Source organism: Dermacentor variabilis, chromosome 4 (genome assembly GCF_050947875.1).
Source record: "Dermacentor variabilis isolate Ectoservices chromosome 4, ASM5094787v1, whole genome shotgun sequence".
In the NCBI taxonomy this organism is placed as follows: domain Eukaryota; kingdom Metazoa; phylum Arthropoda; class Arachnida; order Ixodida; family Ixodidae; genus Dermacentor; species Dermacentor variabilis.
In genome coordinates, this window is record NC_134571.1 from 134,778,088 (window position 1) to 134,850,176 (window position 72,089).

The window sequence follows — 72,089 nt, forward strand, 5'->3', positions numbered from 1 at the left end:
AGATTTTGTGCGTTTATTTTGTTGTTACTCATGAAGCTGACCCTGGAAAAAAAACACATGAATAATGCGTGCTTGCCCTTGCCTGAACTTCGCACATTTCACGAGTACATATCGCATTTCCAGAGAGACACAAGATATATAGTGCCTGCTCTTTTAAGGTGCACTTAAACCACTTGTATGTCCATTGTGGTATAAAGTTCGTAAACAGGGATAAGGTGCCTCAGAAAGGCTGGCCAACGTTTCGATAGGAGGACATCTGTCAGCCCCTTTCTTGTATTTGGACTTGTGTGTCCCATTGTTCATCTATAAAAAAAAAGCACGCAGAATACGATAAATACCATGGCGAAAGGCCACGTACTTCTATATCCGCTTACATTAACGCAAGGCGTTCAAATACTATATCTTGCCATAATGTGCCTGGCTGTGCTATACTCATTTTGCGTTGTTTCACGCTTTCTCCGTGAGTTGCAATCCTCTTTCTTGTCTGACGTTACATCGAAACATGGCAGCCTGTGTTGAGCTTTGTAGTTAGGTTGTCATAGTTTATTCAATGCTGCATTAACAGTTTAGTTTGTGCTCGTAAACACACTAGTTATTTTTTCGAGCTTCGTGACGAGCTATTCCCGTGTTTCGCATGGCTTCACTTGAGTGCTGCTGAATGGACGTCACTCTTCCTGCTATTGTTCCTTGTTTCAAAAGCCGTTAACGATAATTTAAGTGGTGATATTGTAAGTGGTGGTAACTTTGTAAAAATAATTGTAGGTATGAGTGCTGACTTACACAGCCAGAACCCCCTTGGCGCTGGCGTCCTCCACGCCCAGGCCGCCACCCACTTTTGGACGGCTGGGTCAGAGCTGCGTATCAGTGCCTGCCACAGCAACCAGGATGTTCAAATTACCGTACGCAAATGGCAGTTTTGTGAATTCCTAGGTGATGCGGGTGAGCTTATTAGGTGTGTCGACTGGCCGACATCCCCTTTCTTGATGAACGCTCTTTCATGAAGGTAACAAGGCTTCTGAGATATATTAGTGGTGGCGGTCAAAACTTGCTGTTATAACTGCTGCGACAGTAATCAATCAGTGCTGATTCGTGGTTGAAACGCAGGCTCATGGCGAGAAGCATGCAGTTTACTCAGTGGCTTTGTAGTACATGAAATAAAGCAGCCCCAAATAAGCCTTACCAAATGGGCGGCTCCGTGGCCTCAATTTTTTGCACACACTCGCCCCTTATAGAAGCGCCGACACGCCGCAAGGCCACTTACTTCTTATGACATATTGTGGTGACTTGGCTTGCCAAAGCGAGCAATCCTAGCCTCTTCGAGAACCAAATTCGTCCGTCATCTGCTTACTGCCAAGCAGGAGCGCTCTATAACCTTAACTTATAGCACTGCTTCAAGACCTTATAAATAGTTTAGTAAATATGTGTTCTCTCTCGTGGGCGAAAATACCGAGACATATTTTAGTGTTGCTGTTCTTCAAGGTTGCACAAAAGCAAGATTGTATTGTCACGTAGTAGTGACGGTGAATGATGCAGCTGCAAATCTGTGAATGACGAAACTAACGTTTTATTGGGCGCACTTGTGCCCACAAAAGCAAGTTTCACTCAAAGCACAGCGATAGCGACGAACATGGTCGGCGATCGTCGAAATCTGATCAGTAGGGGAAGCGCGTAGGCTTTTATACATGAGTCATCGAAGGTTCCAGAGAAATCGCTGATGCCCGGGTGTCTTCCAGAAAGTACTACCCAATTCGCGTCGCGCATACATGCAAATCAAACTACACAATGTTCATTGGCAACAGACAGTGGATAGAACCATCGATAACATTCCAGAAAATTCGTATACATGCTGATGAGCCCTGCGCTGAGCGATAACATTTGTTAGACAGTGAGACGGGATCACCGATTAAAAATAAACAAGTGCACGTGTCAATATTTGAAAAAACGGTCCAGGCAGCACGTGAAACCATCGAAGCATTCCTCACTGAAGGCGACGAAGAGGCGTGTACAAGCCATTTTTCTCGATCATGGCGCTGCAATGAGCTAGACATCCTGTACGCTTTTTTAAATCGCAGCACATAACTGCGGCCACATATAAGGTTTTCACATAAGTAAGAAGGCGAGGGCAACAGAACGTATCTCAGCTTATAATGAATAGCCCGTCAATAAACAGTGATACTAAGGCGACCACATTGTGTCGCTTGAAGTGCTGGTAGCGGTGAGCTGCTCATTTACCTGCTGCGGTAGCGCGGGTTGCATTTTTTGCCTGCCATGTTTGTATACGCGTTCTTAAATTGCCGCTGCAGTGTGGAATATTCTGTCCTTTGTTAAATAAGCCCATGATCTCTTGAATACTAGTGCACTAACCTCCGCTTTCGTCCGGATAAACCTCCGCCAGCCGTCGCACTAAATGCAGGTATCGATAGGCGATCGGTGTCGTGCGCATCTTTAACTGAACCGTACTTTGAAAGTACAAATGCTATGAAACGTCTTCTTTTAACAAGTTAAGAGCTTTCGTTCTCTCGCCAGCATGGACTCGACAACGAAAGCGCGTGCACTATTCTGCATTAGTGGCAATGCCCTACATCGTCAAGAAACATTACCCAACGTATGCCTGAACCGCAACAGGCAGATTGTACTTAGTGTGAGAACTGTTCATAACTATCCTCATCTTTATCTGTACATACCATCCTCATTAGGTGCATCCACTCCCGCTCTCTGGAAGGCGATAGAATAAAACAGGTGCCTCAGGAGTGGTAGATATGCGGGAATAAGCATACTCTGAGGGGATAAAACGCGGTGGAGGCCAAAAGCATCTCCCCCAACCTCTCGCCGTTCATCACTGAAGCTCCACTAAGGTTGCCTTTTACCTCAGACGTCCTCCGTGATGTCCCAAGACGAACAACCAGCATCATCAGGCCCCCACACCTCTGCACAACCGCCTCCGTTCACATGGGTCAGCAACACAGTCCCCAGTTTTTGCTGGACTCCAGGAAGATGACGTAGAGGACTGCATCGCCAGCTATGGCCACGCCAGTGACTTCACCATGTGGGACAATTTGCGAAAGCTTCGCAATGTCATTTTCTACCTCTGAGACGTCGCTGAGCCATTGTTCCTCAATCATCAAGCTGAGCTTCCCGACTGGGAAACTTTTGCACACAATCTGCGTCAACTTCGTGGCGCTGCAACCAAAGGCGGGGAGGTCGCGAAAAGAAACGTCACCACCAGTTTGCAATCAGCCAGAGAATCCAGCGCCCCCAACAAAGACGACACACTTTGCGCTTTCTTCGCACATCGACTCTACTATGCCGCAAAGTGACCGCATTCGACACATCATAAAAGGGATCGAAGTTCCCCCACTTGCACCGTGATGGTATCTCATAATCCATCTACTGTACAAGATGCCATCACTACATGACAGCTAATTGAAGAGTTGTAATTCAATCGTCTACCATCTGATACATGTGACGTTCCACTTTCAGCTGGGACTGACACACAGACCTTGATATGCACCATTGTTCGTGAGGAAAAACACAGGAGGGGCCATAGGGATGGCTACCTCCCAATATATTTTTCCTTCACTTCGATGACTGCGATCATAAGCAAAAGTATGCGCTGTTGCTCAAGATGTGCCCGTAGAGAAGTGAAGTATTACAAGGCCTTGCCTTCGGAGCTTCATGGCTGTACGGGCACATGATTTATACAGCGTGTCAAATCGTGATAGGCAGGACTGCGACGTCTGCCTTTCTTTACGCTGGACAGTCGCAGCTGTACCAATACACCTTTGTTTCGCGGATCTACTCAGTCTCACGTCAGCGCTATCTTCGCCTCAGCAAATGTGGCCGCTTATCAAGGCACTATATAAGCGTTTGCACTAAGCTCCTCACGAAACTACGAGAACAGTGTTCTCGAAGTTTTTTTAATATTCTCGACAAACTTCGCCAACTGCTCCTCACATATTACCTACCCCCGTGGCCCCCGCGCGCTCACGGATTCTTGCAGAATACGGAAGCAAACAATTCTCAGGATGGCCACTTGTTCCTATAAAACAAGAAAAGATGAACACCGCTACAGATTTTATCGAATGATTCAAATAACAACCCTTTGCATAATCTTCGAATTTTCGGCCTAGTGCAAACTTATCGCTACACATGCGCTGCCGCCAGTGTGATCGAGGTCAGTATTCTGCAGATGCAGAGCCTAATTGCTCAATAGCTTCGATCAATGTCTCGAAAGCTACTCAATATTTGTGTCCAGCATTGGGAAGCATAATCCACTACAAGGTCTCATCGTTGTGATTGCTGGCGTATTAGCAATTCTCCCGATCAAGCATTGGCAATTGTGCAAGATATTAATTTAATTTATTTTATTTTGAATAGCACATACCATACGGTATCAAAATATTAACAAACTGTTTCGAACCATAGCGTAAGGCTGGTAGTGGGTCGAATATTAGATACATTCGAACCTAGAACGTAGTTCGAGCAGTCGCGCAATGATGTGAACCAATGCTCATCCTCACAGATTGTGTACTGTGGTACGTGCACGTAGAAGCGGGCAGGGTGCAGGCTTATGTAATTTCCACTCTCCATTAGATACGGGTCCACATTTGAAAAATAGTCTACGGCGATGGCATAGGCAGTGTTGTCAGACAAGCCTTAAGTATACAGTTTCATCGCTGGGTGAATAGTGGCGGAAACTTCAGAGCGAATTCGTTTGCAGTAATCTTGCACCCACAAAGGAGGTGCATTAGCACTGGAAACACAGACAGACTATAGGGCATAATTACTAAGCTGCGCTCTACGTACGCGATTTCTTAGCCAAAAAGTTCTCAAAGGGCCCCTCACCAGGCCCCGTAGAATATTTTGGTTATACTCTGGAAGTTGTTACGTGTCCTCTAGGGAGCGTTCTGCCGCAAAATTTTTTCAGGTCAGCTCATTAATAGACGAGATAGAAAATATTTCAGTGCCGCGAATCCATGATTTCAGCAGGCGGGATCCACTGCAAGCGAGACTCCCTCTCCACTCGCCCCTTCTAGCCTTCGCAAGCGAAATTCCTTCCCTGCGTTCCCCATGCCGGACCTCGAGGATCACTAGACACATATGTCACGGGCCCCGCCTTCGCTTTTATTTTTCTCCTCGCTTTCTTTTTCGGCGATGTGCCTTTTCGCAAGCGGCGGAACCACTGGCACGCGTCGGCAAGCTTCTGCACGCGCCGATAAGCAAACGCTTCACTTCGCGTTGGTCGGAGGAAGAGGGCACGCAACCACTGGACAGAAGCTCTGACGCGCGCCGAAGCTCCTCGGTTGCGGCGCACTGTTGCTGGACTATTTTGTCTTCATCCGTCAAAGTCCGGCCTAAAACAGTCTGCTGTAAACTAAGCTTGAAACAATAAGTTAGTGGTCTGTATGCTCTTTCAGATATGAAAAACACGTTTGAATATGTACGCCTGCCGCGACAGTTTTTTTTTATCTTTGAAGTAGCAATAGTGCACAAAATATCGATATCAGCGCTCGCGCGTCGTCTGCCTGATGATCGCTTTGACATCGCGTCGTCTGACATGATCGCTTTGCAAGCACCTGTACGACGATGCCATATCATATGAACAACTGCTGTACCATTTAATTTTTGGTAGCTCATTGCACAGCCAACTATGTAAGAATTAGGCGTGCAAAGTATCATTGAAAAAACCTGTGTTTGAAATATTGTCACGTAGTAATGGCGGTGAAAATCGCAACGATAGTGGCGAGCAATGTCGGCATTCGTCGAAAATCTTATTAGGGGGTCAAGCGCGTCGGTTTGCATAAACATCAGTCGTCGAAAGTTCCAGCGTATTCGCTGGTTCCCGTGCCTCTTGCAGAAACTACTACAGAATTCGTGTCGCGTATGCAATCTGATTATGCAAGGTTCGTCGACAACAGCCAACCGACACAACCATCGATAACATTCGCAAACGTCCGATACGTTCAGGCGCATCCTACGCCAAGCGATAATATTTAACATTTTTTTAGCCAGTGAAATACGGTCACCGGATAAAGATAAAGTATCCGCGTCAATATGGGGCCGTATAACGTAAAACTATGCCATTATGGTTTTATTCCAATTTCCTTACGTCAAATTGCGTAACCGCCGACACAAGCATCGGGCAGTCACCCGCAGGGTTGTCTGAACAAACCAATCAAACCCTCTCCTTGTTCACAGGAGGTCGCATTTGTTTGCTTGAAGAACGAATAACATTGCCTGCACTGAGCGGCTTGTCTTATCTAATTGGCTCACAAGAGGTGAGGACCATGCTCAAGTGGAAAGGGATCCGATGGGGCCGAGCCACTGAACTGAATATCGATAGCCGGATGAAGAGGGTGGTGCCGACGTCTGCGATTGGTCCGCTTTCGCTTACTTAGCTTGCGGTGACTCGTCGACAATCGCGGCGGCATGCAACGGAAGCCTAATAATGATGCTAAAACGGATCCTCAGCAAAGAAGAATTGGCAGAACGAGGTCATAAACGTGCCGAAAGTTGTCGAAAATGTTACACGGCCACGCAAAAAGCTTTATTACACGCAAATAAACCCATGCTCTGCGTTAGAAGCGAGTAGCCAGTGCCGGAGCGATCGGCGGCAGCCATCTTTTATTCCTTTCGGAACGGGGCAGCCTGCCGCTATTCAGAACAAAATTCAGTTTTGTTCGGCATATTAATGCATCTTTATCGCGTACACGTCACTTTGAAGCAGTGAGTTTTTGTGGTTTTGTGGTCGCGTGAGAGGCAGGTGAAGTGGGTGCAGCCCGAAAACTTTTGACCAATAACCGAGGGGTAATGCCAAAAAGGCATCGAATCACAATTAACTATTTTTGTTTTGTTCGGTCAAATAATGCATAATCAGTGTGTACACATCATATCAGATGGGGAGCTATCGCGGTTTTCGTGACGTTGCGTGACAGACAGGTGAAGTGGGGTGGTCCAAAAAAGTTTTGACCAATCGCGGTGGGCTGATTGCAGAATTGGAATAGAAAAGTTTGGAATAGTTTTACGTTATAGCGCCATGGTTTTGCTTGTTGGTGCATGAAAGAAACGTGAAAAAGTTGGCTCTGAGAAAATCAGCAAAAAAGAAATGAAACACCTGTAGCACTCACAAACAAAAAACTTCTAGAATAGCTAAAATTTACGTAATTAGTAGCTTGTCTCCTCTCGATTCTTGATTCTGTCAAACTTTTCCAATGTAGCACCTCAATTATTATTCTAGGTTGGCTTGATGCATCAACAGTGCATTGGGAGGCCTTCACATTGAGTGTAACCCGCCGCGGTTGCTCAGTGGCTATGGTGTTGGGCTGCTGAGCACGAGGTCGCGGGATCGAATCCCGGCCACGGCGGCCGCATTTTGATGGGGGCGAAATGCGAAAACACCCGTGTGCTTAGATTTAGGCGCACGTTAAAGAACCCCAGGTGGTCAAAATTTCCAGAGTCCTCCACTACGGCCTGCCTCATAATCAGAAAGTGGTTTTGGCACGTAAAACCCCAAATATTATTATTATTATTACATTGAGTGTATTGCTAGAAAACATTTTCACAGTGTAAATTCCATGTTCTGTTTTAACTGGTTTCAACATGTCAAGTTTGTCTTTCTGGACATTAATGAAATGACATAACGTCAGATAATACAAGCTTGAGAATTGGAGGGTTTTAAGAGAGGTCTTTCGTTGTCCTTTGCCAAGTCGTACTATTGAAGTGCTTATTCGAATGTATGGGGCAGCTCACTTGCATAATATAAGAAATATATATATATAAACAGGTTATTTGCACAATTTATACACGTCGTTACCACAAAAAAAGACAGTTTATTGTTTTCCGCCTGCTATGATGTTTTCACTGAGAAAGATATATTCAATTTGTTCTGTGAGGCAAGCACTATTTGCTGTGACATTATTTTATTGCACAACACTGGATACAGTAGCCAGCCATTATTAAAGCTCAGAAGAAATTAATAGCACAATCCATATGATCAGACACATAGCATATTATTGGACTTTCTTATGCATGCCTTTTTTAACTGAGCGAAAGCCACTGCACTGAAATAATATACCAGTGCATACTTAAAGAGCACGATAATATACTACGATGATAATCAATCATTCAAATGTTTATTATAGCGCCCAGGAACAGCTAGGGAGACTTCGTACTGGTGCACTTAACGAGCAATATGTGAGGCAAAATGAACAGAAAACATAATTGTGGTAGAATAAAAAATGCAAGATAGATAAACCAAAAGGGAAAAAAGAAAACGAGGTAGAGTAAAAGAAAGTTAATCATACATGATTATCTATAGATGCACAAAACACAGGAAATGAACTCTGAAGTGTGTCAATACAGTGCCAGTTCTAATTATGTGTTTTGGAGTCGAGTCATATATAGCACAGTCTTGCAACAAGGCCAGGCAAAGAATGTGGCATTCTTCCTGGTACACTGTTGCGGCACGAACAAATGCATATGATCAAGAAGTTTTGGGGAATGTATAATGTCATGGATTGCCTTATACAGAAACAAAAGGTGTGATTAATTAAGTCTTGAATCTACAGGTATGAGTTGAGGCGTACTTGAGAAGGGTCAACTATGGTCGCCAGAATGGCAAAAAGTGCTGCTTCAAGATAGATATCAAGTTATTCTGGGTGCGTTCAAAGAGGTCAGAATCACATTTGCACGTTGGACGCCCTCCTACAGAGGCATACTCTAGTAGTGGAAGGCACACAGCAGAATTTCAGAAACACAACAGGTGAGTGGAAATCATGCAACATATGGCATGCAATCCTAAGAGCGTGAAGGGCAGGTTGAGTAATTATCAATGTGAAGAGAAGCTTAGCATTTTGTCGAAGTACACACTAAGATCTTTCATTTCATCGACCCTAAGGAGTGGACCATCCCGTAGGGTGTATGAAAATTTCACATGGTATGTTTTTCGCATATAACTTAAAGGGACACTAAAGGTTAACATTACGTCAACGCGGACTGTTGAAATATCATCCCAGAAACCTCGAAACGGTTGTTTCATGCGACGAAGAGACTTATTTTAAGAGAAAATGCGTTTTGAAGCGTCCGCGTACCTCTAGCGTAGTTCAAATCACCCGCACTCCGATCGAGGAGTGGTGAAGTCATGGTCTCATAGTGACGTTGCGCCATCGGCGAGTAAAACGGCGCCCGCAGACGGTGCTACGGCTTTTCTGCGCAAAACGCAAACGCGCGGCGAGAAACAGAGCCAAGACAGAGCCGACAGCAGCGCGAAAGCGGAACTATGGTGGTTAGCGGAAGGGAAAGCGCGCGACGATCAAATGGTTCTTTATGTTATGACGCCAACTTTGACGCTCGTTGCAATGGACGACCCTGACAACGACACATTGTCTGCACACATTGTCAATGCTGGGCTCGACTTCAACGATTTAGGCACTGATGAACGTGACCTGCTGCTGAAGACTCGCGCTGCCGGCGTCGTTGCGTACTGCTATGACGGCAACTGTATGTCATGGCTGTACATATTCGCACCTTTGTAGCTTTTCCTTCGTGAGAACCAAATGCCGCACTCACCACCCCGTCTTCGACCTGCAGTTGTTCTTGCGCTTTGGAGAATGCAGGTAAGACCGACGGAACAGCGCTACGGGAAAGCATTGTTTGGAAAGGTGCTCCTCACGACTTCAGTAAGTCGGCGTTGAACTCGTAATCCTCTGAGAGAAAGTGCAGCGAGCGCACTATGCGATTTTTCGGCTCTTTGCCAACGCGCTGTGGCAGAGGTACGGCACTTAACCACTTCGGAGCGGTTCGCTCGTTCGCACACAGTGATAAGTAACGTTGGATTCGCCGCTGCAACTGCCCTTGGCCAAGTTCCTCGGACCGTTCACGCATCTCACGACATCACATGGACGTGGCATTCTCGCTGCTTGTTCCAAATGCACGTTTCGCGAGCCAGCAGAACCAGCGCAGCACGACGCGATAACGAAACAACTGAAACCAGAGCGCGCGCGGCGCGGAGTCGAGTGCGCGGAGTCGAGCGAAAAGGAAACCTTTCGACCGCCCATACTACTGAAGGGTAACGTTAAAATGTTATTTTTTTTAGAATCGAACGGAAGTAGACAAGTAGCATTTTCTTCCGTCTCATAACAAAATAAAATGATCTTCTTATTACGAGTAGTTGAGTACTAGTGACATAAATTATGCTGAGGAGTGCCTTCGTCATCGGGCTAGTACCGGAATGTCGGGGGGGGGGGGGGAGGGGGGGGGTCTCAAATGGTGACATGCATTTACCTCAATTTCTCGGTTACTAAAGCTCTGTCCGCGATTATATTGACGCCTTAGACGTTCCGGAGCATTGCCTTATCACTTTAACTTGACTTCATAGTAACCTTTGGTGTCCCTTTAATGCCATGTATTAGAAGCATTTAAGAGTACCTGTTGTTTCGGCAGCAGTTTGAGAGTGAAAAATTTTCTTATTGGAGCTCTATGCAGTGGTGAACACTGTTGACAGTCTCAAATAGATTTCAGTCGTCGGCACACAAAGCCATGCTGTTGATTTATTGAAACGCTCTTAGCACTAACAGAGAGCAAGGAATCCAATACCGATTCAAATACTTTTGACGCACTGCAGAGGATAGATATAAGCTGGCAGTTAGGAACCGCACATCTAGCATCCGATTTGTGCACGGGCAATGTCCATGCTGCCTTCCGAGTGCTAGAAAACGTACTAGACTTTAGGGAACTATTGAATATGCTTGTGAGAACAGGGAACAAGTATGCTTCCACACGTCTTAAGCTCTGCGGAAGAAATGTCATCAGCACCACAAGAAAGGGCAGGTTTACCCGCCGTGGTTGCTCGGTGGCTATGGTGTTAGGCTGCTGAGCACGAGGTCGCGGGATCGAATTCCGGCCATGGCGGCCGCATTTCGATGGAGGCGAAATGCGAAAACACCCGTGTACTTAGGTTTCGGTGAACGTTAAAGATCCCCAGGTGGTTGAAATTTCCGGAGCCCTCCACTACGGCATGCCTCATAATCAGAAAGTGGTTTTGGCACGTAAAACCCCATAATTAAAAGGGCAGGTTTGAGGCACTTCATACACTTGAAAATAAGGTTTTCATTGACTGATAGAGTACACACCGTGCCAGACTAAAGGAAGGTTACTTGAAGCATATTTCACACCATATAGCGAACATAAATGTTCTGCAAAGGCATCAGCAGTATTCGAGACTTCACCATTTTCATCAAGAAGACAAACATCTTCGGCACTCTTTCTAAAAGAGAGAGAGCGCACGAAGCTCCAGAAATATTTTGAATTATGTGTCACGCTGGCTTCAACAGAATCAATGTGATCGTCGTGATGATTCTAATAATAATAAAAATAATAATAATAATAATAATAATAATCTTAGTGGTAACATGACACTCTAGACTAAAGATAGGCTGATGCCGGTATGTTAGAGCTTCTGATAGCCAGCCATCTAGAACAGGAATTTGCAGGTTGCAGAAGACACCCTCTTCCTCTCCACGTGCACACACACACGCAAACACACATTGCTCAATCCCACATCACGGCATACATGCACACAGTCAACGGGTGCACAAGACACAGGAGTGCCAATTCAGTCTGGTCGCAAGGAAGGGGAGTCTGAATGGCCGGGGGGGGGGGGGGGGGGTAGAAAGCTCTGTATGCCATGGAGTTGTGGTGTAGGGCCATACAGGCGTGATGGGGATCGGCTGTGCTGAACGCTTGTTCAGGCGAACTGAAGAAGATGAGTGCTGTCCAGAGAGCCGTCAAGCACCCTGCAGAATAGACACACTGGTGCAATGTTTCGCTGGTATTGTAGGGTGTGCCACTTGAGGGGTTTGGGGCAATGCTCGTAGGCTGGCATGAATGAGCTTGTGACAACCGAAAAGGCAGGAGTAGAGGGTGCGTGTTGTTAAGCGCTGAACAAGCTTAAGTTTGTTACCGCCGCGAGTTTGGTACGGGGCCTATACTGATGAGCAGCACTCAAGTCATGATAGAATGATAGAACTGTAGAGTGCTCGGAAAACCTCAGATCATCAGGGAAGGAATACACGTGCCACAAACCGAAGAAAAGGCCGATGCTTAGTTAAAGTGCTGGTGACATATGCGGAAAAGTTGAGAGAAGAGCTGAATGGTACATACAATATGGGAAGGGCCCGAACAGTCTTTATAGAGGTGCCTCCGAGAAAGTAGGTTGGACACGCAGCAGTTTTGTTGTGTCTGATACGCATGGCAGCACTTTTTGCAGTGCTACTGCAAAGTTTGTTCTTGTAGGCGCAGTCGTTCACCTTTACGGAATGTATTTATTTCAAGCATGTATGCTGTGCATCGGCATATTTTTGCTCTGGAAGTATTAACTTTTTAATCGAACACATTCTGCGCAGATGCATTAGTAACTTGGTTTTGAGTAGATCTTTGTCCTGACTACAATTTATAGCGTCGCAGCAAGAAACATTTTAGTAGAAGCTGAAGGGATTTGAGCAGTTTAGGCATACCGACTGCACAAAGCACTGATGACACCTTTTCACCTTCCCCACAATGCAGTCACACCATCGACACTTTCCAAAAACAAGAAGTGAGATAAAAATCAAATACAGTTTCATTGACTCCGTACTTGCTGCTTCTGAAGCAGGCATCGAAGCAATCCTGGTATACGCTGCTACATGCGTAGTTCTTGCATGATGCAGGTCCTACTATGCATTGCACACGGTGCATGCGTTGAAAACAGATAATTTCTTTTTGCACTGCTCAAGTATAAGGACACGCTGACTCAAACATGATTGCGCTGTCAGGTTTGCCTCAGTGCGTCAGTGTTCTTGAGCGCTGCACGAGCGATGTATCTCCAACTAGCCCAAAAGGCGCATGCACTTGAAAGAAGCGAGTGAACGAGTACAGTGAACTTGTGCTGAACTGGATTCACATGCCGAATAGAAGAGCGCACTATCAGGCTGAAACGGGTGGCATGGCTGATGATGTACGTACTTCCCATAGTTCGGCTACTAGTGTCTTTCGCTTTTGAAAGTTGTGTTTGCCACAGGATACAGCGCAAAGCTCACCAGTTAAACTTGAGCCACCTGAGACCACAGGAAACACGCCGGGGTTGACCACCCGAAATTCCACACGGCTCATTCACCACATCACACATCACACGAAGTCAGGAGTGCCATATTTTAAACCGCTGCAGGACCAAACGGAACTGAAAATTCATTTCCTTCGACAAAGCTTCTCAGCTGGGCTCGTTCACTCGCCAGTTACGAACTCGATGGACGCGCTAGGCCTACGCGTAACGTAAACAACGTCGGTGGTAAGCGAGTGCTGATAATCCAGACTTCGGAGTTCGGAAACATGTTTCCATTCCTTTTGAGCACAACAAAATACACATACAACAAGCACAGACGTCGCGGCAATCGTGATTCGGTCGGCTGTTTTAGCAGACGATCGCCCTGAGTCCGGCGGGACCCATTGGGCAGGCTGGATAAATCGGCGTCGTTCGAAGTCGCTTCGGATCTACGTCGCACTGCCACAACCCACGGTCGTCGGTCGTGTCGTTGTCGGCCTACTATTACGGCAGGAACACGTGGCGCGCGTCGTGCGTCCAAAGAACTTGGACGATCGTTGGCGTCGACGCCTTCGCAGCGGCGGCCATCATAGGCATAGCTGCCGGAGGCTTCGCAGCCCCCGACTGATTGACGCCGGCGACGCGTCGCAGCCTCTCATTGGGGCACGCCGGCGAAGCTTCGCCTCGCGTCGGCCAACTTCTAGCATCGGCAGACGACATAATCGCTGCGCGTCGTCACGCTTCGCCGTGTTCCTAACCGACGCTTTTGACGCTTCGGCGCGTGCCGATGCTTTCCGACGCGTGCCAGTGGTTGGGGCATTATCGCTCCGCGCAGCGCACGATATTGCGCGCTGTGCACAAGGACACATTACTAGCGGTATAACTCAGTGCTACACGAATACTGAGGCTGAACAAGCAGATCGCAGAGCACGGTCGCGTGCTGGAACACGGTAGAAAATGACATTGTTTCGGTACCTGTGCACGTGACCGCACAACCATGGGAACAAGCAGACAAAGCGGAAGTACATCTCTCGTACTTCGGTGCGAATTAAAGCAAAAACACACAGACATTCCGTTTGTGCGTTTCATTGTTTCTCTAAACTTCAGTTCGTCAATTTAAGCAACAGATCACGCAAATAACAGATGGTGCCTTGAATAATTCTCGAAGTCACGTGTCAGCACGAGTGACGTCACACTGCGGACTCGAGTAGGGAGGCGCAGGGACACGATTACGTCATCCTCCGGCTTGGAGCACGGTGGCCACGAGGAGAAGGAAAAACGGCGTTCGTTCAGATCTTTCCGCGGCGCGTAGCGATGTAATACTTTGCAGACACGATCGTTGTCACGCAATGTATGCTCTGCGCTTGTGAGCCAGGCCTAGTGAGGGGCCTTTTAAGCTAACTGTGCAACTGATGTTGCCGCGCATTTAACTCACGGTGTCGTATGAGGGTGAGGAGGATGCAAAGCTCGAATTAAATGGTAAGACATGATAGCATGATCGTGCATCATGCATCTTTAGTAGAGGTTGCATTCTGACAGCAAATCACTACACGCTTCCTTTTTCCTTTTCCCTACGATATGCACTTACGCCGCTAATTACAAGAGGAGATACAGTCATACAAGACAACATAATTCGAGCGACGCAAATGCTTATCTTGCTGATACGACACGTTTCAGTGGCCACGCTCAGCGTTGTGCACGCTTCAGATTGTTCACTTCGCGATACCAGGCCACTGTGGCCGGCATTTCATGGCGTCATATTGACCTGGCTACCCGCGCAACAGGCGCGGAGTACCGTGAGACCGCCGGCGGCGGGAAGAAAATGTTTGTGCTATGAATTCACAAGCGCCTATGAAGGGTTTTTTTAAGTGAGAGGAGCAACAGATAGAAAGACGTCATTTCACCCAGAACTGTCCGGGGCGGTGTGTGTGTGTGTGTGTGTGTGTGTGTGTGTGTGTGTGTGTGTGTGTGTGTGTGTGTGTGTGTGTGTGTGTGTGTGTGTGTGTGTGTGTGTGTGTGTGTGTGTGTGTGTGTGTGTGTGTGTGTGTGTGCGTGCGTGCGTGCGTGCGTGCGTGCGTGCGTGTAAGCGGGCGACAAGTTTTCGCGCCGTTCACAGCATTTCATTTCACATGAATGGTGAATGGTGGTTTTTATGAATTTTTTATGATTGGCAGTACGTGATTGTATTCGTTATTTCTTTTCTTTTATGTCATCGCACTGACGTCCCGCTTCATGTCATAATGAGGATTCCAGTGCGTCGTAGGGATAGGTTCGCTCACACCATAAGCCACCGGATCAACAAAACCGTGGGCACAGAAACTACATCGCTAAGGCTTCGTGTTGAATTGAAACTATTGGCAATATAATAAAGGGCTGAGGCTGATGACACGGAATACGACGCCGAAGTGTGTAATAGTAAGAAGTTTTGATAATAGAAACGTTTAGGTGTTTTGTCGTTTGTTTCATCTCGCATGGAGAATTATAGCAGCAAATTCATCGAGAAATATAATCATCCGTAGCTCTAAGAGCGACAGAAAGCTCAAACTACAAAAAGAACGATAAAAGTACTCAAAACGCATCAGTGACAAACTTAACGGTTGTCAAGGATAGACACTACACTTCTATTTGCTAACGCCAAATAGTCTGTCTATTAATTTATTTCAATAGCCTGGCAAGAGAACAAGAATTTAGGATCGCCAGTCAGCCTCTAGGGTATGTGAAGGAGCACATTTATCTAGGTCAATGCCTCAGTGGGGACCCTCATCATGAGAAGGAAATTTACAGCAGAATAAAAATGGGTTGCAGCACATACGGCAGACATTGTCAGATGCTGACTGGAAGCTTACCATTAACATTAAGAAGAAAGTATACAATCAGTGCATTCCGGTGCTAACATATGGGGCAGAAACTTCGAGGCTGACAAAGAAGCTCGAGAACAAGTTAAGGACCGTGCAAGGAGCGATGGAACGAAGAATGTTAGGCGTAACGTTAAGAAACAGGAAGAGAGCGGTGTGAAGCAGAGAGCAAACGGGGATAGCTGATACCCTAATTACCATTAGGAGAAAGAAATGGAGCTGGGCACTGGGCAGGTCATGTAATGCAAAGGTTAGATAACCAGTGGACCATTAGGGTTAAAAAATGGGTGCCAAAAGATGGGAAGCGCAGTCGGAGAAGGCAGAAGACTATGTGGGGCGATGTAATTAAGAAATTCGCAGGCGCTAGTTGGAATCGGTTGGTACAGGACAGAGGTAATTGGAGATCGCAGGGAGAAGCCTTCTTCCTGCAGTGGACATAAAATAGGCTGATGATGACGATTATTATAATGAATAGTGTGTCATGACAGGCATGAAAAGTCAGGGAATTGCGCACCTAACGAAATAAAGCCTATCATACATTAAGCAGAAGTTAGCAACACAGCATTGTTGTTACCGTCTTTGACAGCAGCTCACGTCCAATACCACTATGTACTAAAACTGCTGAATGCAATTTGAGTTCACATATCAGAGCGCTATCCTCTGCTATCCCTTGTGGTCTCTGGTAATCGGCCGCAACAGCCCGTTCCAACGCTTAGCCGCTTCAGCTCGAGCGGCGCATATATACACAATTATGTTCGTAATTATGTTCCTCAAGTATACACAATTATGTTCGTAAGACTGCTACCCCTCCACCGTAGAAATGTCATTTTATGTCGAGAACTGGGACGCTGTTCGGTGTTGTGAAACGACTTAAGATTACAATTGGCACAAGCACTGAAGTATGCAGTTGTTGTATCATTACATACACGCCTTTTTTTTTTTTTTACTACAGCGGTCGTCTTTGCAGCAACGGGCATCGCAAGCTTCCTGATCCTACGAACAGTTTGAGCCTTGTGAATACTCTGTTCCCGTAAAATTTTTCTTACGCCAAAATTTGTTCGCAAGTTCTCTTAGCGAATTCCGCCGCTGGTTGTTACGGGGACACTTAATCAGTAAAGCATAAGACGCCAAGTCGTGTGTTCGGGCCACGCCCCAGGCGCCAGTCTAACGCCTACGCCTTGCGTGTCTGAGGATAGCGCTCCTTCCACTGAGTGAAACATCAGCCAGGCCTTCTAAAAAATAACAAACTTTAGTCGGCTCGACCGTCAAGCACTTCTATTCGGCTTGCTGGTATACAGAGACCATTTCACGGCCAGACCACCACAAGATTGCTGTATTTCGTGAATATCGTCAACCAAAGATGGTTAAAGACTTCCCAAGTTTCCTGGCCACTTCTACCGGTTTATCAATCATTTTGTGCATCCAGAGTGTCTGCTGACCTCCTAACTTTACCAGGATCGCTCATACTCATGGACATCTGCATTCAGACAAATGAAGTATTTGTTGATCTCTGGCTAAATTTCGAGGCACTTTGATCCACAGGCCTTGCGTGAGCTGCACAGAGGTGCCTGTGGCGTAGCTGTTGGCACTGCAATCCCTCCGCCCTGTGACGAGCGCCAGCACGTCATTTCTTGCCGTATTCGGACTCTTAATAATAGCAGACAAAAGCTACACAATCACCGAACTGCAGTGTCTAGCGGTTGTGATCGCCATCCAGAATTCAAAATAGAAGTGAGGCGTGCAGACAGGACACAAGAGTAGAGAAGTGAACAACACGAACGCCGACTATAAACTGAAGGGGGCACTGAGGCGAGCATGCGCAGATGAGTTTTGTGCCTTCTTTCTTTTTTCGCCTCAGTGCCCCCTTCAGTTGATAGTCGGCGTTCGTGTTGTCCACTTCTCTACTCTTGTGTCCTGTCTGCACGCCTCACTTCTATTTTGCATAATGAATCATTACCAACTAGCTCAGCTTTCTGTCGTTCTAAGCCATCCAGAAGTTGCGACCTTATCTGCATAGCCGCTAGTTCCAGATCGCCAACAACCACCATAAACTTTGCTGGCTTGTTGGTCTGCGCAACTCTCGCTGGTTGACGTACCTATAAGAATAGAGCTTCCCTGTAACCTCCAAGAGCAGGCGACGCCACAGACATACCGACTGCCTGTCTCGGCTCCCTTCTCTACATTCAAAATGTGACGACGACTATTCTAATGATTACCTCGTCTCCATTTTCTCCGACTTTTCTAATACCAACGCATTCACAAAGACGAGCAATACCGGGAGCCCGCATCGAGGCTCCAGCTTGAACTTGCACGCATGTCAGCCAAGGAAACGGTATGCAGTCTTTGTGACGTTTTGTCCTACACAAACTGCTGTGCTGACTGTTCTTCTGCTGTTTTTGGTCATTCCCGAAAGCCTGCATTTACAGCTGTTTGTACTATGCACGATGGCACTATATTGTGCCAAGTCGGCCTCGCACTAACTTTGTAGCGGCTGCGCCTGTGGGTTGTCTGGCTCAAACAATGGGAAACGATAAAGCAATATATGGCCAGCTCTCATGTTTATCATGTCAACCCTACAAGCAAATGAATTTACTTTTACGGAACTATTTACGAAAACGAATTAATCGCGAAAATTTACTTGCTCGACCCGTTCCCGAATGCTTCTGCTGGCTACTATTGAATTATTATTTGTGTTGACCATTTAATCCGCTGCAGAAAAATGGCAGTCCTTGCATCAGTCCCGCAACTTTCTCGCCACATAATCTGGTCCATTCATAATTTTCACGTGCTTGGCTGACGTGAATACGTGGTTGCCAAATTGATCTTCAATAATCGGCGTTCATGCAAGAGTCAAGTTATTTACGCGGCCCGCCTCAATCAATACCACAATGAGTTGCCTCTCCACGCTTGGAACGCTTCGTCTGCACCGGAAAAAAATGCCGCACTGATGCACCACCTTTTTCACCGCAAGTAAACCCACAATAATCTTCACCAAAAGCGCTCATTTCCCGTGGTTTACCATGCACCTAAAGCGCCAAAGCAATAACATGAAAAGGCCACTACTTTATGCTCAAAATTAAGCCTTTCGCTCCACGTGGAACAAGCGCACAAATGCTGAAAATGAGTACTGCCATATACAAAACTCATAAATTAATAATATTTTTACCATTTATAGTACGACTACTCGCTCACGAATAGTCGGCAGTGTTCTTTAGTTTTGTAACAAGGATATTTACTCTTATATTCTAATAAGGGGCCAACATGGCGAAGAAATCGAGTTGAACACGAGCTTGGAAACTTTTGTTCGGTGTGCAAAAGCTCAGAATCATCGGGTTTTACCAGAAGAGAAGGGACCGTCTGTATAGTAGTCACCTGCGAAGTGATGCTTTTCTCGGTTACAATATTTATTTAGACGTCACCTTAGCATGGGGGGGAGGGGGGGAGCTATGCTCCACTGGAGACATCGTCGTGCTGTGTTTTATATCGTTGCAATGACAGCACACTCAGAACTTTGAGCTGCTGTCTTATGATGTTCGAACGTTGAAAACAGTGCGACATCAGGTTTATGTATTTTGCTCTGCGACTGCGACAGTAAACGATTTCCCTTTAAATTCCCTAAGGAATAAAACTTCACCTCACCAGCGTCGTGCAGCGCAGCGAATGCAACAGAACGAGCTCGCGATTAATAAACTGAACAGTCGCATTATAGACGTCTCGGCTGCGCTATTGGGCCGGTAGCATCGGCAGTGCGCAAGGAGGATGGCAGTTATGTTTCTCAGCAGGGTACTGAGGAGATTTTCTACAGTTTCAAACCAACACGATCTGACAGACCGTTTTATGACACAAGTTTTGTATCCCTGCACTAAGAATTTTGGACAATATGAATGTCAGCTGCCTGGTCCTGCCTGCTCCTGCCTGCTCCTGCCTGCTCCTGCCTGGCCCTTTGCTTGACAGAAGCCAAGCAAAGGACAAGGCAGGGTTCCGTAAAGGCTACTCAACCACAGACCATATTCACACTATCAATCAGGTGATAGAGAAATGTGCGGAATATAACCAACCCCTATATATAGCTTTCATAGATTACGAGAAAGCGTTTGATTCTGTCGAAACCTCAGCAGTCATGGAGGCATTACGGAATCAGGGTGTAGACGAGCCGTATGTAAAAATACGGAAAGATATCTATAGCGGCTCCACAGCCACCGTAGTCCCCCATAAAGAAAACAACAAAATCCCAATAAAGAAAGGCGTTAGGTAGGGAGATACGATCTCTCCAATGCTATTCACAGCGTGTTTACAGTAGGTGTTCAGAGACCTGGATTGGGAAGAATTGGGGATTAAAGTTAATGGAGAATACCTTAGTAACTTGCGATTCGCTGATGATATTGCCTTGCTTAGTAACTCAGGGGACCAATTGCAATGCATGCTCACTGACCTGGAGAGGCAAAGGAGAAGAGCCGGTCTAAAAATTAATCTGCAGAAAACTAACTTAATGTTTAGCAGTGTCGGAAGAGAACAGCAATTTACAATAGGTAGCAAGGCACTGAAAGTGGTAAGGGAGTACATTTACTTAGGGCAGGTAGTGACGGCGAATCCGGATCATGAGACGGAAATAATCAGAAAGATAAGAATGGGCTGGGTTGCGTTTGGCAGGCATTCTCAGATCATGAACAGCAGGTTGCCATTATCCCTCAAGAGAAAAGTGTATAATAGCTGTGTCTTACCATTACCCACGTAAGGGGCAGAAACCTGGAGGCTTACGAAAAGGGGTCTACTTAAATTGAGGACGACGCAACGAGCTATGGAAAGAATAATGATGGGTGTAACGTTAAGGGATAAGAGCAGATTGGGTCAGGGAACAAACACGAGTTAATGATATCTTAGTTGAAATCAAGAAAAAGAAATGGGCATGGGCAGGACATGTAATGAGGAGGGAAGATAACCGATGGTCATTAAGGGTTACGGTGTGGATTCCAAGGGAAGGGAAGCGTAGCAGGGGGCGGCAGAAAGTTAGGTGGGCGGATGAGATTAAGAAGTTTGCAGGGACGACATGGCCACAATTAGTACGTGACCGGGGTTGTTGGAGAAGTATGGGAGAGGCCTTTTCCCTGCAGTGGGCGTAAACAGGCTGATGATGATGATGATGATGATGATGATGATGATGATGATGATGATGATGATGATGATCAGGAAATTGTCACAAAGATTATTTGACACGCCTGAAAAGTGTAGACAAGTTCTTTTGTAAATGCTGCCTGGCCTATATAATAAAACAAGTGAGAAATAATTTGATAAGATTCTCGTTCCTGTATTTGCATGCTGCTGATACATAGCGAACCCTGTTAGCCAACAGAATATTAACTGAATGATGCAATACAGTATAAGGTAGCTTACAGGAGCATCTAAATGGAACGCATTTAGCACTGTACCCTTTGAAAATATCACTCTATGCTCGTGCACTTATAATAACACTGTATTGAATTTATTATGTAACATTAAAACACCAAATACACATAAGTTCGGGTCACGTAAAGGAAGAAATAAGCTATTTGGCTCAGGTGAGGCTGAAAAACATTTCTTTTCTAGAAACTTTATTCTCCTTAATTCCCAACAATAATAAATCCATATGAACCAGTTGAAACCGATTGAAAGCGTTATATTCCTGCTCTGGAGCTGAACCTGAACTGAACCAAAAATATGAAGAAGCCTGAACCTGAACCCTAACTGAACCCGAAAGCTCTTTGGTTCGAAACCTTGCAAATAATAGCTCATGCTTCGTGTAGATATACGAAGCAGGAGTCTCAGGATTGACCCTTACAGAACTTTTATGCAGAAATGCAGCAATCTTCATATTCTTGAAGGCTCTTGGAATTCAGTCGTAAACTTATAGAATATAAAGAAATATTATTGAATAAATAGGCACCGCAGACCGCGCACACCAGCGCGTTCACCCGTGGTTGCAACATAATTGTCACTTGAAAGCTAGTTCAAGGATATTCGCCTCTTTCTATAAGCAAAACACAAAGAAATAAGAACAGCCAGATGTCATATGGCAGCTCTCGCGCATTAGAACAAGGCTGCGCCCTGCGCGATTCATGGACAAGAGAGAAAGGCGAAGAGCTGTGAACTTCAAAAACAAAGCTCTACTTTTATTCATTGAAGGGTTTTAGCACGAATGGAACAGCAATGCGTAGGCGCCGCTCTGTCAAGTGGCCTTGTAGAGGCTAGAAGAACCATTATTGCTCGTGTTGCCAACGACCAGCGTAATGTACAGAGTTGGCACCGAAAGTGCAAGCCAGAATTGTGCGCTACAGGTATCTTGAGTGAGCCTTTTCAGCCACTTTCTCTATTATCTCTTCAACAAATAATACAGCTTTGTATGCACGTTATACCTTTTCTGAAGCTACATACTGTTGTTTATGTATCTACGACGCAGAAAGCACGGCAGCTACTACCTGCACCTCTTTAGGGTACACCTGCGTGCTTCGGACTTCGTGCCCTCCAAATGCAAGGTATCTGAACCTTAGCGGCTGTGGAAATAATCAATTCTGCTGTGACATGGGTAAGAAATAGATTATTTCTGTTCGTTGACTAAATCTAGCACTGTGATATCGATAAAAATTGCTGCAGCGCTTCACAGAAACAACAGCACATACGCAGCCGTTTCCCTGAATAACCCGCCACCGAAGTTTATCTGGTTGGAATAACCTTTTTGTAAACTACCTAAGGAGGTAGCGCATATTCTCCATGTAAAGGACATCGGGAATCATGCCTACTTTAAAACGCCTACAGCGCTGAGATAATGACTCAACACGCGAGGTGCGCCCACTTGGAAAGCATGCAGACAGTTGCACGCACTGTCGGCAGCTATGTGGTAGCAAGGACTTTCCGGTATCGCACACGTAGGCATACCGTATTTATGCTTGGCCCACTAATATGGGAATGGTAGGTGTCCCAAAGGCGTCCTCTGAGGAGTAGCTCTCACCCAAGGAGTATATGTACTAGAGTATATCTATATATGTACTAAGGAGTGTATGTACTAAGTGTCACTCAAGGAGTATACGTACTACCATTGCAGTGCGGTCGTGTGTTATAATCGCTTGCGACTGCAATAACGTTTGCTGTCTCAAGCTAAGAGCGTTATATTAAGCTTCCTTCAGCCTCAATTTGTAGCACACGGTGAAGTTGAGTTCCCCGCATCACTTGCAGTAAGCCGTCGAAATAACGTTTGGTGTAGAAATTGTGGCTGCGAGATAAAACGTACCAGCCGCCGCACAAGTCGGCAAGAGTTCCTGCTTTTGCTCCAGCTCCCGTTTCCGAAGAAATCTGAAAAATAGGGCGAAGCGTTCTTTTGAATGTGTGCCTAATTTTACCTACCAGTATGCCTCAGTGCCAGACTGGTGAACAACAATACCAACTACGTGGACCTCGGCATATTAAGTTGATTGTGGTAGCGCAATGTGGAGAAAATATTCCAGTGTTTTACGTGCGAAAACCTACGATCTCATTAAGAGACACGCAATATTCGAAGATTCCGGAGTGATTTTCACCAATCGGTAGCTTTAATGTGGAGTGAAGTGAAAATAGACATTGCTGAGTGTTATTTATTGAAGGCCCCGAGTATACATCGGCCAAACGGGTCGGTGTGTAAACACGAGACTTTTGGAGCACAAAAGGTCACTGGGGGGAAACATTCATTCCCACATTAAGGGGCACTGCTCACAACATGGGTGCTGGCCGCTTTACAATGATACCATAGTTTTATCACACCATAAGGACCAACTAACCAGGGAAATAATCGAAGCCTTTCATATTCACAAGAGGGGAGAGGGTTGTATCAGTCAGCCATCTGTACATCTAAGCCATGGTGAGGTTGCCTTTTTGGAAGTACACTAAAAAGAAAAAAAAGTGTAATAAAAATGGTTGTTAGGGTTGCAACAAATTATGATAGGATTGCCACACCATGATAGATAGGTGCCATATCTTTGACGCCCGAGTATGCGCGGACAAATGATTTTTAAAAAATGCCTTTAATCTTGCCTTGATTTTCTTTGACGCCTGAGGGTGCCCAGGTATATAAATATGAAGTATGTGTTCTGAAATAAAATAGTTGCGAGTGCAGCGAGTGTCGTCTTTTCCTGTTTGTCTCCACTGTGTCCGTGTCAGTGCGCTGCTTCACCTCAAGGAGACCACCAGCGCATCACTACAGGACTGCAAGGTAATCGAGTCCGAAGAGGCAGGTGTGGCTCTGGCAGCACTGGAGGGCTATCGATCTGGCAGGTCCCTAACAGTAATAGCAGACTCTCAAGCAGCATGCCGTAATTATACAAACGGCAGAATTGGGCGCAGAGCACGCCACATACTCTGCTCATGCGACCAGGGAAACAAAGTTCAGCATACCATAATCTGGGTACCAGGGCACACTGGCATAACAGGGAACCAAGAGGCGGATAGGATAGCTCGAGGGCATACCAACCGGGCGTCCGACACACCCAGCCTTGAGGAACCCGAGTCAGTACCCATGGGCTACTGAGATATCCTAAATTATTATAAATGGGTCAGACTGAAGTACCCACCCCCAGATAAGGATCTAAGCAGAGAGGGTGCTGTTGCATGGCGACAACTGCAGACGGGTACTTTCCCGAATCTAAACCATCTCAATAAAATTTTCCCTACACAGTATGAGGCTAAGTGCCCATGGTGCGGAGAGAAACTAGATCTATAACACATATCATGGGCCTGTCAAAATATTGAGTCCCCAACTATCTATAAAATTAAGAACCCGAGTGTGGAACAGTGGGAGAGTATGCTTTCCAGCGTAAGCTCGAACGGCCAAAAGCGCCTAGTAGAGCGAGCTAGCGGGTTGGCCATACTCAGTGGAGCCTCAGACTAGGGCACCCACCCTGTGATTGCAGACAGAAGAATCCATCAGAAGATGGAAGAGGCCGTCTGAAGCCGCGAAGATCTCTTTTCTAGAGCTCAATAAATGTTTTCCGATCCGATCGAGCAATGCTGATCGGCTGACAGTGTCAAGTTGCGTCCACGCAGCGAGCGCACGTGTGGCGCGGCTGCGGAGTCACTCTGCTTTTACGTCACAAGCGAGAAGACTTCACTTCAAGATCTCGGACAACAAAATCCTATCAGATCCGTTCAGATGGAACAACAAAATCGGTGAGGCAGTGCAAGGAGACATGGGTTGGGCCCTGTTTTGAAGTCAGAGAAGCACAGAGCAAATTTAGTTTTTAACAAAGGCTCAGGAACATGGATGAAAATAAATGGGCGGCTAAAAGGCGCAACGATCTGCTGTCCACTTTACGCAGAATGTAGGAAGAGGTCAAGAAAGGTGGCAACCAAGTACAGGGCAATAGAAATTGTAAATAGACAAACGGGAATCATCAGCAACAAAGTGAGAGAAGTAGAGAGAGTAAATTGGATGCAAAGGATGGGAACAAATAAAAAAAACCCGGAGGACGCTTACGCTTCGCCTTTAAGAGCGGAACGAGGTAGCATTCAAAGAACCATGACTCCTTTTCACGCTTCTCGGCAGCTGCTGCTTTTGTAACCGTAATGTTTACCGGGAAACGCTGGCGACGAACGCTATGCACGAACGGGTGCTTTCTGTTAGAAACGCGGCCTCTTGCGTGGGCTGATCCCCGAGGTATATAGTGCACAGCCGCGCCAAGAAAATGACATCCTTTTCAGGTTTCTCTTATCGTTTCGCACTTTTAGTTTTAAGTCTGAGACGATTTAACATAAAAGGCACGCACTGTCGATGTTTTTTTTTTTTTGGTGACAGTTGTTTGCGGGCTCTCATTCTCAAAATTCCGAAGAATAACTTTGTCAAGAATGTAAAACAAGGTATGAGTAACTTTAGTGATAAAATGGCGTGGCGATATAACACGCATATAGCGCAAGGCGTGGCATATGCATATGCCTAAATATATACAAAGGTGTTTGCTCACGGACAACTCCGCCGACGCCAACACCCGATTTTCTGCGACACAGGGATCTTATCGCCATCGTGTTAACATGGATATTTACAAAGAATGGCAAGAAATAAATTAGAAGGGAAAATTTGTAGGGTAACACATAGGGCAGTGCCTTGCAATTTGAAGTTCATGCTGATTGTCTAAGGCCAAACATACCGGAGCAAATTTTCAGAAAATAATTAGGCATGTGTCTGCTGCAGAAAAAATCCTGAGACCACTCAACACATCCTACGGAATGCAAAGATATTCACCCAGCGACATCTGTAGGAAACGTACACATTCCAGAAGCGTCGGGATTTAATGTGTGAGGAAGACATCAACCTGTCAGCAGTCGAGATTATAGACGTTTAGAGTATTAGTGGGGCAAAAACAGAAGAAGAGATTTATAGCACCGGATCCGTTACAGATAAAGGTAGTGATGCAAGGTATGAATAGAAGTGGTAAAAGAGAAAGAATATTAAGATGAGAAAGAACTATTAAGGAGATGTATACAAAATGCTAGAATAAAAGGCATGTATAGAATACCTGATTAATTTGAAAGGACTCGGTGACTATTTGTATTAAGGAGATGTATACAGAACGCTAGACTAAAAGGCATGTACAGAATACCTGATTAACTTAAACGGGCTTGGTGACTATTTGTCACTGTCCCGTTTGAAAGGGGATGCCAATAAACCAATATAATAGGGGCTAAAAGCCGTAGAGAATACTGATCCTTGAGAGTCCGTTCGTGCCAGCCGCTGCCACGATTTACTAACGCTCGCTCAACATTTGCGCACTGGATACAGCTTTTTACAGATGATACAGCGCCTTCGTGTTTGAGCACGTCGTCTTCTCAATTGCAGAATTGTAGTCCTAATTTAAGCTTTCTCATTTACATGTAATGACAATCACCCGTAAAAACTTGGTAACATTCACTTACTAACAGAATTAACAAGCATATGGTGTCAGCGCGCACGACCAAACAACACACCACACTCGATGAGCGCGGACACTCGCGGTCAAAACGCTGGTGTAAGCAACGCGGCAGCCCGAAGTGACCTACGGGCGGTCTACCGCTTCAACGCGAGAGCGGCGAGCATACAGCGCACACGAAGGTATTGGCGGCGAGGAGTTACGGAGTCGCCATCTATCGGAAGCGCCTCGCTGGCGTAGTATGAGGGTTCACGCGGCGCGCTCCTCGTAGGTTTTGCTGTCAGCGCTCACTGAAAACATCACGCGCGAGCTCTCCCGGACATTTTTGTAAGTACTTTCGAAACTAGAGAAGTTTTTTACTGTCTAAAAATTATCTTGGGCAAACTGAAAGCACAGAATCGTTTACAGACGCTATCTCTTTACCGAATACGTACAGTGAATGCCACTGCGCGCGATCGCCGCGATGGAGTCTCCCGAACCGGCTTCTTGTGTGAAAGGTAGGTAAACACTGAGAGCAAACTATATGAAATATGTTCTTATAGTGTTTGTATATCTAAATGGAGCGTAATAGAACGAAGCCTCAATGCAGCGATCGCACAGATTCGCAGCGACCGACTGTACGTCTGCATGTCGCTTGTCCGCTCACTGTTTCGCTTTCGCCGCGTGCGCGTTTTCGCACCGTGCCATGAGCTTTAGGCCGCAGAATATAAGCATTTGACAGTATACAAGCAACCATTGTTGCCTGAGCGCTATCAGAGCTGTTTCAAAATAATTTCATAGTAGACTTCGACGCCTACAGGGACTGTGATGTGCCGTCGCGACGATTCAATCTTTTTTTTTTCTTCTAAATTCTTGGATGTTTCAATATTATTTCTCGAGTTGCTTCGCACTGTATGTTTATCGGTGTTCTGAGCGTGCGATTTCCCGCTGCTTCTTTTTTGTAATCCAGTGCATTAATTCATAAGACATACATGACCATATGCCATGCTTTTCTTTAATGCGCTTCTTACCGCTCCCTTTCCACTCCAGTGAACTTGCCTGTATCAATAGCATCGACAAGTTCTAGACCAAACCGTCATGACATTAGTCGGGCAGCGGACTCGGGCGAGCGTCTCAGTGCGCGTTTTCCGGACATCGCAGACCCGGCGCTGTAGCAGAAATCTTCCTCGCGTCTGTGCTTGCTGCATGCTCGAGTTATAGCCGATGACTGTTTGCCGGTTTTGCGTTTCGCGAGCCAAGCTTCACGCAGCGTCTTGTCCTGTGGCTACGTGTGAATAAGGCTGACAGCGGGTTCCGTTGCGTACGTCCGGCACTGCGGCACCCAGCAGTAGCCTACAATGTTGCGCGCCTTCAAAGGCAGCCACTACCTATTGTAGTGTTTTCAAGCGTTGTAAAGGAGACACTCGAAGCGGGAGAATCTCGCCACTAAATGAGGACCGCAGCGTACGCTACGGTCCTCATTTGTTTGTTTTCTCATTTGTTTTCTTTTGTTCGGTCCAACCATGCATAATCAGTATCTACGCGCCGTATCAGATGGGGAGCTATTACGGTTTTCGTGACGTCGCTTGACAGACAGGCAAAATGAAGGTGGTTCAAAAAAGCTTTTGACCGATAGCGTAAGGCTGATTGCCGAATTGGAATAGAAAAGTTTGAAGTAGCTTTACGTTATAGCGCCCCAGTGCCTGAGCGATCGCCAAACAGTCATCTTCTATTCCTTTCTGAACGGGGCAGTTTCCGGCTAGTCAGTTTTGTTCGACACATTAATGCGTCTTTAACGCATACATGTCACTTAATAATAATAATAATATTTGGGGTTTTACGTGCCAAAACCACTTTCTGATTATGAGGCACGCCGTAGTGGAGGACTCCGGAAATTTCGACCACCTGGGGATCTTTAACGTGCACCTAAATCTAAGTACACGGGTGTTTTCGCATTTCGCCCCCATCGAAATGCGGCCGCCGTGGCCGGGATTCGATCCCGCGACCTCGTGCTCAGCAGCCCAACACCATAGCCACTGAGCAACCACGGCGGGTACATGTCACTTCGACGTGGTGACTTCTCGTGCTTTTGTGACGTCGCGTGGCAGACTGGCGAAGTGGGCGCTGCCCGAAAACTTTTGACCATTAGCAGAGGGCTAGTGGCAAACAAGCGTAGAATCAGAAATATTGGGCCCTATAGCGTAAAACTATTCCAATATGTTTCTGTTCCAATCTCCTGACGTCAAATTTGCGTAACCACCAACGCAAGCACCGCGCGGTCGCCCGCAGGGTTGTCTGAAGAGACCAATCAAACGCTCTCCTCGTTCATAGTAGGTCACTTTTGTTTGCTTGAAAAACGAATAACATTGCCTACACTGAGCGGCTTGTCGTATCTAATTGGCTGAAAAGAGGTGAGGAGAACGCTCAAGTGCAGAGGGATTCGATGGGGCCGAGCCACTGCTCTGAAAGTCGATAACCGGATGAAGAGGGTGGTGCCGGCGTCTACGATTGGTCGGCTTTCCCTTACTTAGCTTGCGGTGGCTGGTCGAAAATCGCCGCGGCATGCAACGGAAGCTCAAGAATGACGCTAAAAAGGACCCTCAGCCAAGAAGAGTTGGCAGAATGAGGGAGTAAACGTGCCGAAAGTGCTCGAAAATGTTACACCGCCACGCAAGAAGCTTTATTATACGCAAATACACCCATGCTCTCCGGCAGGTGCGAGTAGCCAGCGTCTGAGCGAGCGGCGGCAGCCATCTTTTATTCCTTACGGAACGGGGCAGCCTGCGGCTATTCCGAAAAAAATTCAGTTTTGTTCGGCATATAAATGCCTCTTTATCGCGTACATGTCACTTTGACGCGGTGAGTTCTTGCGGTCTTGTGACGTTGCGTGACAGGCAGGTGAAGTGGGTGCAGCCCAAAAACTTTTTACCAATAGCCGAGGGCTAATGGCGAAAAAGGGTCGAATCAGAAATAACTGTTTTTCTTTTTTCGGTCAAATCATGCATAATCAGTGTGTACACATCATATCAGATGGGGAGGTATCGCGGTTTTTGTGACGTCGCGTGATAGACAGGTGAAGTGGGGGTGGTCGAAGAAAGTTTTTGACCAATCGTGGAGGGCTGATAGCAGAATTGGAATAGAAAAGTTTGGAATCGTTTTACTTTATAGCGCCCATTATTTATTGCTTCTGTTCGGCATAATCAAGCATAATTAGTGTGTACACGTCATATCCGATGGGGTGTTTCAGACAGACAGGCGAAGTGGGGGTGGCTGAAAATTTTTCTACCAATATGAACGGCTGATTGCAGCATTGAAATCGAAAAGTTTTGCATAGCCTTAAGCTACAGCGCCCATGTTTTCGTTCTGTATCTGCTTCCACGTAACAATATTATATAAAGCTTGACAAAAACACGAAAGGGACATCAACGAAGAGAGTAGTTCCCGCGTTATAGTTAAAGCAAGCCCAGGACTTCCACCAAATGTAAAGGAGGTTTATTGCACTCCGAACTGATGACGGGTAGAGCGGTTCACCAAGCGCATTTCCCCACCCGAACATCTGATGCAGGCAATGCATTTTCAACGGCGCTGCTTCTGAGATGGCTCTCGTCATCTTCATTACAATATTGTACGTATGAACATACAATAAAGCTGACAACCGGGCTAGTTGATAATCATTCATTATGAGTACAGCAGCAGCGCGCGATCGGACCATGCATTTTATAAAATACGTTTATTATGTGAGGTCACAGGCCATTGTGTAACGGTAAATTTTCAGCGGATGACGTCATGCAAAACGAATCCCGTAAGAGTGCACTTAAGTGAGCAGGTTTTTTTTTTTAACACGACAACATAAAAGCATCGTTAAGGACTGTGATTCTTGCAGGGCATATAATGTCGACATGAACACTTCTCACAGACCAGGAGAACAATATAGTTGACTATTTGCTAAAAAGACAAATTAGAATGTCGATGCTGTTGATCAATGACCTAGTTACATTAAAGAAGAATTCATATATCAGCAACGACACAGTGTCTCGTTGTTGGGGTTCTTCCGTTTCAATACGTGAAAACAGCACAGAAGAAACTTCGGTGTTATCCTGATTTAGTAATAAGGTTACTGCCTCCTTGCTGATTTGAATATATACCTTGGCACGGTCTTAAGTAGCGCTAAACACAATAACGAAGAAGGGAGACACACGCCAAGGGCTTCTTCTTTGTCCTCCTGTTTCGTCGAGTTAGCGCTACTTCATACCATGCCTATTGTAAACCAATTAGCACAATATTCCGTTCTATTAAGTTATGTCCCTAGGAACGAATCAGCAAACTGCAGCCCGAATCCGGGCTGAGGCTTCCTTTCTTCGCTCACTCTTGATCAAATCAAATCTCCACCTCCTTATGACACATTTTGTCTTGTTGAAACTCTAACTTTGTGAACTACCTTGAATCACCGAAATTTCTGCTCAACGCAGGCAAAGTGCCGGAATGTTCAACGAAGGAGGGAACGTGCGGGCCACGGCAATCTTGCCGCGGACTTGTGCATGACCACGCAAAATGTGGAACAGGTGAAGTGTGCTGTGTGGCCACAGTGCACTAGCGAACTTCTACGACTGCTGGCACGAACGCGAATCTGGTTGCTGCAATCTTTAAACTTTCCCCGTGCCCCAACTTATGCCAGCAATTGCACTGCCTAAATGAACCATGTCTGACGTAAATAAAATTGCATTTCTTGCACAAATTGTTTCTGATACTGTATATTTGTCAGGGCGTGATGCAACGTGCAAGCTTCCGCTTGTGATCGCCATCAACACAACTGTCATGCGCCTTTCTTCCGTTTCCCCAATGACAATTAGAATTAGTAGCAGCGTTCACATGTCGCAGCGCGAACAACATATTAGTAATATGCGCAAATAGCAAAATAAAATGCGCTGTTAGACCACCTGGTGCATTTTCGGACGAGAATTTCGGCGCAGGGATAAGGACGCGGACTGCCGAAACAATGATAAAACGGATGATATAAAGCAGACTGATGCCTGTCTTTGTTGAGACTGTTTATGTCCGAGTTGTTTCCATCAGCTGTAATCTTATTCTCGAGCCACAATTCTAGAGAAAAAAAAATGGTAACCAGCAGAGTATATGTGCGAGAAAGGACAAAAGGAACGACAAGGACACAGCAATCAAGCAACAACTGTGACGCTTTGTTGTCGTCGTCGTCGTCGTCGTCGTCGTCATGTGCTCCCCTTTGGGCGACAGCATCCCATTTTGTTATTTTAAGCGCGATTTCTTTATCATTTCTGTTGTTATCTCCCACCCTCCTGTGATGCTTATGGGGTAAATGTAAGTATGTAAATAAATAAATAAATCTTACAGGTATCCGATGACTCATTGCGCCCAGTTTCTCACAGCCTAGCACACAATCTAGAGCCTTGGAACGAGTCATAAGTACCTGAATGCTACCCCTTTAACTTGTAAAAATGAAGATTTGTGCTTCTATAAGGAAGATAAAGAACGGTAAACTTTGGAAAGGAAAGTGGATGCTTAAGCACCATAAGCTCTGTTTTTGGTGGGCAGTCACTGCGGTTCACTGCAGCTCAATGTGGATGCAGATCACGGCCCTCGTCTTCACTACATACAGCTCCCGTGGAAAAACAAGCTATCCTGACAACTCAAGTGAAAGGCTGGATGACGAGTTCATATTGTCACTTGGTGTAAATTGGCAATAGAAGTCGAGGTAGCGGGTTAACTGCATTACGTCTACTCAGTTCTCACGCGCTATTGCAAGAACTACGCGGACAAATAAGCTATAAGACTTATATCTTGCGTTAAAAAGTTTCCTTACTTACAATGAAACCCCAGACTTTAAGGCGTTCCCGGTATGTTATTTATGACGTGTACCTGATATTGTTAAAACATAATCCCTGTGCCACATTTCTTTCTTACACGACACCGACAAAACCTACACATAACTCTTGCATAACGACAAAATTAACCCGCATGAAGACATTGAGCCTTAGACCCACTACAAGTTTCTTTTTTGTACAAAAACTGCATTTGACTCAGTCCTTCACAGCGGAATTCTCGAAGCTTTGGGTGGTCTAGGTCTTGGAGGGCGACTGTACAAATGCATAGCGAATTGTCCACAAGAACAACCGCTATTTATGACCACTCCTGGAGGGTGCAGTTTATATTGCTCCATTGAGGAAGGAGTGCCAGACGGCGCAGTACGCACCCGTTATTCTTTAATACCACTATTATCCATCTGACGACAATCCTGCCATATTGACATCCATAGTACATTCTATCTGCACATACATATGCATTTGGAGTCCGTCGCGTTCGTGTCACACCACCCAAGAGCGACTACAGAAGACGCTAACCAAAATATCGGCTTATTTGAGGCCAACAGGCTTCCACCTCTCTGCAAAAAAAAAGTGTTGCAATGGTCTTTACTCGGAGGCACATGGATGAGTACCCACCAGTAGTCGGTGGCCGCGCCCTTCCCTATGTGAAATCTCAAAGGTTCCTGCATTGTGAACCAATTTATAACCTAAGGACTTTTTCTGTTGATAACTCGCGCTTCTATACCCTAATGGTGTAAGGATTTGGATTATAGACCAATTTGCACTCTTAATAGCCTTTAAGGGTGTATATCGGTTTGCAATGTGGGTGCGGGTTTACCGTATTAGGTCGACAGAAGCCAGACTTCGTCATCACTGATTTTAGGCTGTGCGGAAATATATTCAATTCAATTCAATTCAATTTCATTTTCCCATCTTACAATACAGATGGAGGAGTTGCAGAAACACGCCACACCAGGGCAGCTTGATGAGTCTACAAACCTAATGTTCATCAGGGTGGCAGTACTGGAACTCGCACAATTAAAAAAAAACAGATAAGTATACCAAGGAATCACTAAAGTATACACGAAACAGCAATATGTACACATAAGTAAACTTAAGCCACGTTATTGAAATACATAGTATGAAGCTCTTTGCGCGAACAAGAAAACAAATCGAAATTAATGAGACTATAACCATTAAGAAGAAAAGGAGGATTATAGTGAAGGCGTTCTTGTCCAAGTTTAATTCGAAGTGTCGGTACTATTCATTCCTCGCCCTCTCCATGTCTTGTTGGACAGCTTAACATTTTTTTCTTTAGTTCTGCTAATTTCGTGAGATTGGTTATATTATTCTTAATTTCCGATTTAAAGATGACACTGAGGCGATATTTATAGAGGTTAGGTACTTTAATCACTCTAGAATGAATAAATAAAGCTGCACTTGGATGTCGGTATGATGAATTGTACACATGTCGGAAATACCTTCTTTTGGATTAGGTGAATACGTTCAGGGTTAGTGAACGTTGTCTGAATAATTCAAATGCGAGTTGAAGATTGCGTTGTAAATCAGAATTTTAGTTTGTGGAGAAATGATGTCGTTAAACGACGTATAGCACCATTGATTTCAGCTATCTTCTTTGAGACGTAATTAACGTGATAATACCATGACATATTGCAGGAAAATATAACCCCTAGGCATTTGAACTGCTCTACTATTTCTACAGGACATGAATTTAAAATAATATCTTCAGGCGATGGGATAAGATTATTTTTCGGTCTGAAAAAGACAGCCTTAGTCTTACCCTTGTTGATCTTCATTGAATTGTCTGTGGGCCAATCCCCGAGGGCTTTCATTGCAACGTTGCATTGATCAATAAGTTCCGAAGCGTTATTACCGGCAAAAAACAGACTTGTATTATCCGCACAAATGACAAATTTTGCGTCATGGTTAACATCTATTATATTATTTATATAAATGTTGAAGAGTAAAGGTCCTAGCGCACTTCCGTGAAGGACACCGCACATGAGAGGTTTCGGTTCAGACTTTATACCAATAATTATTTCCACTTCTTGCCTAAATGATAGATAAGAGTTGAATAATGATAGTGCTTTCCCTCGAAAACCATAGTGCTGCAACTCACTTAGCAAGGTATCCACGAGGTCAAAGGCCCTTGAAAAATCCACAAACACACCAATGACAATAGCTTTGTTTTCTAGTTGTGTTATTATATATCATTTTTATTCGAACAAATGCAGACTCAGTTGATTTGCCTTTGCAGAAGCCAAACTTAAATGGTGTTAGCATGTTAATTTTATGAATTAAGTTAGACCGTCTTCGATGAAGCATTCTTTCAAAGGCTTTTGAGAGCACTGGCAGAATTGAGATTGGTCTGTAATTACCAAGAACATTTCGATCTCCTCTTGTAAAATGGAGAACGACTTTCGCTAATCGCATTTTTTTTTTCGGAAAAACCGCAGTTACTAAACAGATGTTAAAGATGTGAATAAGTGTGGGGGCGATAACTTCAGCTACATGCTTGACTGGCCGAATTTGGATTTCACCAATATCACAGCTACTGCTGTTGTTGAGGTTTCTTATTACTGACACTACTTCACCTTCACCGTAACAGGATGCAGGAAAACTGATTCATCATTTCGAATGTGTATGTATTTGCTAGCATCAGATTGAGCAGCGCTAGTAGTCAGGTTTGTTAAAAACGTATTGAATACATTAGCCTTTTCCAAACCACAACCTTCCTTTCCATCAATGTTTGATTTGGTTAATGCAGCGTGTGCCCTATTACGCTGTAATAGAGTATTTTATCTTGCCCATAGTGTACGATGTCGAGCATTCTTGACGTCTAGAAGTGATAGGTGATAGGAAGTTCTTGCAGATCGCAGTTTTTTCGTCAATTTATTACTGTATTTCTTAAATGCCGAAGGTCCTCAGCCTGACGAGTGCACAAAAAATTTCTGTATAACTTTTGTTTGGTTTGTACTTCTCCGCGGAGAGGGCTTGCGGGTTTTGCGAATTTTCATGCGGGTCACAAGAAGAAAGTAGTCATGATAAATTTGTTTAAAAGTATCAATAAACATCTTTTAGGCTAATAAAGGGGAAATCAGACATCCACCCGTTCGTAGCAATTGCTACAAAGGAAACCCATACGGGTTCCTCGAAAGAAAAGCCTCGCAGTTGAAGAAAAATTCGTCCTGGTCCGGCTCAAACTATTAGGTCATATTATAGACTAAATCTGCATCATCTACTTCAGCTATCTTGCTCCAATCTATTTTCACGAGCTCTTCCCCAAAGGATATCAGTGATGTCTCTGTAATTGCTTGGTATGCTACTGATTTAGACTTGCTCCCCATTGTACCACGCTCCTATATGCAAACGAACACGGAAAGGTGATCGCTAATGCAACAAGATAAAACGCCCGATACAACATTCGTCTGCATAGAGTTAGTGATAATTAAATCAAGCACAGAATGGCTTTCACTTGTGACTCTTGTAGGTATATTAAACAGGGGCGCGATCGGAGATATTTTGTTCGATACGCGTTCTGTTCATTTGCTGCAACGTCACAAATTGGCAGTATGCAAAATCTGAGACAAGGGGACGGAGAGAGCAGCCAATCAGCAAGCGGTGAGTTCCCCGGACGTTGCGTTGCCTCGTCTGTCGTCTGCTGGGGACCATATACTATAAACCGATATGGTTTTCGCTTTCTAATAAATCAAATGTCTGTATGAAAAAAATGTATTTTTTATTATCAAGCTTAAACACGTTCTCAAATAGTAATGTGTACGACTATTACAATTTATTAGAATCAGTTTTTCTGCAACGTCGCTAGGTGGTGTTGGGCACAGCGCGAGAAAAAAGAAGAGCGGTCTACTCGACGCACTTTTCAAAATGTCGTCGCACCGAAACGTGCCGCTCATCCCCCGGGTTTCGGCGCGTCAGATAGAGCTCCTCCTGTCTTTTATGGAGGAGTAACCCACCCTCGTGACGCCGTCGTACCTATTGGGGCCATCGCTCACAAAGGCCGACAAGGAGGCGCTATGGGTCCGGCTGAAGGCGCTGCTGGATGCCGAAGACCCTCCACGAAAGCCCGTGCAGCAGTGGCAGGTCTTCTGGCGGAAGCAGCGGTTCTACGCGGACCAGGCGCTAGCCCTTGTCAGACAGCAGCAAAGGTGAGCGTGCGCGGATTCGTTTCAGCCGGTCGTCTCATACGCTCGGTTTATTATTAACAGGGTAACCGGAGGCGGTCAGCTCGCTGGGTTCTACGGCCGCATCCTGCAGCTAACCGCAACCGCGCGGGTGGATGGTGGGCGAGCCGCTGTGTACGGGCGGTCGGAAGCGGTAAGCACTGGCTTAGAATACTGTTATCGGCTAAGTGTTGTGAAATAGCACTTTGTGACCGTCAGAAATTCGGCAAGCGAGGTTCAATGCGACGCGGCCTACGGTGACACAAAGCGTATTACGGTGTGTCGTTTGTCGTGACACGGCGTGTAGCTCACGTTAGGCGTCGAAAATATCCGCTTGCGTGTCGCGTCGAGACGGTAAAAAGTGGGTTCAAACGTCTAGGAAAAGGCCACCCGGCCCTGACGGTAGCTGACATGCTAGGGTGGTGTTGCTTAGAACTTTGTCGGAGGCGGTCGAATCTGCAGTGGTGAAAGGACGCCCGTGAACTTAGATTTTGAGGCATACTAGAGGAACCTACGTGCTCGAAACTGTTTGAGACCATCGATGAGGGGCATAGCCAGTGGTTGGCGCACCAAACACGCCACCCCCCCTTCTCGAAGGTCTTTATGTGCATAGCATGCCATGTTTTCAAACACCCCTCGAAAAAAAAAAATCTAGCTGCGCACTGTCCCCATTACGTGCAGACTCGCTACATTAAACCGTATCAGTTGTGATTAGTAGCTGTTGGTACAAACATCGTTATGCGTGCAGACAAGTTTTGTGACACATTCTCAACACATGCTTACAGTTCGTCCCCCCAGATGAGAGGCTGCAGGCGCGAGCTCTCGCTGGGGACTTCCGGCACCCTCAGCCCACGCAGCCATTGCCCGCCCAGCCTACAGTTTCGGTTGGCAAGACGCCCGGCACCAGTGGCTTGCAGGTGAATTTGCACACATCGCATTTCTTTTTTTTTCGTTTATTGCACTCGGTGTCCATAAAGCAGTGCCTTACGCGAACGGGCTTTTCAGAGCGTTGCACGTGGTGCCGGTGGTGTGGCTGAGCAGAATGCGGCCCAGGAGTGCCTGAGTGCTCCAGCTCGAAGTTGGAGTCACCTTGTCCTGTCAGCTGTACCAATATAAACAGTTTAATGGAATCACCCAGCGGCATGTGATGCTTCTTACCATGTTCGTCCTTTTAAACATCAGTTACATAGCCTTCTGCTGTGAAAAAATAGCATAACTTGTATGCTTTCAGCACCACAACGCCAAAGGCGCCGCCGAGTGCCACCGGCGGGTGCCCGTGAGGCCCTCCCACGCCTAGTGGAACTGCACACCCGGAGCAGTGAGCAGCAGCAGGAAACCAACACGGTTCGTGGATACTATTTCTGTGCACTGCGGATATATCTCAAAAAGAGATAGGATGCAAATGGATGTAGCCTAGAAATGTTTTTCAATAACTTTGAAGTGCAATAACAGCTATTCTGCCTTGAAATTAAACAAAAACTTTATGGCGAATGTGGGCAAAGGGAAAATAAGGAAATTTATGGACGAATATGTGCTATTTTACAATATTCGATGGAGTGTCTTTCTATTGGGTATTTTCTTCAAAATTAATTCGTACCAAACATTTACTATTTGCACACCCCTACAGAAAAACAAACCTAAGTATGTAAGGAACTAAATCCTCAGCATAGTTACCAAGCACAAATATACATTTTTGCAATTATAACGTCGCATCTGCACGCCTTCTTCGATCGTTGGTGGCGGTGTGTTTTGCATGCTGAAGCAGTAAATAGGACAGAGAATCGCTGATACTGCACAATCGCCCGCCAGAAAATCTGGTGCGTAGCCCTGAAAAGGGCTGTTTGGTTTCTTCTTACGAAGAGGTGCTTGGAGGTGTGAGATGAGTTTGAGGAGGTGACAGAAAATGAATTCTGGCACCACTATGGTCTGTCCAAACAAAGGGAATTGGATATGCGCAGAAGTCGGCACCATTGACGGATGTCGCTGGGTCAGTGGATTTTCAGCGGAGAGAAAAGTGTTGTGCACCCTGAGACTCTTCATAAACAGAAGCTTCCAGCAAAGTGTCGGTAGCGAATAATTCTGAGGTGACATTGGCGACGTATTTCTTCGTTTCCAACTGATTGCGGAGCTCCGGGATGCGGCCACCCGCCAGGCCGTAGCCCTGGAACCGAGGCCATGCTCCACAGCGAGGCTGCAGACAGGCAGGCTTCAGCCCTGGAGGCCATCTTGCAGCAACAGGGCCAGGCGTTGCAGGAGCTGCGCAGCGTGGGGGCACTTGCGCGGGCCATTGCAGCGGCACTGCAGCGGCCTGCACAATAATTTATAAAATTTTGCAATCTTTTTTTATCTGCAGCAAAGGCTGCTGCAGTTTTTTTTAACCTGCAGCAAAGGCTGTTGCAGTTTTTTTTGTTTATCTGCAGCAAAGGCTGTTGCAGTTTTTTTGTTTATCTGCAGCAAAGGCTGTTGCAGCTTTTTGTATCTGCATCAAAGGCTGTTGCAGTTTTTTTAAAGTCTGCAGTGCATATTTTTTTTTAATCAGCAGCGAAGGTTGTTGGGCATAGTTTTAAACCTGCAGCGAAGGTTGTTTTGCATAGTTTTAAATCTGCAGCAAAATGTGTTGTGTATAGTTTTTTAAACCTGCAGCAAAAGGTGTTGTGTATAGTTTTAAACCTGCAGCAAAAGGTGTCGTGTATAGCTTTAAATCTGCAGCAAAGGGTATTGTGTATATGTTTAAACAAGCACCAAAGGTTGCCTTTTTTGTATACTTCCAAAAACATCGCATTCCACATGAGGGCACTTAAGAACTTGGACTGTGCACTAGGTTTTGCTTCGCGACTTCTGAAATACTTGTGGGAGTTTGTTTTTGTTATTGCTGCGACTTTGTTGTGCTATGCGTATATGTCTGTGCATAGGAGAGGCAGGCGCCTCTTAACGTTTGTACGTATATTAGAAAATGACTCTCTTCTTTCTTTTTACCTTACAGTAAGGGCAACTTTATTTTACTCAACTATATTATATCGCGCAGTTCCGATACAATTTCAGTTCTAAGATAACGCTCATGTCGTGCATTTAATTTTTTAAGCATTATTCAGTATTCCCACTTGCCGGCGTTGCAGTCCCGATTCAAACAGGCTTTTTCGGACTACCCGCCAGTTTGTGCGGTGGTCACTTTGGCTCGATGACAAACTCTGACACCGTGTCCCATTCACAGTTAAGCCGCTGCTTGTGCATAAGTGTTAGGCAACATACTTCATAGGAAGGATAGCAAGTTATTGTGTGCTAAAGAGAAGGACAAGAAAGAAGCACATGGCATATGCGCTTGTGTTATGCTTCTTTCTTGTACACAGTTTTTTCCCATGCATAAAAAATATGCACAGTTCATCAGGATGGCATTGCAGCCATAGAGTCATTCATTAAAAGAACACGGTTTCATTGAGATGGGTAGCTAATGTACAATATGTTATCGTGCCAAAAAAAATATTACACAAGACTGGAGAGCATAGCAAACTGAGTCGCAGCGTGATGCTCCGAGGAGGAAACAGTGCATTGTATTGCTTGACGTTGACTTGATAATAAGTGACTAATAAATTCACCGTGGCTAATGAGCCCACATTAATAGTGTGTTTGTAAACTTTGGCATACCGACAGCATTCGTTTCACTTTCTTTTCCCACCTGTGAAAAAAAAATTAACGCACCAAGCAGTTGCAGCATTACATTGGCTGCTGCCGACGAGGTCGCAGCAGGCAGCGGCGTACCCTCCGGAGATGGTCAGCATGCACTCCCCATGGTCCTTGAAAAAGGTTCACCACGCGGTTGCGCTGCTGCTGGCCCCTCAGGTACAGCTCCTGCGGTGGTGGCACCTGCATGGGTGGTGCTGGCGGGTCGACCAGATCTGCGGTCTGCTGGACAGCTGGAGGCACGTCACTGTCGTCATCATTCTCTTCCGGGGCAGGCTCACGTGCCGCCGAGGCAATGTTGTGAAGAGCTGCACAAGCGGCAATGATGGTCGCCGCTCGATCGGGGTTGTAGAGCGGGGTTCGGTAACGCTGCAAGCAGCGGAACCTGCTCTTTAGGACCCCGATGCACCTCTCCACAAAATTGCGCATGGCGGTGTGCTCCTTGTTGTAGAGGCCCGCAGGGGTGCTGCCAGATGGATGCCCCAGCACTGGTGTCAACAGCCACGGCTCCAAGGGATAGCCGGAGTCTCCTGCGCAAGAGCAGGGTGACAGTTTTAGTGATATCTACTTCATTGTTCACTATATCTACTTCATTTGCAGCACTTACCAAGCAAACATTCACCAGGGTGCAGTTCTGCTTCAAGGTATGCACGAAGAGGGTTCCTACGCCACACCCATGAATCATGACAGGACCCCGGGAAGCAGGGGTTGGTGTCTTCGATCCAGAGGTCTGCATCGCATGTCTGCAGATTAAAAATTAGTGCAAACAGTTGTCGTACAAGTCCTTTAAAGCACTTTATTGTATGAACCTAACTGAATATCCGCACACTGTGACAGGCTGTTCGAATACTGCTATGAACAAATCTCGGACATGGAAGGTCTCGTAGTTAAAGTTTCAACACGCGGACTTGTTTTCGTCAGGGCACTGTCAAAGACTAGCCCGCCTGTTTACTGCTCGGAACGTCACAACTTGCTGGCACCCCCGCGTTTACCCACATTACTGTTTCACGTTTCAGCTAATGTTCCGCAACACCTCCAACACGAAAAATTGCAGGCACAAAACCGGAATAACAGAACTCCTTTAGTGCTATTAAATGGCACGTGTATTGCAAGATTGCGTGTTCAAATCAAGAAAAAGAAATGGGCATTGGCAGGACATGTAATGAGGAGGGAAGATAACCGATCGTCATTAAGGATTATGGATTGGACTCCAAGGGAAGGGAAGCGTAGCAGGGGGCGGCAGAAAGATAGGTGGGCGGATGAGATTAAGAAGTTTGCAAGGACGACATGGCCACAATTAGTACATGACCGGGGTTGTTGGAGAAGTATGAGAGAGGCCTTCGCCCTGCAGCGGGCGTAACCAGGCCGATGATGATTGCAAGATGTAGCGCCCATCATTAAACGTGTGCACATTGAACGAGGACGCATGATGATGATGACGATGATATGTGGTTTTTAATGGCGCAAGGGCCAGTTATGGCCAAAGAGCGCCATGTACATGTTAATGAGTTTGCGATGAAATCATGAGTTCGATGAAATTGGTGTGACGTGGCTGTAGAGGGGCCTTAAAAATGTTCGCGCTAAAGTGCGCAAAATCTGTACAATAAGATTATGGCGATGTCTTATGACGTGTACTATGAACATTTAAGGTGCATTTAAGAAGAATGATACGATGTGTAAAAATATACATGGTTATAAGATATGCTAGAGCACTGTTGCCTCCTTAGAGCCCTTGAAGAACAAGGGCCTGGAGGCATGTGCTATGCAAAACTGTTATCGCAGTGGCATCCTCTGGAGCGAGGATGCTCTACGAATTTAATGGACATATAACGTGTAGTACGACATTTAAATAGTTGAGGATTGCCTTGGTGTCAAAAAGCGGTTCCTTGCCGAGAAACATAGCCGGGTGTAGAGGGATGTTATAATGGTAAGCAAGCGGAAAATGTTTCTTTCTCTCCGTTTCGGCTTCCCGACACTCCAGGAGCACGTGGAGGACGGTAAGCCTCTCACCGCATCTGCCACAGGTTGGAGGTTCACTTTCAGTAAGCAGGTAACTATGGGTGCCTAATGTGTGTCCTATTCTGAGGCGACAGAATAGGACATCTGTTCGCCGAGATTTTGTTGGGGAGGGCCGAAAACCTAACTGGGGCTTTATAACGTGCAGTTTGTTATTTGTTTGCGCGTCCCACGTGCACTGCCAGTGATGTCGCAGTTTAATTTGTAAGAAAGGCCTCAGATCTGTGACAGGCACATCAGCGGTAGGGTTAACAGCTTGCGATGTGATTGACGTGGCCATCTCGTCCGCGAGAACGTTACTTTCGATTCCCCTATGGCCAGGGACCCAGCATATTATGATGTTCTGGTTAGATGAGTACGCTCTACACAATACCGAATACAGTTCATTGAATACGGGATTTTTATGTTTGTAGAGTGACATTAGGCCCTTCACGACGCTTAGAGAGTCTGTATAGATCGCTGCTTTTGGAAGTTTTGATCTTCTTATATGCTTCACAGCAGAGAGTAATGCGTAGGCCTCGGCCGTAAAGATGCTTGTTTCCGGATGCAGTACATCGGATTCCGAGAAGGATGGGCCGACGGCTGCGTAGGATACCCCGGCATTTTTCTTCGAAGCGTCTGTGTAGTACGCTGCGCAGGAGTGTTTGTACTGCAGTTCGAGGAAATGCATTCTAATTTCGGCCTCAGGAGCGTGCTTTGTAATATTTATAAAGGATATGTCACATTGTATCACCTGCCACTCCCAAGGAGGTAAGAGCTTGGTTAGGTGCATTAAGCGATGCTCGAGGAGTGGGACACGCATTTCATCGCTAATCTCCTTCACACGCAGCGAGAAAGGCTGTCTTATGGAGGGGCGATTGCTGAAAAGTGTAGCGCACGTCATATCGGTAACGGTATGAAAACATGGATGTTCAGGATTGGAGCGTACTTTAAGGAAATATGTAAAGCTAATGTATGATCTCTGTAGGTGGAGAGACCATTCATTCGATTCGGCATATAAGCTTTGAATCGGGCTTGTTCTGAAAGCGCCCGTGGCTAAGCGGATACCTAGATGGTGAACAGGGTCTAGCATCTTTAGCGCGCTCGGGGCGGCAGAGTTATATACTACAGCACCATAATCCAATCGAGACCGAATTAGGCTCTTGTATAGGTTCATTAAACACTTCCTGTCACTACCCGATGTAGTCTGGGATAGAAGTTTCATTAAGTTCATTGTTTTTAGACATTTTTCTTTCAGATATTTAATGTGTGGAATGAAAGTGAGTCTGTGATCAAGTATAATACCCAGAAATTTGTGCTCTTTGTTGACAGGTATTTGGTGTCCACACAGTTCTAAGGAAGGATCCGGAAACAGGCCTCTCTTTCTCGTAAAAAGAACGCAAGAGCTTTTGTGGGGGTTGATTTTAAATCCGTTTTTGTCTGCCCACTTGTAAATCTTGTTCAAGCCCTGTTGCACCTGTCTCTCGCATACTGAGAGGTTACAGGATTTGAAGCCGATTTGAATGTCAACGTAGACAGAATAAAGAATGGCAGGTGGTAGCGAAGCACGAAGCGAGTTCATCTTCACGATGAAGAGCGTACAACTCAGCACGCCTCCCTGTGGTACACCTGTTTCTTGTGTGAAAGGTCGCGACAATACGTTGCCGATTTTCACTCGGAAGATTCGATTCAACAAATAGCTGTCAATTATTTTCAGCATATTGCCACAGATGCCCATTTCCGACAAGTCTCGCAAGATGCCGTAGCGCCATGTTGTGTCATATGCCTTCTCCATGTCAAGGAATATTGACATGAAAAACTGCTTATGTACAAATGCGTCCCGAATATATCCTTCAATGCATACAAGGTGATCTGTTGTCGACCGGCCTTCTCTGAAGCCACACTGATAGGGATCAAGTATATTATTGAGTTCAAGGAAGTGTATGAGTCTGCGATTAATCATTTTTTCAAAAACCTAACAGAGGCAGCTTGTAAGAGCTATTGGGCGATAGCTTGCCGCCATGGATGGGTCTTTCCCCTGCTTCAAAACAGGGACCACAATTGCTTCTTTCCATGCAGTTGGAAAGTATCCCGCAGCCCAAATAGTGTTGAAAATTGTGAGTAGTGTAACTTCAGTGTCATTGTGTAGGTTTTTGATCATTTCATACATAATTCTGTCAGAACCCGGTGCGGAGCTCTTGCATGATCTCAAGGCAGCTCTGAACTCGGCAATACTAAATGGACAGTTGTATGGTTCATTCTTTCGACATTTTCCTATGAGTGGCTTACATTCTTCTATTTGTTTGTATTTTAGAAAGGATTGCGAATAATTTGTTAGACTTGACACGCTCTCAAAATACTCCCCAAGTGAGTCTGCCTGGTCTTTCAGTGTATCGCCTTGTGTGTTTACCAGATGGAGTGAATATGTTTGGCGCCCTCTAATCCTATTCACCCTGTTCCAGGCTTTGGTCTCATCTCTAAACGAGTTAATACTCGATAAATACTTCTGCCAGCTTTCTCTTCTGGCCTGCCTGCGGGTTCTCCTGCCTTGAGATTTTACATTCTTAAAGTTAATAAGATTCTCTGCAGTGGGGGAATCGCGTAGCAACCCCCACGCTTTGTTCTGTTTCTTACGAGCACTCCTACATTCGTCGTTCCACCACGGGACACGCCGTCTGCATGCCAAACAACTTCCTTCAGATATGCATTTATATGCGGCATCTATTATGAACGCTGTAAAATACTCCACAGCGGCATCAATTTCTAGAGAAGACATATCAGCCCATGAGATGCTAGATAGATTTCGGAATTTCTCCCAGTCGGCTGTATCTATCTTCCACCTAGAAGCTTGTGGAGGAAATTCATTTTCTTTGGATGTTCTTAGCAGTACGGGGAAGTGATCGCTCCCGTAAGGATTGCTCATAACTTCCCATTCGAGTTCGGGCAGTATAGACGCGGAAACTATACTAAGATCTATTGACGAAAAGGTTCTGTTTGCAAGAGAGTAATATGTGTGTTCTTTCTTATTTAGAAGGCACGCACCTGAAGAAAAAAGGAACTGTTCAACGAGACGACCTCGCGCGTCTGTACGAGAGTCGCCCCACAGGGAGCTGTGCGCATTGAAATCGCCAAGAACAACATAAGGTTCTGGCAATTCATCTATGAAGGACTGAAATTCAGGTTTGTTTAGTTTGTAATGTGGGGGTATGTAAAGTGAGCAAATAGTGATGAGTTTGTTTAGAAGGACAACTCGAACCGCCACTGCTTCGAGGGCCGTTCGTAGCTGCAAACGTTTACACGCTATGCTTTTTTGAATTACAATGGCAACGCCACCCGATGATGCGAGAGCATCATCGCGGTCTTTGCGAAAAGTAACGTGTTGTCTAAGAAAATTTGTGTGTTTTGGTTTTAAGTGTGTTTCCTGTAAACACAGCACTTTTGGATTGTGTTGGTAGATGAGTTCTTGTAGATCATCGAGATTCCTAAGAAGACCTCTGACATTCCATTGAATGATTTGTGTATCCATATTAAAGAAAAAATTGGTGCTGTGTTTACGGAAACGGTGGTGATGTCTTAGGTTACAGAGCTCTTTCGAGGCCCTGTAACGGGAGTTCTGCCCTTTTTGAAGCGTTCGAGGGAGCCTCGCCGCTCCTTAGGCGCTTGGTGCGCCTTGAGGATAGGTGTTGTGTCCATTGCCTCTTGTGAGGCGCCGGACACGTGCTCTTGCGAGCGAGAAGTTACAAGAGAGAGTCCTGCCTTGGAGGGCAAGACCCCTGCGCCCACCAGCCCAGAGGTCGATGGGGCACCCTGCGGGATTTGGCTGCGGCGGCTGTTGCCAGCGCTGGAAGGGGCCGGGGAGGTTGGGACAGCCTCGGCGGCGGCCACCTTCGGGGTCCATGGTCCCTCATTCTGGGTTGACGGAGCAGCGCTAGCTGCAACCGCCGCGGGGGCATATGGCGTAACTGCCGACTCACTGCCTGTGGGTCGGACAGCCGCCGGAGGCCGTTGTGACGCTGCCCCCTGACGCGCCACATCGGCAAAGGTTTTCTTGGGCAGGTACGATACCCGCCTGCGTGCCTCCTTGAAACTTATATTTTCCTTTACTTTAACTGTTACAATTTCCTTTTCTTTTTTCCAGGATCGGCACGCCCGCGAGTACGCGGCGTGCTCCCCATCACAGTTTACACAGTGGAGAGCATTCTCACAAGCTTCAGATGTGTGTTCGTGGGCACTGCATTTTGCACATGTCTGGCGGCCTCGGCAGCTCTGCGAGCTGTGGCCGAAGCGCTGGCATTTGAAACATCGGAGTGGGTTTGGCACGTACGGCCTGACACGGAGCTTGATGTACCCGGCCTCGATTGATTCGGGCAAGATACTTGATCCAAAAATAATTATTAGGTGCTTCGTCTGAATCTCTTTTCCATCCCGCCTCATCTTAATTCTTCTGACATTGATCACATTTTGTTCGCTGAAGCCCTCCAGTAGTTGCGCTTCAGTCAGCTCAAGCAAATCATCATCTGACACAACACCACGGGTGGTGTTCATTGTACGGTGTGGGGTTACTGTTATGGGGGTCTCTCCAAATGACACTAGTTGCGGTAGTTTCTCACACTGTTTTACATCACGGAGCTCCAAGAGGAGGTCGCCGCTTGCCATCCTCGACACCTTGTAACCTGGACCAAAAATATCAGTTAGGGACTTTGAAACAAGGAATGGTGAGATGTTTCGCACTGCTTTGTTTGCCTTTTCGGAATGAATAACATGGAAGTGGAGAAAGTTCTGGGTTTCGCGTCCAAAAAACTTGAAGACATCTTCGGTGCGCCCTCGTTTCTGAGGGCGATCAGTAAGGGAGGGGAAAGAAGTTTCCATGAAAAAATGTATGCATTCGGCAACAGCGCCGACCGCCCACCACGGAGCCCAACGAGGGGACGCGGCAGAGCTTGCGTACAAGTCTGCACGACGCCAGTCGTACGCCGTCACTATAACCGAATATGGTGTACCCAAGGTTGGATAGCCACACAGGGTTAACCCTTGCCGCCAGGAGAAAGGAAGTAAAAAGAAGGGAGGAGGAGACAGGAAAGGTCAAAAAGTGAGAGATAAAGACGAAGATTCGAGGAGGGAGAGACAGGAAAAGGCGACTGCCGATGTCCTCCAGGTGGGTCAGCCTGGAGGTGCCGTCTATGTGAAGCCGAGGCCGAAGAGGTGCGTTGCCTCCGCCGGGGAGCCTTAAAGGTCCATACACCCAGCATCGGCTCAACCCCCAGGATCCCCTTTTCCCCAGACACGGCTAAGCCGCGCACGGCTACACGCGGGAGGGTCCAACCCTCGTGTGCTCGGGTACGTGGTGTCGCAACACACCAAACGCCTGCTTACGCAGACGCCCCTGCGGGGGAACGAGGACGCAGGACGGCAGCACAGGACAGCGGGTACTATGGCATAATCCAGCAGGAGCGGCGTTTTGAATCCATCGAAATCGTGAATCAAGCTTCGGGGATACTCTGCGATCCAGCAACGTCAATTTCATGCGCTGTGGAGACCGCTGAGCCGCAGTTCTGTTCCATCGCGATGTACCCTCAAAAGGAATCAATTCCCGTTGCGGATAGATCGAGAATATCGCTCCTACTAGATTCTGTTGCAACAGTCCGAGTGAAATGGATAATTACTGCTACACAAACGAAAAAAAACATATCACTAAGGATACAATGCAAGAATAATACTCACGATCATGGTGTTCATGGCGTAGAAACCGTTCCTCGACATATAGCTCTGTGTATCCCCGGGGCTCAGACCTTGGAGCTGATGTATGGCGATAAGTGTGCCATCAACGCAGCCGAGCACACCGGGGATCAGTCCGAGCCGCGCAAACGCCGCCATTGCCCTGGCCTTCGCGGCTGTCGTCTGGGAGAAGTCCACCCACCGCTTTTGCCCGCCAACGACAGTTATGGTGTTTGCCCCTTCGTGGATAGTGTCGCTGACGGACGACTGCGACAGGCCGATGAATTCTTCACTGCAGACGCCCCGCTGAAAGCTTCCCGTTGCGAAAAACCTCAGCGCGCACAACACCTTCCGCTCAGTAGAAATTCCACTGGCTCGCTGGCACCCGATGATGCGCTCGAGTTCACCGCACAACCAACGAACCGTTTCTTTTGAGAAACGAAAACGACGCCGGAATTCGCCTTCTGTCATCTCTTCAAACGCATTTCGCACCTCCACCCGCTCTCCTTTCTCCTCAAGCAACGCCAGCGCAACAACCGAAGTTTCTAACGCAAGCGCCATTTTTCTCAAATTAAACTATGGATTGGATCCGATCGTGCCAGTCAGCTGCCGAAGCCGCCTTTTGGATCTAATCCAATCCACCAGACGCGCCATGCCAAGCCGGTCTCGTAACGAGCGATGATCGCTCCAAACTTCTCAACTCCCGTCGCGTTCGGCGCATAGCAGACGAAAAGCTCGGTGGGCAGATGATTGACAGGAGCGTGTCGTCATTTTGACGTCACCAAAAACGGGGCCGCGCCCCGCGGCTGGCGACGTCGGCGCGGAGTAGGCCAATCGCGCGCACCGGTAACCGAACGAACGCGCCGAACAACAATCTCCAATGGCACCCTTGATGGCCTCTAGTACTGTCGCAAGCCGCCTAAGGTGATCGTCGAAATTTCCGACGAAGACGACGACGTCATCCAAGTAAACAAGACAGGTCTGTCACTTCAACCCTGCTAACACCACGTACATGAAGCGCTGGAACGTTGCAGGCGCCGAGCACAGTGCGAATGGCATGACCTTGAACACTTAGAGGCCGTCTAGCGTGATGAAGGCGGTCTTTTGGCGATCTCTCTCGTCGACTTCTATTTGCCAGTAGTCAGACTTGAGATCCATCGACGAAAAATATTTAGCGTTGCAGAGCCGAGCCAATGCGTCGTCTATCCGTCGGAGGGGGTATACGTCCTTCTTAGCGATCTTGTTAAGTCGACGATAATCGACGCAGAAACGTAGGCTTCCGTCCTTTGTCTTCACTAAGACAGCAGGGGATGCCCACGGACTTTTAGACGGCTCGATGTCGTCGCGCTGCATTTCATCGACTTGTTGTCTTATAGCTTCACGTTCTCGCGTCGAAACTCGCTAAAGGCTCTGGTGGAGTGGTCGAGTGCACTCTTCGGTTATTATGCGATGCTCTGCGACTGATGTTTGTCGAATCCTTGATGACGTCGAAAAGCAGTCTTTGTGTCGTCGAAGCAGACTTCTGAGCTGTTCCTGCGTAATCACGGGAAGACTTGGATTTATGTCGAAGTCTCGTTCGGGAACCACGGTCGTCGGGGTAGATGCGGCAAAACCCGAGAGGACAAACGCACTGCTGGTTTCCAGAATTTCCTCGAGGTAAGCGATCGGCGTGCCCTTGTTGATGTGCTTGAACTCCTGGCTGAAGTTTGTCAGCAGCACTTTCGTTTTTTCTTCCGTGCAGTCGAGCGATCCCTCTTGCGACACAAATTTCACGGTCGAGTTGTAGACGTTGGTCACTCTCGATGACGCCTTCTACGTCTGCGGGTGTTTTCATGCCGACGGAAACGACAATGCTGGAGCTTGGCGGGATGCTGACTTGATCTTCGAGCACACGCCAGGCGTGGTGACTACGATAGCTCTCCGGCGGTATCGCTTGATCTTCCGACAGCGTTATCAACTTCGACTTCAGGTCGATGATTGCGTCGTGTTGGTTTAGGAAGTCCACGCCGAGAATGACGCCTCGTGAAAACTGTTGGAGGAAAGCGAAAGTGGCAAGGTAGGTTAGGTCTTGAAATGTAATTCTTGCAGTTTTGATTCCAGTCGGCATTATTAGGTGTCCTCTAGCGGTGCTAATTTGAGGGCCTTCTCCTGCAGTCTTAACCTTTTTCAAGTGGGCAGCGATAGTTCCACTTATAACGGAGTAGTCGGCTCCTGTATCCACCAAGGCGGTGACTGCGTTGCCGTCGAGAAGCACGTCGAGGTCGGTGGTTCTTTGTCTTGCGTTGCAGTTAGGTCTTCGAGTCGGATCACGGCTGCGTCGTGTTGAACAGAAGCTTGAACGTTGCGTCGTCAAGTCGTCTTTCGTCTGTGTATTCTTGACTTTATGGCTTTGTTGGGAGAGCAACGTCTTGTTGATATATCGTCGAGATCGTCTTTTCGTCGTCTTCGTCGGCGGCGGAAGGTCTTCGTCAGTTCGACGAACAGCAACCGCACCTCCATCGCTTGCTGCCTTTAATTTTCCGGATATGGGCTGGGATATGGGATATGGGATATGGATGTATGTACAGCGCTGCGGCGAAAGGCAGCGGCCTGGTGACGGCGAACTGGACGGTCGTCGAGGGCGCCACTGTGTGGCAGTGAGATAGTCGGCGATCTCACGTGGGCGTTCTCCTTGCTGTGGGCGCGGTGCGTTGATGACGAACCCTCGCAGTCCCATCTCGCGGTAAGGGTATCGTCGGTAGATGTGCCCGACTTCTCCGCAGTGATAGCAAAGCGGACGGTGGTCGGGGGCGCGCCAAACGTCAGTCTTCCTTGGAATTCTGCGTGGGGTGACGGCTTGGCGTGGTGGTGGTGGGGGTGGTCGTGGACGACGGAACTGTGTCGTCACTGGGCGCTGCCGTGGGCGCGGATGGGGAGCCTGACGGCGGGCTACAGCGGCATAAGTCATCGCTTGCGGCTGAGGCTGCGGCGATTTGGGGGCTACTCCGAGTTGTTGTTGGAGCTCCTCACGTACGACGTCGGCAATCGAAGCCATTTGAGGCTGTGATGAAGGGAACAGCTGTAGCTCCTCCCGCCCGACCGCTTGGATAGTCTCGTGCAGGTCGTCGGTGGCCAGTGACTCAACTCCGGCGTAGTTTGTCGAGTTCATGCGGTGGTTGAATTGCCCATTCTGCATTTCCAGTGTCTTCTCGATGCTGGTGGCCTCGCGAAGAAACTCATCGACGGTCTTCAGTGCGCTTCGTGGAAGTCCGGCGAAAAGTTCCACCTTTACACCACGCATCAATAGGCGGACTTTCTTCTTCTCTGACATTTCCGGATCGGCGTGGTGCAGTAGGAGGCTCATTTCTTCTCTAAAGGTGGCAACACTCTCCTTTGGCAGCCGCACTCGGGCTTCCTATAGAACATCGGCCCTTTCTTTCCGGACGGTGCTCGTGAAGGTCCGTAAGAAGTTACTTCGGAACCGCTCCCTCGTTGAAAGGTTCTACACCCGATTCTCGAACCAGGTCTTCGCGGCATCTTCCAAGGAGAAGTACGCGTGGCGCAGCTTGTCTTCAGAGGTCCAGTTGTTGAAGACCGAGATCCTTTCGAAAGTCTCCAGCCAGGTTTCTGGATCCTCCGACGAAGCTCCACGGAAGGTGGGTGGCTCTCTAAATTGTTGAAGCACGATGGGAGACGCTTGGGCTGCCATTGTGGCCGTTGACTTGGTGACGATTTTCCTGGTCGTCTCAGACAAGCGTCCGTGCTCCGGGGGCAGTCCTTGCAGCCTGCGGCTAGCTCGCTAGTTTTTGGCGACGGTGATGGTGTCCTCGGACTTCGGACTTGGATCGCGGCTTTGCGGGAACATCCGGTACATGAACGCACAAGCACCTCCACCAGATGTCACGTGGTAGTGACGGCGAAAAAAGCAAAACGGTGAATGGCGAAACTAGCGTTTTATTGGGTGAACTTGTGCCCACAAAAGCAAGTTACACTCAAAGGAGAGCAATAGTGGCGAATGCGATCGGCGATCGTCGAAATCTGATCAGCGGATCAAGCGCGTCGGCTTTTATACATCAGCCGTGGAATGTTCCAAAGTAATCGCTGGGACCCGCGTGTCTTGCTCAAAGTTCTACGGTATTCGCGTCGCGCATACATGCAATCAGATTACACAAGGTTAGGTCACAGACAGCGGATAGAATCATCGATAACATTCCAGAAACTTCCGATACATGCAGGAGCGTCCTGCGCTGTGCGGTAACATTGGTTAGGTGGTGAAACGTGGTCGCCAGATGAAGATAAACGAGTACACGTGCCAATATAAAGCAATAACAATGTATCAGACGGCTAGACGAAATGAATTTCGTAGTTTTATCGGCCACAAAAATTGCAATAGACATTCGCTAACTAAATAAAGAAACAAGCGTGCTACCACACGCACACTGGCGGACATGAACAGATTTTCTCGATGAATATGAATTAACTGAACACTCGCTGTCACAGTGTTGGCGTGATGAAGAGCGCCGGCGGCGGGACGCAAACACTTCGTGGTGCCTCCCAGTCCACCGCGTCTCGAAAACTTGAGATTACGCGACTTTAGACATTATAACCGCATGGGAATACAGCGCGCGAAGCCACCAGCCATCTATATTTGCCGTTACCTTTTCATCTGCTGCAAATTATTAGATACGACGCGTAGGCGGCGTATGCACAAAGCAGCGTGCACTGCCATGGGCTGGCATGCGCTCACCTGCCCCCTATTTAGCATGCGCTTGATCACGCAACCCCCTACACTGGGTGAGCTTCGTAACAGCGAACATCAAGTTACCAGCGTTCTCGGCTCACCCTCAGATCTTTCTAACACATCTTCGCAACCAAACAAATATTTATACACATGTACAAAACATGGTGTTTGCGGTCGTCACCGCCAAGCAAAATGTCCAGGCTCCAGAAAACGTGTCTACGTGGTGTCCAGGTGGGTCGACATCTCTCAGATTTCATTTTCTGTGTTCCAGTGGCTCAGTTTGCGATGAAGCGGCAGACAGCACGAAGGTCACTTCGCTCGCTGCTGCTGCTGCGCTTCCTCACGCTAGTGTTTCAACAGCGAGTGTCCGCGGTTATCAGATGTGATGTGTGCACGTTTGCCTGTGCGCGTTGACGATATGCTTGTTAATTTACTTAGTAGGCAAATGTTAGCAAGTTTACACGGTCGATAAAAGTACGATCCGTGATTCGTATGGCTGTCTAAACTTGCTATCGCAATTGATGCAGATGGGATGACAGCGCGTCCATGATGTGCAAGTAGGACACGTGCAGTGTTGTTCTAGAAGCCGGCCGTGCTGGTCATCTTGGTCGGGCGCTCCGCTACGACTTCTCGGTTCCTTACAGTGAGGACCCCGGGAGAACACGCCTTTCACCGAGCGACACGCTGCCATGGCTAACTGGCAAGATTCACAGTTCAAGGCCCACCGATTGTTATCATAGGAGGATAGGGAAATTCCTAAATCTCTACATATAACTCTTGTAAGCAGGTTGAAAACGATATTTAGGAATATTCATCTAACCCCTATAACCCGTTTACCTTGGTAGACCGGCGCACTACCTTATTCATGCCCCCCAATACACACTAAATAAAGAGCGAAAACACCCGTTAGAGCGCATTTAACATTTTCCGGTACTTTTTGTCACACCAGGAGCTCAATCAAACACTCAATCAATCAGTTTATTTCCACTTGAAACATTGGATGGCAAGAAAATAAAACCTCTGTAGATCTTGACATAGATTCCTAAACCGTGTACTGTTCAGCAGCTAAGTACATTTTACATTACATTTGACATTGCAGCAAAGTACACGTTCAGTAGCACAGGACATTATCAATAGCATTGCGTGTCTGCCTTGCGTACAAAACACTTTAAAAAAAGAAAACGGAAACATCGCGTGTCCATTCAAGTTTAACAAGTACTTATTTGTACACACGGAAGGGCAAGCAATATTGTTCACGTATAAAACGACATTATTTACAACACAGGAAAAAAGAAACAGCTTCAGATACAGAAGAGTTATACATAAAATACATGAATCTAAGACCTGCCATATAAAGCAACATCAATACCATTCTGCGCTACATCATTTAAAACAGAGGGCAGTGTAATTATTGCCATTTGCCCACCATAATTTGTGCGAGGTCTCTTCCTCTCAATCTTTATCACAAGCCGCAAGGGATATATAGAAGCATAGCAAATTAATTATGCTTTATCACTTGAGGCTGAAAAATTATATTTTAATTCATACTTGTATCGTAAAGCTAGCCTTAATATATAGAAATTGAAAGCCTTTGGAAGATCTGCAATTCAGAAGAGCTGCACAGTGCGGTGCAGCTCGGGCTAAGTTGCAGATTATGCGTAACGCTTTTTTTTTTTTTTTGAAGGACAAACTTTTGCCAGGGATCGATGTGTAGCGGTGCCTCATAGCAGTTAGTAGTAAGGCAACTGCGACATGAACAGCGATTTAAAAAGCAGCGATTTCATTTTAATAGGCAAGTTATGATTATTACGGTATAAAAACCAATTAAACAAGGGGCGGCTAAGCAAACGTGCGTGATATGCGCATCGCACAGCAACTTCTCTGTAAAGCAAAGACCGAGTGTTTGGAAGTTTGCACAATGTCTGTGTGGTTTGAATAACATCTGGAAGACTGAAAACACATTACACACTTACCCTTCGGATAGCAGAACATAGGGGCGCTATAACGTAAAACTATTCCAAACTTTTCTATTCCATTCTGCAATCAGCCCTATGCAATTAGTTAAAAACTTTTTTGGACCACCCCCAATTGGCCTGGCTGTCATGCGACGTCACGAAAGCCGCGATAACTCGCCATCTGATATGACGTAGGCACACTTATTATGCACGAGTTGACCGAACAAAAGCAATATAGTTATTTCTGATTCGACGCCTTTTCGCCATTAACCCTCGACTATTGGTCAAAGGCTTTCGGGCTGCACCCACTTCACCTGCCTGTCACGCGACGTCACAAAACCAAAAAAACTCACCGCGTCAAAGTGACGTGTACACGTTATAGATGCATTAATACGCCGAACAAAACTGAGTTTTCATCTGAATAGCCGCAGGCTGCCCCGTTTCAAAAGGAATAAAAGATGGCAGCTGCCGATCGCCCAGGCACTGGCTACTCGCACCTACTGGAAAGCATGGGTTTATTTGCGTATAATAAAGCTTTTTGCGTGGCCGCGTAACGTTTTCGAGAACTTTCGGCACGTTTACCACCCTCCTCGTCCGGTTATCGATTTTGCAGTGGCTCGACCCCATCAAATCCCTCTCCACTTGAGCGTGCTCCTCGCCTCTTGTCAGCCAATTAGATAAGACAAGCCGCTCAGCGTAGGCAATGTTATTCGTTTTTCAAGCAAACAAAAGTGACCTCCTATGAACAAGGAGAGCGTTTGATTGGTCTGTTCAGACAACCCTGCGGGTGACCGTCCGATGCTTGCGTCGGCGGTTACGCACATTTGACGTCAGGAGAGTGGAATAAAAACATTTTGGAATTGCTTTACTTTATAGGACCCTAGCTTTTGCTTTCGCAACATTTACTTCTAAAGCATTGAGATGCCACTAACGCTACAGCATGACAAGTATATCCCTAGTTTTTCTAATTATTTCATCAGGATCGTTACCGGGAAAAATACACTGGTGTCTTCGGCATATGTAACATTAAAGGCATCAGAGTGAATATTTACAAGATCACTTATATACAAACTAAACAAAAAAGGCCGCAGTGTGTCCCTGATGTAATTTGTAGCATTTGTGATGAATGTCCACTGACGTAAACGTACTGACAGCGCTGGGACAGATAAGAACCTATGAGTTGAAGAGCATGTTCTCTAATTGCATAACTTTGGACTTAGGCAACAAGCCTGTGATGACTTATGCTATCAAAAGCCTTCTTAAAATAAACGCACAGTGCTAATACTATGTTTTCTTCTTCAAAATTTTGAAATATGATTTCTTTTTGGGCAAGAACTGCAGTTTCCGGAGATCTGTTTCTTTCTGAAACCATGTTGAAATGGCCTAACATTATTAAGGCGAAAGCCTCAAGTCGCTCACACCCCCTATGGCCTCGTCCGGTCCAGTGGTACGAAAACTATCATCATCAAAAATTGCCCATACCCCCCTAGGCAAGCAAAATACCCAATGGCTCATCCCTGTCGTAATCCAGAGGCTACAAGCACTTATCACAGTGAAGCGTACAGCGCATACATTCATTGGAATCATCATACAACGCGCAGAAACGACGCGTCTACTCGAGCGGTACACAAAAAAACACGTCACCTTCTCAGTGGCTCATGCCCACGTAAGCAAGCAAAATATGCAATGGCTCAAACCCTCGTAAGGCTGTGGCTACAAGCGCTCAGCAAAGTGAAGCGAACAGTGCATACATTCATTGAAATCGCCCACACGGCACACATAACAGCATACGTTTCAATCCCCTACTGACGAATACAATGTAAAGTCGAATAGAAACGTCGTTGGCGCTGAGTCCGCTAGATTGGTTGGTTGGTTACAAACTTTATTTCTATTTACAAGAGAGCCGCGAGCTGAGCCCTAAGGGCCCAGCCCTTACAAAGTCTAGGGGGCGGTCCCTAGTCCGGGACCCCCGTGGCTTCTGCAGCGGCTTTGGCTCGGGCCACCAGGGCACGTTGTTCCTGGAGGGTTGAGCAGCCGAGCAGGGTGGCCTCCCAGTCCTCTCAGGTAGGGTGGGGGTTTGGGGGGAAAGCAGGGTTAGAGGGGCATGCCCACACCATGTGGTATGTGTCCGCAAACACCTCCCCACAGTGCGGGCACTCGCCCGAAAATGCCGGGTTGAAGTGTTTCAGCACCGCCGGGCACAGTACGGTATTTGTGTAGAGACGGAGAAGCCAGCGCTCCTCCGTCTTATTGAGGCCTTTGCAAGGGGGGAAGTATCGGCCGTGATTAAGCTGATACAGCTGTACGATTTCTTTAAAGGTGATTGCCGGTTTGAATTCAGGGACCTCGTCGACGGGTGATAGAGGCGGCGCCCGGAAATGAAGCGCGCGGGCTGTAGCGTCGGCTACTTCGTTCCCCTCTATTCCCTGATGAGCTGGGGCCCAAATAATGGAGCGCCGGGGTTGGAATCCCTGGTTCTCACATTTCGTAAGGATTTGGAAGGCCCGATATGGAATTTGGCCTTGTTCTATATTGCGGCAAGCACCCCTCGAATCAGTGATGATGACCCGAGACGCTGGATCTGCGGCAGCAAGTGCGATGGCCACCTCCTCCGCGTAAGTAATATTGGGGGCCCGGAAAGTGAGACCATTAACGGGTGTGTTTTGATGGACGACTGCCGCCGTAAACCAACCCCCGTGGTGAGGGCCGGCAGCGTCCGCAAAGAATACTCCCGGGCGATCTCCATAGGTTCTGGTGATCCTTGTAGCGCGCGCTTGGCGGCGGCCCTCGTGAGTATCTCGTGTCACGTTGTAAGGGAGAGGGTTCACCTTTAAGGTGAGACGCCATGCGTCTGGCAGTGAGACTCTGGGTTCCGTGTGGGTTATATATCGGATGTGCAAGCGGGACAAGAGGCGGCTTCCCGCTGGTGTTTTGCTCAACCGCAAGAATTGATTGTTAAGATGAGCCTCGCGTAGTTCCCCAAAACTATTCGTCATCCCCAATTCGAGGAGACGTTTGTTGGACGTAGTTATGGGAAGATCGAGGGCTCTCTTATAGATTTTGCGTAAAATCACCTCAAGGGCGTTTTCATCGCATTTGCGTAGGTGGAGATAGGGCGCCGAGTAGAGTATTCGGCTGGTTACGAATGCGTTCGCTAGCCGCAAAGCGTCTTTGCATCGCAAGCCCCCCTTTTTATTGGACACCCTTCGGATCATACGACCCACTTGGTCCCCCACCTTACGGAGCTTTTGAAGAGTGGTATCAATTTTGCGGTTCCTATGTATGCAAAGGCCCAAAACTCGGATCTCGTCGCGTTCCGGGATGGGGCCTGTACATAGGGATAGGTTGAGTTTAGTGGTGCACTTCGGGTTGGGTCGTAAGTGCACAAATTCCGATTTGGTCGGGGAGCATTCCAGGCCGCATCGGCGGGCATATGCGTCCACAATAGCCGCCGCATGCTGCAGGTTGGCCTCGATTGCTCCAACCGATCCGTGAGTAGCCCACAATGTGATGTCATCGGCGTACAGAGCATGCTGCACGCCTGGGACCTCACCCAGTAGGGCAGGGAGCTTCATCATGGCCAGATTGAAAAGGAGTGGTGAGAGTACCGCTCCCTGCGGGGTACCTCGCGTACCGAGCTGGTACGGGCCATGTTCCGTGTCTTGTATCCGGATAAAGGTTTGGCGGTCTGTGAGGAATTGTTTAATGTAGTTGAAGGTGTTAAATCCACAGTCTACCTGGGATAAGTGGGTTAGGATGATTTCGTGCGTGACGTTATCGAAGGCACCCTTTAGGTCTAGCGCAAGGACGACCTTACCGTCACTAGGGTGTTCGACTGGCTCGAGAATCTCCGTATGAAGTTGTAGTAAGACATCCTGCGCGGACCTGTGTGGGCGGAAGCCGTACATGGTGTCTGCAAAGATGTGTTGGGTCTCTAGATGGGTGGACACTCTATCCCGTACCATAGACTCCATCAGCTTTCCCACACAAGAGGTGAGGGAGATGGGCCGGAGATTGTCTGTGTTTATGGCTTTTCCTGGTTTAGGGATGAAGGTGACCAACGCCGTTTTCCAGTCAATGGGAAGAGGGGTGTCACCTTGCCAGATTGCATTAAAGTAAGTGAGGAGCTGCTCATAGGCTGGGTCGGGGAGGTTGGCTAGAAGCTTTACCGTTACCTTATCCCTGCCCGGAGCTGTTCCTCGTTTCATTTTGGCAAGTGCCGCTTTGAGGTCATGAAGCTGGAACGGTCGATCCAGCTCAGCGTTCTCAGAGCCTGCATATGAGTACGCGTGACCTCGGGCATCCTGGTGTGTGGAGAGATATTTCTCTCTGAGGGAGATAGCCAGTGCGGCTGTGTCTCCGTTAAAGTTGTGGATCGCTCGCTGGAGGTGTTTATGGGTTTCTGTCCGGGTTTTCGTAGGATCAATTAGGGCACGGAAAAGACGCCATGTAATCCGGTTCGACATTTGTCGAGCGGCCGTATTGCATCGGTCTACCCAGTTGGAGTCGGCGAGCTGGGCCGCGTACTCTGCCGCCTCCTGCGTGAGTTCGGCGATGCGAATTTTGAGTTTACGGTTGTGTTTTTGCCTGCGCCATCGGCGGACAAGGCTGTGCCGGGCCTCCCAGAGGTGAAGGAGGTGGTTGTCCACCGCCGGATTTGCCTCGGAGAGCTGAACGTGCTGTTCAGTGTCTGTGAGTTGCGTGATTAGCTGTTGTGACCAGGTGGTGTACCCCTGTTCCACTATAGGTTGTGGGTTCTTGTAGTTGGAACGAAATTTTGGCCAGTCTGGAAGGGTTGCCTTGTGGTGAGGACGAGTGAGGGGTGAAGTGCGAATTGTGGTCGTGAGAATGCAGTGGTCGCTACCGAGGGTTTCCTCGGTATTGTGCCAATCTGCGTATCTTATGTTTTTAGTAAATGTTAGTTCCGGGCAGGTATCCCGAGTCACGGAGTTCCCAATCCGAGTGGGTTTGGCAGGGTCCGTGTGAAGAGTGAGGCCCAACGTAGACGCAAGCTCCGCCAGCTTGCGTCCGCGTTTCTCTTCGCGGTGGTAGCCCCATAATCGACTGGGGGCGTTGAAGTCCCCAACAATTATGAGGGGTTCCCTATTTGCCACTCTTAGTGCCCTGCTGAAGAGATCAGCAAAAGTGACGTTTGGTAGTTTTGGTGAGCTATAGACATTTAGAATGTGAAGCGGGGGATTGTGTTTTTGAAGCGGAAGAAGGGTGACCATCGCATACGAAAAAGCTACATTACAGTCCAGGTCCACCGGAGAGGCCGTATAATTTTTATGGACACAGATACAGCTCTGTGCGTCCTGCTGATAGCTTATGTAGTTCGTGAAAGTGACGCCCTCTCCCGCCTCTTGGAAGGCTACTACAGCAGGAAGTTGAGGGAGGGTTGTAATGAAGAGTCTAAGGTCAGCTCGCTTGGTGCGCGCCTTGAAGCCTCGACAATTCCACTGCAGAATTTCAGCAGTATTCGAGTTGCGTTGTGACACTCGGAGGGATTTAGGGTGTCCCGCCATGTTGAGTACTGGAATTGAAAATGGTCAGGTGCGGGGCCTGTTCTGAGCCGGGGGCCCCGGTAGACAGTATAACCGACGGAATCGGTTCTGCCTGAGGAAGATCCTCCTCCTCGTGCGGAATTTTGGTTCTGCTCTCCTTAATATTTTGACCGACAAGGCGCTTGACTGTGCCTCTCCGTCGGGTAGCAGGAGTAGATTTTGACGTATGTGCCGCTATAAGGCATGGGATTTTGCCGAGCGCTGCGTCGAGAGCGGCTGTGAATTGCTTTTCGAATGCCTGAAGTCTAGCGTTCATTTGCGCCTCAAACGCGTTGAACCTCGCCTCTATCACCGAGTGTCCGTGGTCAGGGGACGCGGGAGGGGAGGTATCGCTATCCATCTCCTCTACTGACAGAGGGACGGGCGGTGGGGGAGATTTCTGACGCTCTTGTGCAAGAGCTAGCCGTTTTTGTAGGTTAGCTATTTGCTCTTTAAGAGCAATGATTTCGATTTGCTCCGGCGTGCGGGGGGAATGGGGAGAGGAAAAGGGAGGACGTGAGGGGGCCACCCCACCCTCGCTGCTCACCTTTGTTCCCTGTTTGACCGCGTTGACCCAGGCTCTTTGCATCTCCGGTCTCGCTCCGGTGGCTTGTTTCCCTGCCTGCTGCTGTGGCAGGAGGGGCGCGTCCTTCTTTCCCTGGTCAATAGGACCGGCCGGGGGCGCCCTTTGTTTTGGGTGGTCAGAGTCGTCTCTCTGGTGCACGGGTTGCTTTGGTCGCCGTTTCCCACGCTTACGACGGCCGCGCTTGGGTTTGGGACGGTGACCCTTTTCCGAGCGCTGGTGTTGCAGTGGGCGATATTTAGCAGTGCAGGATCGAGTCCCCGTGGCATGGGCTCCTCCACACAAGGTACACCGAGGGACGCATTCGTGCGGTTCGCGTTCTCCGTCTATGAGATGGGCCGCAGTTCCACACAGCCCACACTTGTCCGGCCTGGGGCCGGGACAGACGTCAGTACGGTGGCCGACCATGCCACACTGGGAGCAGGCAGGGATCGTGCGCCGATACGGGCGGACTTGTATAAGCGTAGCCTCGTAGTGAATGTAGCGTGGTTTGTTCTTGCCAGCAAAAGTTACTCTTGCCTTATTTGATGCTCCGAATTTCCGGACCTCCAGGATTTCTCCGGAGCGCCACTGGAGACTAGAACACAAGATTTCATCGGTATCCGTGTTGCGCACCGTGACCACACCATAACAGATGTTGCCGCCGTCTTGCCGGAGATGTCCGAGTAGGGGGATTTTTTCAGTGGGAGAGTCGAGCTCGAAATCTCCGATGATGCGGTCAGCGATCTCGGGCTTTGCAGTGTAAACCAGTATAATGTTCTGCTCCTTAATTGGGAGAACCGTGATGACTTGTGCGCATTCCGCGCCCAGGTAAGCGATGAACGCTCTGCCGTATCCGGTTTCATGTAATTTCTCGTGCAGAGACACCCGTATTCGCGGCTTCACAACAACCACGAAATCCTCCGGGGCTGGCTTGGGCATTGGAGCCGGTCTCCAGGTCACCGGCGGCCGAGATTTACCGTCCGAAACGCGCGAGGCGGGCGTTGGTGGCTTGCAGGGGCGAACGCCGGCAGCGGGAGCGTCCGAGGAGGCCGCATCCATGGCCGCCGCGTTCATCGAGCCCTGCGTTCGTCGAGCGATCGCGGCAACGAGCGCGGGGCTCTTCAAGGTTGAAAGCGGCTGCTCTGTATTGCCGCTGGGTTGTATGGTGGCCCAGTTCATCGAGTCTGGGTCATATCCTCGGTATGTGGCTTGCTGAGACATCTTGTGGTGGCGCGAAACGGTTGCCCCGTCGCGCCGGGCGGTGGCTCTGCCGTTAGGCTTAGCCGACCCGCCGGCGTGGCCGACCGATGAAACACTCAGGAAAAGCTTTAAATGGGCCCACCTCGTAGGAAATCGTATCCAGGGATGCCGGATGACGTTCGGTGTCCGATGGTCGTAGCGTGGATGGGCTCAGATGAGATTATCCGCGGCTCCTGCCGAAAATCGGCGGAGCCGATCTGCCTCTGTGTAGACTCCTAAACACAGGCGCGCGCGTCGAGTCCGCTATGCGAGCGCGCGAAGCCGCAGCTAAACGTCAAAAACGAGCTGACGGAGCCGAACTGCGAAACCAGCAACGCGACCATGCGAGACAGAGTATTACGAAGTGTGCAGCAGGCTTTCGCTTTCACGTGTTACAGGGGCCCTATAACGTAAAACTATTACAATGTGTTTTTATTCCAATATCCTGACGTCAAATTTGCGTAACCACCGACGCAAACATCGGGCGGTCACCCGCAGGGTTGTCTGAACAGCCCAATCAAACACTCTCCTAGTTTATTGGAGGACTACTAGTTCTTTGCTTTCAAAATTAATAACATAGCCTACAAAGAACGGTTTTTCGTTTGTTGGCTGTCAGGAGGCGACAAGCACGCTCAAGTGGAGAGGGTTTCGATGGAGCCGAGCCAGTGCACTGAAAATCGATAGCCGGATGAAGAGGGTGGTGTCGGCGTCTGCGGTTAGTCCGCTTTCCCTTAGTTAGCTTGCGATGGCTGGTAGAAAAACGCGGTGGCGTGCAACGGAAGGTTAAGAATGCCGCTAAAACGGATCCTCAACAAAGAAGAGTTGGCAGAGCAAGGTCGATCGTAAACGTGCTGAAAGTTCTTGAAAACATTACACGGCCACGCAAATTTTTAATTCTACACAAATAAACCCACGCTCTTCGGCGGGTGCGAGGAGCCAGTGCCTGAGCGATCGCTGGCCGCCATCTTTTATTCCTTTCGTAACGGGCTACCAGAGGTTATTCAGAAAAAAAAACAGTTTTGTTCGGCACGTTAATGCATCTTTAACGCCTACACGTCACTTTGACGCGGTGAGTTCTGGCGGTTTTGTGACGTCGCGTGACAGGCAAGTGACGTGGGTACAGTCCGAAAACTTTTGACCAGTAGCAGAAGGCTAATGGCGAAAAAGGCGTTGAATGAGAAATAACTATTTTTCTTTCGTTCGGTCAACTCATGCATAATCAGTGTGTACACATCATATCAGATGGGGAGCTATCGCGGTTTTTGTGACGTCCCATGACAGCCAGGCCAAGTGGGGGTGGTCCAAAGAAGTTTTTAACCAATCGCACAGGGCTGACTGCAGAATTTGAATAGAAAAGGTTGGAATAGCTTTATGCTATAGCGCCCCAGGAGTGCAACATGTTGCATAATACTATTCTGTCATTCTAGGAAACGGGAAAGACGAATTAAAGCTACCTACTCGTGGGCTTTACAGAAAACAGGAAGCTATTGGCCTATATTTAGGAACCTTGGCCCATATTCACAAAACGTTCTTACGCTAAAAGCATTCGTGCCAGCCAAGAGTGATGCAGGAGATATTATTAGCGAAGACGATCAGCCAATGATAAGCCGCAGTTACGAACTAAAATCTTTGTAAATTGAGCCTCTTATTCCTTTGGGATGACCTTTGCGACTTGCATGAAAACATGCAAAATAAAAGGTGCTATCAAGTCAATAACAGGTTTGACAGGCAAAATCTGCAAGTAATCTGCGCCACAAGACGCGCTGTTTTTAAGGCCGTGAAATGTAGATACAAATTCCATGATATCAACAGGACAAAGGAAAGTGTTATCAGGGCTGCTGGAATAAATAAATTGGAATGTCTCTGAACTGCCAGTAGGCTGAAAATCAAAGCGGAAGGAGGTGTTGAAGGCGAGGAGCCAGCGATGAGCCGCTCATTTCGATTTACTGCAGCTAGCCTCGCAAGCATTCCCAAATGGTTCAACCATCTTTGTTGTCTGCTTTAGTACGCAGGGTACAAGGGAACAAACAAGCTAACGCGTTAGCTTGAGGGTCTATTAAACGAACGATGGCGTCCTCATCTGAACCCAACGAACTCGCACTATCCCTCATAAAATTCCATCATTTTAAATGCCAAAGATATCCTTGCTCATCAATGCGAAGTCCGCCAGAAATACCCTCCGCTTCGCCTATAACTCAGCGGGGAAGAGGCCGCCCATTGGCGCAAAACCCAGGCCGGGGTATTTCCCTTTTAAAAATGTCAAACGTCATGTATCCCACTCACTATAGGGCCAAGTGCCCTTGTAACGGTGGCATGCCCACCCTAATACATGTAATCTGGGAATGCACTCAGCACCTTCATAGGCCAAATAGCAGTAATACAATGAAGCAGTGGTAGGCATACCTCTCCCGTTCCTACTTGGCAGGACAAAAGTTCTTAATTAACCAGGTCAGGCAGGCGGCAGGGGTCAGTGGGGCCCTGGACAGAGGGGCTCCGACCACACCTCCTTAAACTATTTTCCTGTCAAATAAATTTTCTATATATACAGGGTGTCCCAGAAGTATTTCCCTGATTACCGACTTGCAGAAGGCAGAAAATATGATAGACACATACTTTCTATCTCGAAGTACAGGTAAAATTTTCAAGTTTTTCTACGCACACACAATTAAATTTCAACGTGTGCTCCTTTCGTTGCCCGAAGGATATCCAGGCCATATTCCAATTTCATCCATCTGTTGGTCAACATTTCGTCAGGGATGGATGTTATGACATCATTAATTCTGCACCGTAATGCTGAGATGTCGTTCACTGGTGTTTTGGTGTTTGGTAAACCTGGTCTTTGACATAAACCTAATAGAAGAAATCCAGTGACCTTATGTCCGGTGCATGTTTTTAATCAGGGAAAGACTTCTGGGACACCCTGTTATCTATATCGAAGTTAATGTTATCGGGTGTTCCATTTATAGTATCAGAGCTAAAAATAGTGGCTAGTTGCCTCTAGAGAGCGCCACCGCGACCTCAGCTACGTTGCAAGATGCCTGTATAATATTGCATCTTGGTCATTCTCATGCCCTTGCACAATTTGTTTCGGTACGCCTTGTACTGCGACAAATCAGGCAAGTCGTTAGTTTCGACAAAAGTGTTGTAAAATCAGTCGTTAATATTATTGCGATGTAGTAAGGAAGGATTGAATCGGGGCTTTCTCATTCTTTTAGGACTTGAGACTTTCTTAGAAAATGTTGAGTGTATAAATGTCCGAACCTAAGTATAAATGCCTCGCACGCAGCATTCGCGTGCTCTGCGCAGTACACGTCGTTCCATAGCGCATTTTGCACTGCAACCTGAAAACATTCAAGATTACTTTCAGTTAGTACTTGATAATCACGATCACATCGCAATGAGGCATCTGTTGCGCGCGCGTTTCAATGCGCATAAATACATTACCATATGATCGCTCAAGTTACATCAGACCCCCCGATTTCTTTAGCGACAACTCAACACTCGTTACAAAACGTCAAGGAGTGTTGCTGACTGCAGCGTAATACGAGTCGGAGATTTATTAACATTTGCGCCCCCATTAGTAGATACAATATTATCAAGATCGGATCGCAGTGTGCTGTCAGTCAACATATCAATACTAAAACCTTTACCAGAGAAAACGGTCTACTTATTTTCATTGACAAACTGACCTGCATTGTCTAGGCATTTCAAGAATTCTGATGCAGCGCCATTTGGGGGGCGATAAAGAAGGAAAAAGCAGTGCGGTGGCTGAGAAGCGAGAGCCCCTCGCCATCATCAGATGCAAAAGATAACTCTGGGATAATTTGGTATTGAAGAGCAGAAAGGAGAACAAACGAGACGCCGTCACCTCTACGGCCAATTGGACGGTTAATAAAACACGTCTGAAACATTGGGAGCACTAATAAGTTATCATCTACATGTCGCGCTTAAGATATCATCAGGACATCGAAGTGAAAGTCACAGCCGTTTATCAACACGTCAAGCTCATCAAACTTGTTGCACATTCAACGATCGTTGATGTGAAAACACTTTACCTAGCGGCAAGATAAGAACTCAGAACCGAGGTGCCCTTTTATCTTTTCAGGAATCATATAGTTTCCAGCCTCTAGCGCAAACATCATCGACGCAGAAATTGGCAAACTACAAGGGAAAAGAAGAGCATTGCATGCGTTTCCATGGTCAGTTTCTCTGAGTGAACTGTCTGCAGCCATGCGATCTACATCTGTCATCGACACAATGTGCCAATACAGGCTTTGAATCTTCTCGGCGCTCAAGCACTGGACTACCAGCGCCTCAACAAGATCACTCGCAAGGAGTCTACCCTCTCCCGCGCATAGAAGACGCGATTGATAGTCTACAGGGTGCACAATTCTTTTCGTCTCTAGATTTGCGCGAGGGGTATTAGGAAGTACCGATGACAGACCCAGATCGCGCGAAGGCAGCTTTTGTCACACCCGATGGCTTATATTAACTTAGTGTCATGCCTTTTGGACTTTGTAATGCACCCGCAACTTTTGAGCGCATGATGGACACCGTTCTGCGCGGCTTGAAGTGGCACACGTGCTTGTGCAGTCTTGACGACGTTGTTGTTTTAGCTCCTGACCACGCACATTCAGCAGTTCCGGTTGTCTTTTGACGCGTTTAACAAACACTGGCCTACAACTAAACCTAAAGAAGTGCCGAAGTGCCAATTTGCAGCTCAGCAGCTGACAATTCAAGGTTACGTCGTATTCAACGTAGGTAACTCTCCCAGACCCAGCCTAACCTCTGGCCGTCGCCGAATTTCCTCAGCCAACATCCGTCAAAGAATTGCGCAGTTTCTTAGGTATGTGCTCTTACATCAGACGTATCATTCGCAATGGGTATTTTCGCTGTTCCGAGGCCATGTCCAGGATGTCAAGGAGTGATATATAAATGAAGGTAGAAACACTGGCATTCGATGTAACTGGGAAGCGCGAGAGGGCATCGGCGTCAGAGTGCCTGCATCCATAGCGACAGACGACACGGATATCCTATTCCTGGATTCGGAGGGCCCACCAAGGGAGGCGGCCAAACGGGTCTTTGAGGTTAGACAACCATGAGACCGCGTGATGATCCGTCGCCACATGGAACGGTCGACCATAGACATAGGGGTGAAATTTCTGATGAGCCCATATGATGGCCAGGCACTCTTTTTCCGTTACTGAGTGATTGGCCTCATGTTTTCTCAGGCACGGCTGGCATAAACGGCCACGTATTCGGCATTAGTATTCTTACGTCGTGCGAGCACGGCACCAAGGTGAATGAATGAATGTGTGTGGTTTAGTGGCGCAAGGGCCACATATGGCCAAAGAGCGCCAAGACAGTGTTAATGATTTCGCGGTGATGATAATGAGTTCTGTGAAGATGTGACTTGGCTGTAAAGGGGCCTAAAAATAGTGGCTGTAAAGTGCGTAAAATCTATGTGCTATAAAATTATGCCGATGACTAATGACGAATACTATGAACTGTAATGAAGAAGAAGAGCACAGGAACAAGGCCAGCCAGATCGTCTCTTCCATGCCTGCTGTGCAACCAGTGGGCCAGCCGGATCGACAGTGCTTGGCACGAGTGTGAGCCGTTCGAGCTACCAGCTGTTCCTGCTCTGCGTCACCTGCTTCCTCGGTTACGAAGAGACGTTACCATCGGAACTGTTCAGTGCACCCATTACAATTGGTGGAGGTGCGGGGTACTCAAGAACATCTACACCCTGGAACTCCGGTCTCGGACTCTGCCTCCCGTCATGCCTGACTCTCGCCAGCCGACGCCGCCGCCAGCCCCCGTTGCCTGCTCTGGCGCTGTCCCGCAACGCCATCCAGCGGTTTTCAGCGGTACGGACGAACAGGACGTCAATGACTGGTTGGCTACGTACGAACGGGTGAGCTTGCACAATCGATGGGATGATACCCAGTGGCGTAGCAACAGGGGGGGCCGGGGGGCCGTGGGCCCCGGGTGCAAGGGGCGGTCATATACGTCTGAAGACACCCCTCTTTCCGCTGGCTACACCCGGCGGGGGGGGGGGGGGTGACAGAAGACCTATGGGCCCCGGGTGCCAGACGACCTAGCTACGCCACTGATGATACCGCCAAGTTAAATGCCGTCATATTCTACCTAGCGGGAGTGGCTCACCTGTGGTTTAAGAATCACGAAGCCGACTTTCAGTCCTGGTCCGCGTTCAAGACCAGTTTCGCTGCAGTTTTCGGTCGCCCTGCCGTCCACAAGTTGCGCGCCGAGCAGCGGTTACGAGAGCGAGCGCAACAACCAGGTGAAACATTCACCTGTTACATCGAAGAGGTTCTCAACCTGTGCAAACGTGTGGATGCTTCTATGCCCGAAAATGAGAAATTAAAGCACATTTTGAAGGGCATCGCCAATGACATTTTTCAAATGTTGATCGCCAAGAGTCCGCGCACCGTAGCAGAGCTCATAAACTTGTGCCAAAGCTACGACGAGTTGAGAAGGCAACGCGCTTTGACCAGGCGCCTCTCAGTGGCTGACGAGGCCCTCTCTTCCATGACCGTCCTCCCTGATCGCTCCCCCCTGCTCACACAAATCCAAGCTTTCGTGCGGGAGGAAATTGCACGTCAGCTCTCTCTAATGCCCTTTGCTGAGCTACCCCAACAGCAGCCGCTGCCTTCACAGCCTCCTACACAGCTCGCCCCTACGCACCGGCGGGTTATTGAAGAGCAAGTTGCTGAGGCCCTACCTATGCAGCATCAGCAGTACCCTGTCGCCGCGCCACTTACCTACGCAACCGTCGCCGCGCAGCCTCAAGTTGCTGAGGCTCTACCAATGCAGCATCAGCTGTACCTTGGCGCCGCGCCACCTACTTACGCATCCGTCGCCGCGCAGCCTCCTCGTCAACCACTCGTTGCGCTACATCCACGGCCGCTACCACCCGTTCGTCATCCCGTTCATCGACCTCCTCCTGCGTTTGCTAATCCTTGGCGCACACAAAACAACAGGCCCATATGTTATGCCTGCGGTATTCCCAGCCATGTTGCACGACTCTGCCGCCGCCGCATGCTGCACTCTGATGGGTTGGTGCAGTCGCCTCCCTACGCCGACGTGCAACCTTTTCAAGACACTTATCTTAGTCGGCAATCGAACAGGCCACCAGCCGAGTGCCCGGTCCTTCCACGTCGTTCGCCTTCCCCGCGTCGCCGCTCGTTATCCCCCTTGCATCGGCGCCCTTCACCCACGCAAGAGGAAAACTAAGCACCGCAGTTCAGGAACTGCATCGCCATCGATCTGTACAAGTCCTTCATTGTCGCCTTCGAACGTTGTCGATCTAACTGTGGACGGCCTCCCTACCGTTGCGCTAATTGATACTGGAGCAGCCGTGTCTGTCCTCCTATGGCCCGCTCGTCTCCACGTCGTAAGTCGCCAGGATGGCTCCGCTTTTGCACCGGGGGTAATTGTAATGAAGAAGAAGAGCACAGGAACAAGGCCAGCCAGATCGTCTCTTCCATGCCTGCTGTGCAACCAGTGGGCCAGCCGGATCGCCAGTGCTTGGCACGAGTGTGAGCCGTTCGAGCTACCAGCTGTTCCTGCTCTGCGTCACCTGCCTCCTCGGTTACGAAGAGACGTTACCATCGGAACTGTTCAGTGCACCCATTACAGAACATTAGAATCCATCGTAGAAGAATGATAAATTATTTAAAATATGCGAGAAGTTAAATTGCTTACAGCACTACTGCCTCGCCAGAGCCCTTGAACCACAAGGGCCTAGAGGCATGTGCTATTCAAAATAATTATCATAGCGGCATCCTCTGAAGAGAGGAGGCGCTACGAACATGTGGGGCTAATAACGTACAACACAACATCTTTCATAAAACCTAGGACTGCGTTGGTGTCAAAGAGTGGTTCTGGACCAAGTAACATAACAGGATGGAGGGGGATGTGCTGCCGGTATGCTAAGAGAAAATGTTTCTTTCTTTCAGCTTCGGCTTCCCGACACTCCAGTAGGACGTGGAGGATGGTCAGCCTCTCCCCGCATCTACCACAGGTTGGAGGCTCGTTTCCCGTGAGTAAAAAGTTATGTGTGCCAAATGTGTGTCCTATTCTTAGACGACAGAATAGGACATCTGTCCGGCGTGATTTTGTTACAGGAGGCCAGAAACATAATTGTGGCTTTATTACATGCAGCTTATTATTTGTTTCCAGGTCCCACAAATGTTGCCAGTAGTTTCGCAGTTTTCTTCTTAAGGAAGGTTTCAGGTCTGTGACAGGGACCGAAGCAGTAGGACTAACTGCATGCAATGAGATGGATGTGGCCATCTGGTCCGCTAGTACGTTTCCCTCAATGCCCCTATGTCCAGGCACCCAGCATATAATCACATGTTGGTTAGATATATACGCTTTACACAGTATGGAGTAGAGTTCATTAATTACCGGATTTTTGTGGCTACAGAAAGACATCAAGGCCTTCACAACACTAAGGGAGTCCGTATATATAACTGATTTCTGGAGTTTTGATTTATTTATATGCTTTACGACCGACAGCAGTGGGTAAGCCTCAGCCGTAAAGATAGTAGTTTCCGGATGCAGTACATCGGTTTCCGAGAAGGATGGACCGATGGCTGCATAGGACACCCCGTCGTGTGACTTTGATGCGTCTGTGTAGAACTCCGTGCAGGAGTATTTGTGCTGGAGTTCCCGGAAATGCATTTGGATTTGAATCTCTGGAGCGTGTTTTGTAACTTGCATGAAGGATATATCGCATTGTATCAGCTGCCACACCCAAGGAGGTAGCAGCTTGGCTGCATGCATTGGGCGAAGCTCGAGGATTGGGACACGCATTTCATCACTAAGCTCCCTCACACGCAGCGAGAAAGGCTGTCTTACGGAGGGACGATTATGAAAGAGTGTAGCATATGTCGTATCGTTAATGGTATTAAAACACGGATGTTGAGGATTAGAGTGGACTTTCAAAAAATATGTTTGGCTGATGCATGTTCTCTGCAGATGAAGTGACCACTCATTTGATTCTGCATATAGGCTTTCAATAGGACTTGTTCTGAAAGCTCCAGTGGCCAGTCGGATTCCTAGATGGTGGACCGGATCTAGCATCTTTAGCGCGCTCGGGGCTGCAGAATGATAGATCACGGCACCGTAGTCCAACCGTGATCGGATGAGGCTCTTGTAAAGATTCATTAAACATTTCCTGTCGCTGCCCCATGTTGTGTGGGATAACACTTTAAGTAAGCTCATTGTTTTTAAGCATTTGACCTTGAGGTACTTTATATGTGGAATAAAAGTTAATTTCGAATCAAGTATGATGCCTAAGAACTTGTGTTCTTTGTTCACAGGAATTCGCTGACCATACATTTTGATACTGGGTTCTGCAATGAGGCCTCTCTTTCTTGTGAAAAGCACAAATGAACTTTTGTTGGGGTTAACTTTAAATCCGTTTTCTTCTGCCCATTTGGACACATTGTTCAAGCCCTGTTGAACTTGCCTCTCACATACTGTAAGGTTGCATGATTTGAAACCTATCTGTATGTCGTCTACGTAAACAGAATAAAAAATGGCTGGCGGTAATGAAGCACGAAGGGTGTTCATTTTCACGATGAAGAGCGTGCAGCTAAGTACACCTCCTTGAGGTACACCACTTTCCTGTATAAAAGGTCGCGACAATACATTGCCGACTTTCACGCGGAATGTACGGTTAGACAAATAGCTTTCTATTAGGACGAGCATATTGCCACAGATGCCAATTCCCGACAAGTCTCTCAAGATCCCATAGCGCTACGTAGTGTCGTACGCCTTCTCCATATCGAGGAATACGG

The 72,089-nt window shown here is 47.5% G+C and overlaps 1 long non-coding RNA gene across 1 annotated transcript; it reads left to right on the plus strand.

Annotated features, from left to right (window-relative positions):
- The first annotated feature begins 369 nt into the window (after positions 1-369).
- On the plus strand, positions 370-31,534 carry LOC142577960 (uncharacterized). The gene is made up of 3 exons (XR_012827117.1): positions 370-460; positions 22,364-22,489; positions 31,280-31,534. It is a non-coding gene; the product is annotated as an uncharacterized LOC142577960 (long non-coding RNA).
- The last annotated feature ends 40,555 nt before the right edge of the window (positions 31,535-72,089 follow it).